The sequence below is a fragment of the Coloeus monedula genome (genome assembly GCF_965178545.1).
Source record: "Coloeus monedula genome assembly, chromosome: 12".
In the NCBI taxonomy this organism is placed as follows: domain Eukaryota; kingdom Metazoa; phylum Chordata; class Aves; order Passeriformes; family Corvidae; genus Coloeus; species Coloeus monedula.
The window spans coordinates 3,805,774-3,876,529 of NC_138792.1; the positions used below are offsets into that span (position 1 = coordinate 3,805,774).

At 50.8% G+C, this 70,756-nt stretch overlaps 1 protein-coding gene across 1 annotated transcript; it reads left to right on the forward strand.

Annotated features, from left to right (window-relative positions):
- Nucleotides 1-17,335: 17,335 nt before the first annotated feature.
- LOC309577346 (gamma-aminobutyric acid receptor subunit gamma-4) lies at nucleotides 17,336-49,274 on the forward strand (the record flags this gene model as incomplete). The annotated part of the gene is made up of 9 exons (XM_082289299.1): nucleotides 17,336-17,391; nucleotides 22,696-22,844; nucleotides 23,047-23,114; nucleotides 40,922-41,142; nucleotides 41,542-41,624; nucleotides 43,190-43,327; nucleotides 44,799-44,951; nucleotides 47,659-47,861; nucleotides 48,981-49,274. 9 exons carry the CDS (start codon nucleotides 17,336-17,338, stop codon nucleotides 49,272-49,274), a joined length of 1,365 nt encoding a protein of 454 aa, XP_082145425.1.
- Nucleotides 49,275-70,756: the final 21,482 nt, after the last annotated feature.

Below are 70,756 nucleotides of genomic sequence, written 5' to 3' on the forward strand. Positions count from 1 at the left end.
TCTGATTATAATAACTCTTGATGGGTTGTTCTATGATTTGGCTCCGCTGCTCCTTGAGCCCATATCTGTGATCACAGAAAGGAGTGTCTTGTTTTAATTGTGATATAAAACCCCTACTTTATTTAGGTTTGGGGGCTCTGGTTTTCCCTTCCTTTTGATGTCTCCTTGCATGTTTACATTAGAAGAGAAGTTAAACCCTTGCTGTCTGTCCATCCCGTGCCTGCCTCACACAATTACACGCTTGAATTTTATGCACTATTTTATAGAATCACAGCATGGTTTGGGTTGGAAGGGACCTGAAAGATCATCTAATTTCAACCCCCGTGGGCAGGGACACCTTCCACTAGACCAGGTGGTATCCCAACATAAATATCTCAGTCGTGGGAGCTGGGGGAGCCAAGGGCTCCGCACAGTGGTGTCCCAGCCAAAATTCCCATAGCAGGAGCTGAGTGTAGCCCCAGCTCTGGGGAGAGCTCACCTCTCCCCTGGGTCTGACAGGCTGCAGAGTCACAACCTGTCACACCCGAGGGCTTGCTGGCCTCGTGGAAAGAGCTACAGGAGGTCAGAGGCGGGTTTGGGAAGCTCTGTGTTTTGTAGGAGCCTGCTGAAAGGGAAGCGGCGCACGATAGAATGAGGTTTTTGTAACTGGGGGACACATGAGAGCTCTGTGGGGGTGGTGGCAGTGCCTGGAGGTGCTGTCCCTCTGCTCTGACCCAGCTCCCCTGCTCTGCTGGGGCTGCTGCTGATGCTGGCATGGTTCTGATGAGACTCTTCCCCCCTCTCTTTGCCCTTGCTCTGCTCAGCCAGGGCGCTCCAAGCTCACGCTGAAGGACTTCCATTGTCCTGCTCCTGACTGCTGCCTGCCAGTCATGCCCAGCTCCCATGCAGGGGGGTCTAAAGATGTAGATAAATATTTCTTGAGAGCAGAGGTCACTTTATTAGTGATCAGCACAGCTTTTCAGGGACAAAACACGGATTTAGAGCTTAATCCCTGGTTCCTGCTGTGCTGCAAGCTCTGTCTAAAACCTTTGTGAGCACCAAGGCCAGTTTGGAGTTTCAAAGTTAAACAATCCCTCTCTCCCCTGCAAGTGAGCACCGGGAGGATTAGAGACTCAAAGCCTCAGTCGTGAACATATTCTGGTTCTCAGGTGTCTCCCTGCCTCAAACCTGCTTGTGTGGCACGACTCCAAATCTTCCCAGCTTATTTCCTGTGCTCAAGGCTAGAGCTGGCCAGGGAAAATCAAAACAATCACAACCCTCCTGATGCATGAATATGTTGTAAACAAAGGGGACAGTGGATTTTAGCATAAATAAATATTAATTTGGGGTGGTTTTTTTGGAAGCTTTTCATTTTTTTGCCATCTGCGATTCTTCTGATTAAAAAATCATCCCATCATCTGATCCAAGACAGCAAAGGTCTGGCTGGGGCTTGACTGGCTCACTCTGTGGCACAGAGATCACTTTGGAGGCAGATGAACCCCATGGTTAATTTGTGCCCGACAGGCTGAAAATGGCTCATCAAAAGTGTCAAGCAAAGAACTAAAAATTCAACAGGGAGAATTCAACAAACACAGTCAGACCCCAGAGCAGGGTTCATGTCCCCTTTAGAAGTGGGGAATCAGATCAGCAAAGCCCTTGCTTGGAACTGCACTTTCCTGGCCTTGCCTGAAGTTCTGGAAATCTCCTCCAAACACAATAATTTGATGGTGGGGAGAGAGAGAGAGGGGAAAACACAAAAGGTAACCAGCAAAGCAAATGTGCAAGGAAGAAAAAATCAGTGGACAAAAGGCTTTGCTCTGCCAGCAGCCAAACCATTCAGGCAGCCACAATAGCTGCTCCCTGCTCACCCTGGGCACCCCAGCCTTGGGCATTTGTGGTGATTATCTCTCCTGGAGCAGGTTGGTGTTGACAAACAAAAAGCCATGTAGCTGTGCTTTTCCGTGTGTGCACGGGCAAAGGGGAGCTGTCACCTGCTCCTCGGTGCCTGCTTCTCTCACTGTCCTTGCTCCGCTTTATTCCCGTGGAACAAAGGCCTGAGTGGTGGCAGGAGGTAAATTAAGTGTTTGGAAAACTCTTAGGACAATTAGGCACTGAGTGCAGGGGGGGAGCTGAGGGGGTCACTCCTTCGAGGGCTGGAGGGCTCTGGGTTTTGGGGAGGTTTGGCTGGCAATGCAGCAGGTCCTCAGGAGGGGAAGGAGAGAAATGCAGAAAGCCAGGAGTGGTGGTGGCTGCTGCCATCAGCTGTCCTGTGGCTGGCTGCCCCGATAAGGGAACCTGACAGCAAAGGCTTTTTTGGCTCCACTTCTCCATCCTGAGCTGCCGTGGGAAGCAAATCCCAGCCCTGCCAAGGGAGAGGGGGGAGTGAGAGCCTGGGAAGCAAAGAGGCAAGAGGACAAGGGTAACTCATGAGAGATGGCTGGCTGAAACCTGGAGGGTTCTGGAACGGAGGGAGCTGTCCGTGGACCTGCCCCTTTCCTCAGCATCTCCTCTGGGAAGGGGGGAAAAGAGGCACAGCAAGAACCCGACTCTACCTACTGCGGCCTCTCCTAAAATGTGCTGTTACTGTGCAGATCTCCTGCCTTACGTACTCGGGAAGGAAATTCCTGAGGAGGACAATGGCTGATGAGAGCAGAGTTCCTTGGTGCTTAGGGCACACGCTGGAGATAAGGATTATTCCTTCCATTACACGGCTGGGGAGCTGAGCGCTGCGAAATCCCCCGCAGGCTCCAATCAAGACAGTTCAGAGCTGCAAACAGCCCCGGACCACGATATTTCCCGATGGAAAATGCTGCTTCTCATGATGGGATGAGAGGCTGAAAATCTCTAGGGCACCTGGATGCCAAGAAATAGCAGCGTGGAGGGGGGCAGCAGAAAAACTCACAGAGTCAAGTCACTGTCATTAATTTAATGTTTGTTAGGTGTGCTGGGAGGCTGTGCTAGGTTTCCCTTCTGTGCTACTGTTCCCAGAGCACTCTGTTTATTCTTTAGGCCAGGTTTGGAGAAAAGCTTTTACTTCCCCAAAATCAGCCTTGGTGTCAATGTAAAATGAGATCATTACTTTCTTGCTGGCAGAGCGGTGCGAAACAATGGTGACACAAAAAATAGTAATCTCTACAAAACCAAGGCCTGCTCTCGCTTGGCAGGTGTTATTTATTTTTTCCTAGCAGAGGGAACAAGAAACTGTGGCTGGAATCTCCAGTTGGCTTCTCAAGATACCGCTGTGACATTTTAATGATCTAATTCCCCTCAAAGGTGGCATTTTCACTTGTTCCCCTGACCTATCACTGTACATTCGCTGTGAGACAAACTATCTGCTATCAGCCCTGACATCTCAGGCTCAGAGGGAAAAAAAAAATAACCATCTGTGAGACCAGTGCAGTGAATGGACTCTTCCCCCTGTAAATCCTTGTGAGGCCACGGGCTCTTTGGGACCACGTCAGTGCCATTCACCTTGGCAGAGGCTGTGGCTTGGGGTGCACCTGGGGGATGTTCCTGGCCCATTAGAACTCTGCTCCTGTGTGGCTAAAGTTGTTCATGCTGTAAGACCCTTTTTTTCCTTTGTCTGACTTGTTTGGAATGTTGTTTGAAATGCTCTCTGTGATGGGCATGGCTTGGATGAGGTGACCTGCAGAGGATTTGGCTTCCAGGGTGCCCTGCCCCACAGCCAGGCTCTCCTTTCCGCTCTCTGGAGAAAAACTGGTTCATGCTGGTGTAAAATGCGTGCAATGAATAACACAACTACAGCAAAATAGTTTATGTAAAGCACTGATGTGGGAGAAGTTTCATAAGAGGTTTCATACCTCAAAAAGGCCTTTTGTCAAAAATAGAAGCATTTTCTGTAAAGGGGAAAAAAAAAAAATCAAGTTTCTTGCACAGTCTTCCTGTCGTGCTAGCGCTGTTCCTAGCTGCCATGGAGACCTCCTTTTCTCCCAGAGTGCAAGATGCTGCTCTAGGCCTTTTGTGAGCAGGACAGAGGACTCTCCTGTGGGGACCAACTGGGCTGGGGACACCAGCTGCCAGCCACTGGGGCAACTGGCCCCGTGGCACAGCCCACTGGGGGCTGAGCTGTTGGCCTGGGTTGTTCCAAGGGGGCATGAGCAGGGGCTGCTGAGTCCTGTCTGGTGGGAAGCAGCCCAGGAATGGCTGAGCTGCCAATGTCACCTGAGAGGGAGCAGAGAGGGCAAAACTGGCTGGAAAACTGTGCGGGGAGACATCCACCTCTGCCAGGAGACTGGGACAAACTGATGCCTTTTCCTGGTCTTCAAATCACGAATCAAACACGGTTAGAAGGGAAAAAGGGATTTTACCTCTGTATTTATTTTAAAGATCTTTAGGTGCACCACTTCCAGGTGGAGTGCACCTCAATGCACCCCGCAGTGCACACACACAATAGATTGAGTTTAACATTATAGGTCTCACTAATTAGCTGATCTATCAAAGATTGATCTGCTAATTAAGAAAGATCGAGTGAGCCCCCCCCTCCGCAAGGAACCTTCCCCTGGATGGTTCTATCTCAGTTTACAAAATGTGTTCTGGAGAGGACCTTGGGGTCTGGGGTTTCTAAGATGTTGAATCTCTTAGCTTGACAAACAAACCCAAGAATGTAGGCTACAAACCACTAAGAATACAAAAAGCTGTAAAAAGGTATTTAAAAGGGGTATAAAAGAAAAGGCAAAAAATCATCATGGCATCAAAACCACAGCCCTCAGTGCAGGTGCTGCTCAACCTGCACCACCCGCTGGTTTCCTTCCTCTGGCCGGGAAACAGGGGTGCAGCAAAACCCCAAAGAGGAGAGAAACCGGCGCTCCTGCTTCAGAGGGGCAGAGCAGCTACAGGGACAGGAATCCAGGCAGGGAAACCAGGCCATGGAAGTCAATGCAAATGACTTTGATCACAGAGTTTCAAGCCCATTTGCTCTGTAGGAAGCACGGCTGTCAGCAGGGATAGGCAGTGAGAGGGGTGGGATCTCACAGCTTGCGAGATGAAATGAAGAATGTGGCAGATGCTTTTTTTTTTTTCCCTCCCCTAGCTTCAGAGGGCCCTTAGCATCACTTTAGAGACCTAAAGGGGGCTGATTTCAAGCTCCAGCTCCATGCACTTGCTTCTCTGTGGAGTTAAGTGGCGGCACTCCGGGCAGCGTTGGTGTTGCTTCTGCAGGGCGATGGGGCCAGGGAGGGATGGACTCCAGATGGGACTGGGCACGGAGCAGCTGGTTTTGGGTAGGCTTGGAGCACAGGAAACCCCAAGAATGCCCTCAGAGGTGTCTGGTGGAGCAGCAGAGCCCCTCCACGAGCCACAGGCAGCAGCATGGGAAGGGAGAGTGGTACCTGCACAGGGCTCTGCGCCCGCCCTGGGGAGCGCTCCGATGAGGAAAAGCTCCAGTTATGTCACTCATCATTTCTAGGCATTTTTAAAAAGAAATCCCTCTGGGGCAGAGGCTCTGTTTTCATTCAGAGCTGCACACGATGGGATGTGTGCCTTTGCTCTAGTTTCTGAGTGCCACTGTTGTTGTAGGTTAATTATCATTAGTAATTAATCATCACCACTCACAGAAAGGCTTTTCCCTGCTGGTCAGGAGTCACACAGAGCATTAACAGCTTTTTTTCCCCCTCCTGCAAACACAGCTCCAGTTTGATTCAGGGACTTTTCTGTCCTTGGCAGCTGCCTTGGAGCTTCACAGCCCCTTGGAAGGTGGTTGTGGGGAGCCTAGGCTGCTGTCCTGCCTGGTAACTTTTTCTTTTTTAATGTCATTTAAATATGGGTAGCTAAAATCTCTCCATGAGAAGTGTTGCACAGACTCTCCTAAACTAAGTCTCGTTGATTTTCTTCCTTCTTTTAATAAGTTTCTGATGCAGTGAAACAGCTGAAAAAAAAAAAAAAACCTGATGATGCATCCAGTGGCAACACATCAGTTTTCAAAGACGTAGCTGAAAAAAAACCAAGTAACTGTAGCTATTGCTTTTGCCAGAATCGAAAAATAAACCCAAGATAAAGCCAAGAGAAGGAAGGTGGCATCAGGATGTTTCTGTGAGGGATGGAGGGACCCCAGGAGACCCAGGGCCCTCATTGTCACACAGCCACGAGCTGTCTCCCCTGGCAGAGGGATGCCAGGAGTGCTGCCGCTTCCAGCATTGTCCTCTCCACAGCGCTCTGGGGTTGGTTTATTTTCTCCCTCACAGATCCAGCCGCCAAGATCCTAAAACGGGTCAGGCATATGGGATCATGGCATGAGCAAATTCGGCTGGCTCGAGCTCAAATTTATAAGGAACTCAGTTGCCTTTTCATCTTTTTTTGTTGTTGTTGTTGTTGTTTTTTACACCCCCCCCCCCTCCCAACTCCAACCAAATCCCAAACATAAATTATGGCAACCAGGCGCTTCCTGGTGCCTGCAGCTGCTCAGCAAAATTGACTTTTCCGTCAGCGCTGCCGCTCGGAGCACAAACCTGGCAGCTGAGCACCGGACCCAGTTGGAGCCCTGCTTTTCCCATTCAACAAAAGTTCAGCCAACTCGGAGCATTTCAGACTCAGCGAATTATTTTCTGACAAAACCGTGGGTTTATTGGGAAATTTCCGGCTGGCTCTAATTGGGACAGCTGTTAAGGCGGCAGTTTTCACAAGAACTAAGAGTCGCTTTCAGATGAGCACAGCTCTTAAAACGGCTGCTGCTTTGATAGCTGCTCGTTGCCTTTCTTGTCTGATTATTGGGCTTAGTATCTCCCTGCAAGCTTTAAAAAAAAAAAAATCCACTTTGCCTGTCTCATCTTTCTCTTCTCTTCACCCAATATTATCTCCTGCCTCTCCTCCTACTTCAAGGAGGCTCTGTCGGTTTGAATTTGACCCTAAATCTGAGCTTTGCAAAAATTAATGTGTAGAGCATTTCAGACTAAGAGAATTTCTCTCTCTCCTTAATTTTTAGCCCGCCCAGGGTCCGCAAACACTGTTGAGAAGTCAAAGTAAACATTTGCCTTGTTGCTTTAAAATGGGAGATCCTGCCAAGAAAATTAACGGGGCCTATCTCCACAACGGGAGAAAACTCATCTCCTTCTGATGAGGATCCTGAGAGACTCGCTGGCGTTCTGTAATGACTTTGGTTTTCATTTAATTGTTTTTCTTTCCTAATCCCATATACATTTTTACCATTTAGCAAGGAAGTTGAACAAAGCATATGAAGGTTCCTAAACAGCTAATTCAGTCCCAGAGTCTATGAGCTGGAAATTTTCTGTCCTTAGGGAGCTGTAAGGGCTTGAAGGAAGCCCTTGATAAAACAAGATTGAATCTTGCTCTGATCTGCTGGGAATTCCCACCAAACCCACCTTGCTCCCCATGTGGCAATGGGAAGACCTGGAAGACCCAGGTATATCCTGCAATACACACTGCAGCTAGGAAAATTGCTTTGGAGCAAAGTGAGGAATGGATTAAATTTGGTTCATATTGAATAATTTTTATTTTTTTTTAATATGGTTTTCCAGTAGAAGAGGAAAAATGAAAAAAATTCATCTTGTCAATTCAGTATGTTGTTCAAACCAAAACAGTGGTTCTTTTTCTCCTCTTTTATCTAAAGAAAGGCAGGTTTTAAATGAACAATGGTGTGCTGAAGTGGAAGAGCTTGAAATATTTAATTTAGAACACGGATCGATGAAACATTTTGGCATCCTTAAGCAAAACATTTTATTTCAAAGCAGGTTGAAATAAAGTGCTTTGATTGCAGCTGTTTCTTCTTGGACTGTGGTTTTGTTTGTTTTTCTTCTCATTTAAACTAATTGCCAAATTCTGCCTATATTTGCCAGTTAATTTCCTGCCTCAGGACTCTGTTGTGCACCAGAATTGCGGTTCGTTTGAAACGAAAAATCTTTGCTCGCAAATCACGTGTGTCCAAGGAGCTAATGAAGGTCCCCTGACTTCTGGGTCCTGATGTGTAGGTTTTTTTTTTTTTGCTTGTGCCTCCTGCCATTCCCCACGGGCAGTTCTGCTGCCGTTCGTAACCAGGCTGCTGGAAAAACACGCGATGCCAGTGCCAACGCAACGCCATCCCTCTGGGCTCTGTGCTGGTGCCTCACGGCCCCTTCTCACCAGGAAAGGTGCCCAGACCCTTCTGCAGGCCCTGTGGAACTCAGGCCGTGCCTCCAGCTGCCAACCACAGCCCCACCCCTGGGTGGCAGAGGGAAGGAATTCAAATCGAGAGGAGCCAAGTTTATATTTAGAGCTGGAGGTTGCTCCTTCATCAGATTACGCCAGTTTTAAGTAGGTCAGGCGGGAGACCCGAGATATCCGAGTCCCCTTCAAAGGCATCCGTCCGTCACTTATTATTCCAGGCATTTCCCTTTCACTCTGCCTTCCCTTCACAGCCCCTTTGTCGCTGCTGCTGGGCTCTGCTGGCTCTCGCTGTCCTTCCCAACACTTGCTCCTTTCATTGCCTTTCCCACTCCTCCTCCCTCCTGGCTCGGGTACAGCCCTGGGGACAGTGGTGGCCTCAGCTGTGTCACCAAGCCAAGGGGTGCTCAAGGCCACTGCTTTGGGGTGCAGCCAAGCAGCTGGAGGCCAGAGGGGAGGCTGCTGGTGTGGGGTGCTTCTCACAGCACCATGTCCTTCCACAGCTGGGTTTTTAACCTGAACACACATAGGGTTAGGGAAAAGCCAGCAATGATAGCGATAAAAACACCCAAAGTGCAAAAGAATTCCTCAAACCTCCCTGTTTAACCCTATTCTAGGAAAATAATTTCCTGCCCTGATCAGCCTGAGAGCATCTGCCTGCTCTCCCCAGCAGCCCTGGCACCCAGGCACCCGTTCCAGCCAGTTTTGCCTGTAATCAATCCTAATAATAAAGGTTCTGGGCACATCCAGGGCTCTTCCCGCACGTTCCTGGGCTGCCACACAAACAAATGCACATGAGGAGAATGGCTCATGGGGTGCTGTCACAGGGCTCTGGGATGCAGCAGCCTGTCACCTTCATTACCCACCAAGGCTGAAATCCCCCTCCTTCAGCCCGGGCAGGTCCGACAGGGGCGAGGGGATCGCGCTGGAGCAGCCCCTGCGGCTGCTCCTCCAGCAAACACTTCACAACGCATTAAGTTGTGGTTTCCCAGCTGAATGGGGTCATTTGAGTGCTCATAATTACAGATTTTGCGGGGTGGTGGCAGGGACCTGGCACCTGGGAGAAGAAAGGCTTGGCTGATGATGGGCAGGTCAGCAGTGCCCCCTGGGTCACCCAGCCCAGCCTCCCAGTGGGTCCAGTACAGGCTGTACTGGGGCTAGAGATTGTCCAGACCTTCCTGTTGGTCACCCTAACATATTCACCAGCCAAAATCACCATCAAGTCATCCCCATTTGGGGTTTTTGGAGCCATATCCTTTGCTCAGTCCCAGTCTATTACGTTTTTTGAGTCTCAGTGGAAATTTTTTTTTTTTTTTTAACGCAAGGCCTCCTTCAAGCTGATCACAAGGGAATGCTGAGTGCTTGTTTTTTAATATTCTGACAGGTGCTATTTTGCTATTTGCTTGTGATGATTCAGGACATTTGCATGTCTTTGTCCTTAATTAAAAAGCACTTCACCCTTGCTGCAGGGGTATGGAAGATTTCTCTTGATCTATTCATTTTGGGGGACTTTTAATCAACCTATCCACTCTGTAGATACAGGTGCCTTTCTGAGAGGGGGGTGAAGCAGTGTGAAAAGCTGCATGGGTGTAATTAAGGCTTACCCTTTATTTTTTTTTTTATTTTTGGTGGGGGGGAGAGAGGAGGGTGAATTTTACTGCAGTTGAAAGGCATTTTCTAACAGCCTCCTAGAAGACAGGAGTCCCCTGTCCACCAAGCACATGGGCAATGACAAAGGCAAAATTTGCTGCAAAGGCTGGAGCTGGCAGAGCTGCCTGGGGAGTCAGCGCTCTGCCTCCCTGACACAGGCTCTGGCCAAGAGCCTGCAGACAGACTGTCCCCCAGCCTGCAGGACCTTCTCTACACCCCACCCTGCTTGCACAGACAGGATCTGGCTCAGTTCACCTCCATCTCTGCAGTGCAAACCCCTCCTGCAAACCCCCAGGGCTGGGCACGTCCCTCTGCAGTGTGTGGGACAGAGGGGTGTGTGCCCCGTTTTCTGCACTGGGGTGCATTTGGAGCATGCCATGAACGATCCTTGGTCTCCTCCAAACCCCAGCATTTTTTGCAAGGTGAAAAGGCAGCACCTTTCGCAGCAGGGCCTTTCTAAATGGCAGCACGTGTTGCCTGGGCAGTCAGGGAGGCTAAAAGTGAGTTTGGAGGAAGGGATTCAGCAGCAGCAGCTCGGCCAGCAGTGACAAGTGCAGAGCCTGAAAGCAGCTTCCACTGTAGGAACCTCCCAGGCCTTAGGGGAGGACATGAGGAGAGGGGAGACCCCACCATGGATATCCCTTGTTTGGGGATGGGAGGGTGCTGGCACGGGACTTCAGGGATGCTGCGAGGCGAGGGGATGCAGAGGGGTGAGGCAGCCCCAGGCAGGGTGGCAGGAGCAAGGTGCTGTTCTGCCCTGGCTCCTTGCCCTGATGATGGGACCTAGGTAGAGGCCATTAGCCCAAGGAAACTCCTTCCATCTCCCTAGTACAGGTTATTTCTTTGCAGGTGTTCCCACCTGGCTGGATCTCCCTCGTGGGTGGGGCAGTGGGAAGGGTCTGCGGATGCACCTGGAGGGTGTCACCCAGGAAAAAGCACCCAGCCCCTCCTGTGCTGCTGCTCTCTCTGGCCCTCACCCCCATGGGGAAATGGGAACCAGGCTCTGCCTGGGGGACCTGAGCCTGCCAAGCAGCAGAGAGCTCAGGGGTGGGGCCCAAGGGAAGGTGGTCAAGCCCTGTGTGCTGAGATCCCAAAACTGCTCTCTGATACTCCAGCCTTAACACTTCTGTCTCCTCCTAGAAAATACCAGACTGAAAAACAACTCCAGCAAGGCTCAGTGTTTATCTGTTCTGCTTTTCCAGGCTGGGGAGCACAGGCTCGTGGGAACCTTTGAAGATTATTTCTCTTCAGTTTTCTGAAGAGACTTCAGCCTCCTCTTGAATCTCTTTATTTTGCCTCCTTTCAACGCATCGGCCCGATTTCTCTGAGACTTAACAGCAATGAACAAGATTAAGATTGGAGCTTAGAGAGTATTAGGAGACGATCTCTCCTTCCCTGACGTGCTGGCAATTGCCAGATCCTAGTGGCAGCATCCCTCTCTTGGAGAGGCGCTCCGTGTGCAGGCATTTCTGCTCCGATGGCTCTGGGAGTGCAGGAGCTGCAGGGCAGCTCGCAGTGTCTGCTCCTCTGCACTTCAGCTGCCACTGATTGCTTTCGGCAGAGGGGCTGGGATGGAGCAGGGAAAACCAGAGGGGACAGGGAAGGTGGGTGCTGGACACAGCAGCACTGACTGCTGGCGGATGGGGTCTGGACTTCCACACGAGGAGGTGTGAAAGCAAAATCCCGGAGCAGGGGTACCTGGGTGAGGCTCGCTGTGCCCAGCAGCCACAGCAGCAGAGCCCTGTGCAGCAGAGGGTTGATCTAGGTCAGTGTTTCACGGGGGATCCTAGAGCTGAGGAACAGAGCAGTGCTGGCATTTCTCCATGAACTCCTGTGAGCATGGGCTGAGGAGCACCACGGACGTGCTGTGGGGGGAAAGGGTGCAAGCGGCAGTGCCAGCAGTGGAGAGCAGCTGGATGGGGTCTGGGCTGGGGAGCAGCTCTGCTCTGCCACGGACTCAGGGTGGGAGTGGGACAACACCCTGATGGCAGGAGCATGGGGGGCTCTCAGGGCTGCTGTGGGGTTCAGCTGTGCTGCTGTGTCCCTCCTGGGCCGAGAGGGCGTGGAAGGTAAGGCAGTGCCATTGATTCCCCCATCTGGGAGTGGATAACAGCGGCACAGCACGTGCTCCCTTCCCCCTGCATGAACGATGCTTTGGGGCAGGGGTGCAAGAGGATCTGCCAAGATGCTCCAGGGAAAGAGCAGGCACTGCCCCTGCCCTGAGCTGGGTGTGCTGGGGGGCCCACACAATTTGGGATGGGCAAAGTGCCTCTCGGGGTCTGCCAAGCCTGTTCTCAGCTGGCCGCCTCCCTGCTGAGCTCTTGTGGCACCCAGGTCCACAGTGACACAGTCCCAAGCATTGCCTCCCTAAAAATTCAGCCCCTCCACAATGTGTCCCTCGAGTTCAGGCACTTGAAGGAGAAGGGCATCTCCCTCTTCGGCACAGGAGCTTCATGAGGAGGAAATTAAAGAGGCCTTGAAAATGTCTAACAGCTCCCAGGAATGAAAGAGGCGTGAAAAACTGGTCTTGCTGCAGGCATCTGTCACAGAGCTTCAGAGTCAGTCCCACCACAGACAGCACAAAACAGCTCCTGGGACCCCAGATCAGGCAGCACCTGCAACAGGAGGGACTGTGCTCTGCCTCAGCTCGCCGAGAAAAGCTCCTTTCCCTGTTTTCTCCGCTTGTCAACAGTCCTGCATTATCCTCGGGCTGACGAAATGTCAAACTGCCAGGCAGACCGCAGAGCCGGGGCAGGGGAGGGCGGAGTGCAGGGCTCGGATCAGTGGCGGGAGAGGGCTGTAATTGAACATCCACACTCGGACACAGACGAGCGGTTCCCATTATTTACTGGTGTATATACATTCCCGAGGCAGGGTAGAGAGGAGGCGTTGAAATCCCCTCGCCCCTGGGCAGAAATGCCTACGGGTATCAACAATAAAAGGCAAGTGCGCCTCCCTCTCTCCTTTTCTTAAATCCCGCGGGGTCAGCAGGTGCTGATGTGGCCTCAGCTGGGCCCTCAGGGCTGCAGCAGGGGAAGGGCCAGGCAGGGTCACTGCTGGCCACGGGGTTTGGATGGTCAGCACCACCTTCCACGTGTTGGCCCTGCTCTGAATCCCAGCCTGTCCTCTGGAGAGCCCCAAGTTCCTCCCAGCTGTTGAACAACCCTGTACCAAACACAGTTTGCATCCCAACGACATTTCTCATTGGATCCATGACCTTCCTGGCTCCTTTTCCCCTTCCCTGACCCATTGTGGCATGGGGTGACAAGGAGTCGTGTACTTCCATCCAGAAGCAGCCAGATTTCTACAGTGAAGAGAAGCAGCTGTTCCTGCTCCTGCAGCTGCACGTCCCCAAAGTTTGTGTCAGCAGTGGCACAGTATTTAAAATAAGGATGGGAGTTATTCTGGGGTCTGAATTACCAGCTCATGGTCCTGTGCTGGATGCAGGACATCGGATGTACAGATGGCATAGCTTCAAATTCCACTTGAAAAAAGTACTGAAACACCTGGTGCTCAATTTGCTGAGATTTTTCCCCTTTTCTGTCAAATGCCGCCTATTCTCTTCCACTTCCCAACCTTTCCCATGTATATTTTCCCTTTTTAACATGTCAGTCCCTAGGAGAAATGTAACATGTTCAGCCCTGGGCTGGGGAAGGTTTCAGAAAAACAGAGCCATAAAAGCACGGGAAATGGCACCTTTCCCATGCCCAGGGTGACAGCAAGAACTCTTCTGACACACGGGATCAGATCACCTAGCATTTGGTGATCTCTTTCCACTAAGAAACTAATTCTGAAGAGGGGCTGCCTGCAATGGAAGGAAAGTAGAGACTCCTTCAGGCCTGACGCAGCAGCAGAGGATGAAGGTAAAGTTCTCGCTCCCGTCAACGCTCTCGTCACCCCCGGGACAGCTTGCACCAGCTCCTGCTACGGCCTGGGCTGTCCTCCCACACCCTTCACTCTCCTTGGAAAATATTCACGTCACATTTGTTCAGGCTCCAAACACATTTTTTTAATCTGTCAGCACTGCAAGTTCACTCCAGCACCTAAAAACCAAACTGTGCCCTGTCTGCTTCATCTATCATTGCTGTCCGTAAAGGTGGGAAGGCAGAGCCCAGCTGAAGCTGTTATTGATGTCATGTGAGCCCAGATACAGCATCTGCTGCTGTGCCTGGTGAGCCTGAAAGAGACAAAACCTGGGTTATGTTGAACAAATGCCCTGGTAGAGTAAACAAATGTTTCTACCGTGCAGGACATGCCCCAAGTCAGAGAAAAGGGTCAAGCCTTACAGAGGGTTTTTCATCCCCCAAGTTTTGCAAAGGGACCCTGTAGGCAGCTTCTCCTCAGCTGTCCTTCCCCACTCTCATCCAGGTGTGTCAGTGCTCATCCTCATGGATGCTGCTGCAGGAGAGTGACCAGCCCCTGCCTTCTGCCTGGACACACGGCCCTGGCCATGGGGAGAGGGCTTGGCCTGACCCTGTGCTGCTCCCAGGGGATGCTCTGGCTCGGTGACAGCTCGAGGACCAGTTCATTACCAGGAGGACAGAGAGCATCAAGGACAGCGGCTCTAACTGTGCTCTGTCCTCAGCCTTATGACGTGGAGAGTGAGGGAGGAGGGGAAGGCAGGTTCACCTCCATGCAGCCCTTCAGAGCAGTCTGCTGCATGGCCCTGGCACTGCTGCCTGCAAATGCCCTGGCAGCTCCTTGTCCTGGAGTGCCCAGCTCTGCCAGCAGTGCTCTCAAACCTGACCTGCTCCTGCAGAGTCCCAGTGGGATCTGCCTCTGCCTGGGCTCCTCTGGTCCTGCTGCAGGAGCTCCTCCACCCTTGAGAGAGACATATCTGTCTGAGGGAGATTGTGCAAATGCCAAGAGCATGAGCTTTCTCAGGAATGAGCTCCTGAACACCTTAGGATAATAATTTTCTCCACTTGTTCAGTTTTCCCTCTGATGCAGCCTGGAAGAAGAGCAGTCTCCTTGGAGAGAGACACCCCTTGAATTTGGCATTGCCTGAGGCAAGGAGTGCCCAGCCCTTTGCACGGGTAAGAGGCAGAAGAGCTTTGCCTCCTGCCTTCCCCCCTGCTCCAGCCTGAGCCACAAACACACTCCCAGTGCAGGAGCAGGCAGCACACACCCCGAGAAGGGGCTCTGAGAGAGCACAGAGGGGTTTGGAAAGGGCTGCAGATGTGCCCAGGCTCATCCTTCCGAGAGCACTGCCATCCTTGCAAGGCTTGGGATCCTTGGTCCAGGGCTGGAATTGTCTCCTTTTCTCCCAGACCTAAATCATGCAGTGAGGACTGCACAACCAAACCCTCATTTGCTGTGGCAGCTTGGCCCCCCAGGCTCTGGGCTCATGAGGACTCTGTAAATAATAGGTTTTATTAGTTTGCTGGTTAAACTGAAATACCAGAAGGGATAAAAAACATCTTGAATAAAACATTGCCTCTCCTGTTTAAGTTTTGAATCCCATGACAGTAGACCTCAAAACAAATGTCTCTTCAAAGTGGAAAATAGGGCCTGCTTCCTGCCAAAACACAAGTGCAGGACATTTTGTCCATCTTAGCATTGGGACTGAGGGTGGTTTTCCTGGTCAGAACCATTCACCGTGAATTTGAAATGAGTTTCTCCCCAGCTAAGCCTGTGCTGCTGGTAAATAAGGTGTTTGCTTGAAAAGCAGTGCCCTGGCTCTCCAACTCCATCAACAGGCTTCATTCTTATCCTTGGCTGAAGGGAAAGACTCAGCACCAGTCACAAAATGAAACCCCTGCAAATGAAGAAGACCAGAGAGGAGAGCTGCTTGGAAGCTCCTGGTGCATGAAACTGCCTGCAGGGTGTCCCCAGAACAGCATCATGAGGGGATGCTGTGATTCCCTAACATTTCCCAGTCCACCTCCACCGCTCCAAGCACAGCCCTCGCCAGTTCTCTCAGTTCTCAGGCAGCAGAATGGGGTGGTCAAAATAAATGAGTCCTGTGAATTTCCCCACATACCACTTCACATCCTGCGTCTTGAGGGGGAGCTGAGAGCACGTGCATGAACCCCTGGATTTTCTGTGGTCTGCTCATGACCAGAATCCTTGACAGCTACATCTTCCCTGCAGCTATTCTTGCACCTTTCCCAACTTCAGCTTCATCTGATCCCTGAAGAACTTCTGGAACAATCCAGTGGCTTGCTTTGAAGCTTAAAGAGCTCTTTCCACCTTCACTGCTGCTTTGATATTCATTATTTACTCTCTTGACATGTGCTTCCTGTAAACTCTGCCATCCAGAGCTGGCTTCTTTGCATGAAGTAAAGGCGACATAATCTGCAGCTGCTTCATTCCAGGGAAATGCCATCTCGGAGCCCTGATGCCTGGCTCTTGTGGCTTTGAGGCTGCTCAGATCTCACGCTCAAGGGCTTGAGGTGATCATTGCAGCAATCAGCAAGGGAGAGAGCCTTGACAAACCACCCAGGTGTGCTGCTGTTACCACCTGCTTGTGCTCCTGTGGCATCCCCACCACCACCAAGACTGCTCCTGGCTGTGGGGGTGTGCCTGGGGAACGGGAATCTCCCTGCCCTGAACAGATGAGGCAGCAGCACCAGCACCCTGCAGATGGAGAGCAGAGCTGTGACAGGCCCAGGAGTGAGAGAGTCAACTCTCAGCACCAGGGATGGTCCCACTCTGGTCCAGAGGAGCTGGATTTGCCATCAGTATTACCAGACCTCCAGGAGATGCAGGACCAGGCCTCTCTGGGGATCATCTCCCACACCTCAGCCTGTAACTACATCGGCACCTCGTGTAGGTCTAACAAAGTTTGTTCTGAGCAGCTCTCACCCAAAGCTCACCAAGAAGGAATCTGTTACTCCTGTTTGCCAGTCGGATGGCAGCAGAGTAAAGAAATGCCCGAGTGCAGCTTGGCAAACCGTGAAGGCAGAGAGCGACAGGCTGGGAGCCCACAGCCCACCCGCGACCCCCAGCTGTCCCACAGCTCCTCCCAAAGCACCCTCCTGGCTCTTTTTGCGAGACAGCAGCCCCAACAGGTGGGAAAGGACCCTCTCCCGGCTGCATCTCGCTGGCAGCTCAGCCCAGCGAGGCCTGACGCCTTGCGTAATTTAGCAATAATTACCCACTCTTTCTTTTTTTAGACAAACACCCCAACTGTCGTGCATGGGAAGAGGGAAAGAAGAAAAAAAAAAAAAAAAGGCGAGTATTAAGAGAAATCAAACGCCTTATTACGCAGAGGGGGAGCGAGAGCTGCTCGCACCAGCTGACGATGCTCGCTCCCCGGCAGCGCGGCTCCGGCAGATGCGCGGGTGCCTCTCGGCGCGCCCCCCCGCCGGCGCTCAGCCCCGGGGGTGCGGGGGAGGCCGGCCCCTGCGCGGGGAGGTAGGAGCCGCTGCCAGCCCCTCCCCGCCGCGGACCGGAGAAGAGATGCCCAACTTTGCGGTCCGTGGCCGGCGGCGCGGAGCGCGGGGCCGCGCGGGCGGCGGCGGGGCCGGAGCGCGGCGCAGCGGGCAGCGGGGGGGCCCCGTCGCCGCCCCCGGCCCGGCCCCGCGCTGAGCCCCGCCGGGAGGGCGCACGGCCGCCGCCGCCCCCCGGGGCCGCCGCTCGCCTCGCAGAGATGCCCGGGACGGTGCTGCTGCTCTGCCTGGCCCTCGGGCCGGTCCTGCGAGCCAGGTGAGAGCCCCCTCCCCACCTCCCACCCCCCCCCTCCCCCCCGACCACCGGGACGACCCTCCCCGCCTCAGTTTACCCGTCGGGGCAATAGGAGGGGAGGGGGTTGGAGTCGCAGCGCCTCTCCCCACGCTCGCCGCCCCGGCTCCAGCGGGGTTTTGGCAGCTCCGTGCCCCCAGCTGTTCGTTCCAGCGGGTCCCGTCGCGGCAGCACCGAGTGCCTGCATGTCCTCTGCACCCCGGGCTCCCCCTTCGCATGCCGGAATCGAAAGGACATCCCGTTTTCCACCCTGCCATCACCTCGCGGGCTAATCCTGCCGGGGGCCGAGCCCCTTCCGGGGGTGCCCGGAGCAGGACCAGAGGGAGCTCGGCACCTCCGGGCAGCTCCAACCATCACCGGGGCATTTCCACGTGGAGTCGGGCTGGGTGGGAAGGAGCTTGCGTCCCTTTCCCTGCACTCCATCCCCTGGCCCCCCGAAGCCCCCGCAGGGCGTGCAGCCGGGCAGGGGGGAGGGCAACGGGGGCTCCTGCCCTGCTCTACAGGTTGGCCCCAGGTCGCGGCTCTGGGTGCCGGCGGGGAGCCCGGTGCCAGCCCGGTGCCCCCAGCGCGCTGGGCGAGGAGGCGAGCGGAGGCAGGGGCGGCAGGTGACAGCTCTTTCCCAGGGCCAGCCGTTCGTAGCGCTTCTCTGTAAACAGCGATGAAAGGGCCCACGCACAAGGGGGTTTCAAGTTTCTTTTTTTTATTTTTTTTTTTTTTCTACAATTCCTAGCCCTGCTGATGAGTTTAATGGCTAGATGGGGGAAGAACATGTTGTCAGCAGATTGTTACCCCCAGGGCTTGGGGGAACAGGGATTTTACTGGCTGAAGCTAATTGGCAGAATAAGCCGCCTTAAAGCCCATCAAATCCCATTACAGATGCAGTTAGGGACAGGGAGCATGAATCCTGCTACTAATGGTCTGCCCTGCCAGTGCTTCCCGACCCCGGGGGTGGGCACAGAGTCCATCCCTGCCATGGTCCTCCGTGCCTTGGCCTTCCCAGGGTCGAGGAGCAAGAGCTGCCCCACGACTCGTGCCCTGACACTCAGCCTCTTCTGCGCCCTGACACAAAACCTCCCGGCAGGAGATCCATGCAGGGGCCAGGGGGCATTGGAGGGCTGAGAGGGGGATGGATCCCTGGTAGTCCTGGTTCCTGTGCCCAGGCATCCCTGCGGCACATTGCCACAAGCCCTGCATTTTGAGAGGGTGAGTTGTAAGCTGCAAGATCACACAGAGAAGCAATTAAATCATGTATTCACATACCCTTGAGCAGGAATGTTCACCCCATAGCTAGCTCGGCCTCTCTTCTGCCCAGTCCCTCAAATCTGCCTCTACCCTGAGCCCTGCTTTGCCAGCAGTGGTGGCTGTGGACATTGCAGGGTGGGCATGATGGAGTGGGAGAGGAATCCTGTGAGAGGAGAAAAAGAGCAAGTTATAGCAGGGTCTTGCTCTGCATCCACTGCATTTCTCCTGGATGCAGCTGTGGAGGGTGAATCTCCTGTTCCCTGCTCCTCGTGGTAGGTGCTGGGGTGAGGAGCTCTGTTCAGGTGCTGTGTGTGCGAGCTCTTCTCCTGGTACAAGCAGCAAGACCCCTCCCCTGGTGCTTTGTGCCAGGTGATTCAGCACGCCCCAGACAGTCCCCCCAGCACAGAGCCTCATTCATCAGCATTTCCCAGGGCACTGCCTCGCCTGGAACCAAGGCACCCAACTTTGAGCCCTGAAGGCAGGATCGCTGCACAGCATCACACCAGATGCTGGGCTTGGCAGGTGCTTGAAACTGTGAAGACTTGACCACTGGGGCTCCGTGGAGTGTGTTGTCAGAGGTAGGAACACGTGTGAAATGGGTAGGGGGCAGTTAGAGCTCCCTGTCCTTCAATCCTCTGTCTGCTTCTAATTTAGAGTCATCTGCCTGAACGTCCCTGTGACTACAACCCTAAGAGGCATCGGGATGGGTGACTAGAAGGACACATTAGCATGTGGAAATTGGAATTGACCACAGTGCTTTTCAACCAGGGGAAATGTTGTTCTTGCATTTTGCTGCTCTCTTTTCCTTGGGAGCAGGGAAGGCTTTCAGCTGTGTTTGCAGCAGGGCTGGATACAGCCCCGGGATCTGCATCTGCACTGGGAGGTTCCTGCCTCAGGGCCACCACCAGCTTGTGAATAATAGTGGGTGTGCATCCCAGTCAGGCACCACCAGCTGCCCCACCAGGCAAGGAGCAGGAGTGTCTTCAACAGCTCGTGGCACATGTTGCTCTTCCCCTCCTCCTGCCAAGGGAAAACCTTGTCAGACAGCTTGGGCACTGGGGGAGGGAGCCAGCCAGCAGCTCTTCAGGTGACTTTCCCCAACCACAGGCTGTGTTTGGAAGCCTCAGCCAAACAGGTGTCTGCTTGAGTGAAAGGGAATTAGGGAGCGGAGGCACGGCACCGTCCTGCTGTAATGCCACGGGTTGCCCAGGGAGGATTGTCCAACCTCATCCATATTTGTGAGCACATCCGAAAGGACACCTCCCTGCCGTGCCAGCCTCCTGCTCTGGGCACCAGCAGGAGCTGCCATGCCCCCAACTCATCTGTCAAGACCAGGGATTTCCTTGCAACGCCCCCAGTTCTGCCCTGCTGACACCCCCCTGCCCACCTCCTGCCCACGCTGTGGCTGTGTCCCGGCCCCACAGCCCTGCCCTGAGGAGGGTGTTCTGACGTCTCAACAAGCAGAGGTGAGGAAACGTGGCTCTGCCTTTCCCCCTGGCTGCACAGAGGCGTATGAGAACTGGCTGTCCCCTGTCACCAAGCCACTCGCTGTGTGCCTGGAGATGGAGCCGCCAGGCCAGCGAGTGTTCACAGCGCGTTGGGGATCTCTGCAGGTCTGCAGTGTGACATTTCCATTAGCAGCTGGAGGGGGGATGCACATGTCACCTTAATACCTCTCCTCTGCAATAGATCTTGGGCTCTTCCCTTCTCAATTTAAAGTGGGGCCACCGAGAAGAGAGACTGGGGAGGAGGCAGGGGCTTGCATAGGGCGGCATGAGAGTCACATTCTTCACCAGCAAAGGCTGGTGTGTGTCTGTGTGTGCATATACACTTGGAAAAAGCACATTTTCTCCAGCAAAAGCTGGCTTGCTTATGCTAAGATGGCTTAGTATGGTTTAGTCGGCTGGGATTAGCTGCATTAGCAAAAAGCATATTTTTGGTAGTGTCCTTGCATCTGTAATAGGGATGTGACTCCCTGGAAATGCTACCCCAAGCCTTGGGGTGTTAACCAGTGACACTAAATGGGGGGAAACCAGAAGACTGAGAGCAGAGGAAGCAGCCAGGGCTTGTTCAGCCCCCAAAGGGATGTTTCAGACTCTAAGTGCAGCCTTACATCCTGGAGGAACGGGATTTTTGGCAGGGCAGGGGGGTGTGCAGAGTTCAGTGCCGGCAGGGCAGGTGACTTCAAGTAAGGTCAGGGGAACACGGAGAAAAGGTTTCGGTGTTGCTGTTCCCACTTTCCAGAGGCAGCCTCCGTCCCCCAAAGCACCGGCAGCGAGGGACAGCAGTTAGTTAGGATTGCTTTCCCTTGCCCTGAGCTGCGCTGCCGGCACACGTCCCTCCTTGCTTCTCGCAGGAGCGGGGCCAGCCCCCGATTTCAGCCCCGTGCAGCTCTGGGATGGGATCTCGGTGGTCCCCTGTGCCTCCCGCAGCTGCTGGGTGATGCAGAGCTCCCTGCTCGGCTGCGCTTGGGAGGCAACGCCACAGCGAGAGCCCGGCGGGAGCGCTGGCTGGCGCTGCTCGGATGGGGAAGCGCATCCTGACAGCGTTGCTTAACACTCCTTAAGCATGGTTAGAAAGTGCAGCGCAATCAGACAGGAAACAATGAGCTGATGTACCAACACCTAATGTGCGGCGGCAGGCAGCCAGCTGCGCGCAGCCCAGCCCTTGGCGGGGGACACGTCCCGGCGCCTGAGAGCCGAGAAGATGCAAAGAGTTTTAAAGCGATTGCGAAAGCGAGTTTTGTCTGGGGTTTTGAAAGAGGACCGTCTGATAAATCGGCCGCAACGTGTCGATTTAATGCTTTTTCGCCCTCTCCAAGCGGCTCGGCCAGGCTGTGCCTCCCCGGGCGCTGGAGGGAGATGCGCATCCGTGGTGCCTGACTGCACCTCGGAGCTGCGAGGCTCCAGCTGGGAAGTGTCAACACGGTGGCAGCTCCCGCTGCGAGACCCTTGCTGTCGCTGGAGCAGGTGACACGCTGCCACGGCAGACGAGAGGGGTGTGCCGGCGGTGGGAGTGCTCGGCATCCTCTCCCACATATGGCTGTGTCATTCCGGGGACAGCCGTGTGAATGAGTTGCCCAGAGCAGCGGCAGGTGGTTAGAATTTCCCGGGTGGCCGCGTGGACCTAATCTAATTAGACGGCTTAGGAAAACTCCTTTAGGAAAAGGGAGGAGTACCAAAGGTTTAGAGAGGGCAAATATGAAAGGCAGTGAGAGAAGCTGTTGCTAAGTGGATCATGTCCAAAGGAGGACGGATACGAGCTTTCCTTGCCTGCCTTGGAACTGGGAGATTGGGAAGATGGGACATCTTTAAATGGGAGCTCACGCCACAGGCTGGGGAGGAAGGGTTGGTGAGTGCAGGGAATGGGTTGTGGCAGGTCTTGGCCGGGAGACAGAGGAGTTTGCATAAGGCTTTTATTTCCAAGGATCTGTGCAGGGCAGATGGCTGGGCTCCTGGCACACCAGACGTGCAGGATGCCTGTAAGGTTGTGTTAGGACCTCTTTTCTCTGAAATGCATTTACTGCAAATGCCTTGCTCCCCAAAAACACTGTTTCGTCACTGTCTCCTTCCTCAGAGGAAGCCTGCTTCAGGTGTCAGCAGCAGGCAGAGTAGTGGAAGTATTTGGGGTTAACAGGCAGCTCTGGGGGCAGGAGCTGCTGGCAGAGGGAGTGGGATGAGCAGGAAGGCAGGGAAAGCAGGGACTGGCTCCCACACCTCGGGGATGAGCAGTGTGTCTCCAAAGGAAGCTAAGGAGGAGGTGGAACACCCCATGGCTGCTGGTCTTTCCCACTGGTGGCAAAGCCCCTGCATGCCTGGTGACCCTGAAGTGAGCAAAGGTGCCAGGTGAGTTGTGGCTTCTTAGCAGTGTGGCTGCAAGGAGATCCCCGAGCTCCTTGTGCTCTGCCTTTTATCCGAGCTGCATCCTCCTCCTTTGGTATCTCTGAAACACAGCTGTGCCCCTGCTCCCAGGCAGTGCCAGAGAGCTGCCACAGCCATGTCTCTGCCCTTTGTCTCTCCTCTCCAGGTGTGAGAGCACAGAGGAATACGATTACGATTACCTCAGCATCAACAAAACCTGGGTCCTCACCCCCAAGGCACAGGAGACTGATGCCACGCAGATCCTCAACTCGCTGCTCAAGAACTATGACAACAAGCTGAGGCCTGACATTGGCAGTAAGTGTCCCCTGAAGCTCCCTGTGGCCACGGGTGGGGACCTGGCCTGGCTGTATTTGTGTTTTCCGTGCTTTGGTGGCTGCTGTAGTTGGGAGTTTTGTTGCAATAGAGCCGTGCTCATCCCAGATGTTCCCCTTGTCTTCATCCCTCCACAAATGCTCCTGGCCCCAGCTTATTGGTCCCTGTTTCCTTGTCTTTGCAGTCAAGCCCACGTTCATTGATGTGGATATCTACGTGAACAGCATCGGGCCGGTGTCTGTCATCCAGATGGTGAGTGCTCGCGTGGCTGCAGGGTGTCCCCTCCCCGTGGCAGGGGCTGGCCCAGCGCTGTTGGCAGGTTGTCATGCTGGCTAGATGTGGTGTGAAGGTGGTGTTGGCATGGCAGGAGGTCTCCTTTCCCTTGACAAGAGGTGCTCTGACCTGCTGGGAGCTGGAAAGGCTTGACCACCATCCCTGGTTAGGAGCAAGGTGTTCAAGTGCCCTCGGTGAGTTCAGCAACCCTTCCATGCTCGAGGGCTCAGGAGTGGGGTGATGGTGCTCTTTGGTCTCTACTGACAGTGGGTGGGCAGACACTTCTGCCTGGTGGCTTTGCCCTCTCCTCCCTGGGAAGTCTGTGGGCACCAGGATACTTGGGGCAGGGTTGAACCAGGGCAACGAGTCCCAGGAGGACTGAGAGAGGTACCTGGAGATGGTTTCCATGGCAGTGTGCTACTTGGGCGCCCAGGCCTGGCCTGTGGTGGTGCTGAGCAAGGGGAAAGCAGGGGGGCCTCAGGTCCAATGTTTCTTCTTCATAATGTAGCACCTTAGAGAGATGCCACCAGCACTTGACAATTTCTCCTCAGCACCCAGCAGTACCCAGATGTACCACGAGCTGTAAAAACACTTAACAGAGACACTCTTTGATCTGGAGAGCAACTGTTGACTACTTATTTTTCACAGGAAACTTCCATTAGTTTGTTTTTTTTTTTTCTCTGAAAGGTCATCTTTTTTCTCTTTTCTAGCAAGGAACAAACCTGACTGCTGTCAGGTTTTGAAAGACTTCTCCAGTCCACTGGGCAGTGGGGTGGAGAGGACAAAGGCGAGGTACAGCTAGGATTATTTGGCTTTTCTTGTTTCTGTCAACGCGAAACAGAGCAGGAACAACACCAGCGCCCTTAAACTGAAAAAAAACAAGTTCCCAGGATGGGCACGTTATTTTTAGTTTCCAAAGTACAAAATTTCCAAGGGACAAACCCCTCTGGGGATGGAGGGATGGTACAGTAGCTGTAGTACCAGTTCCACTCCAAGGAGCATTTTGAAGCAGCCCTTCTGGCCGGCCACCACCGAGGATGTGCCCCCAAGCAGCTCCTGCTCACGAGCCACCAGATGGGCACCAGACCGGGCACTCGCTCGCACGATGAGGGCACCATCAGGAGGATCAGCAGGGACGGCCTCGAGGCTCAAAATTTCCTTGCATTGTTCCAGCGTGCCGGTCTCGAGGAGAAGAACCCCAGCCCGAGCCATGTGGATGGCACCCCTGGCTGCCAGCACGTGCCACAAGCCCCTCCAGCCCATGGGGATGTGCGGCCGTGAAGCCAAAGTGACACAAGAGCAGCAGTGCAGGGGCTGGGTGTGCTGTGCCTGCAGGTAGAGCACAAGGGTCATGTTATAGCTGGTTGTTCTACCCGCTTTGCACTGCCCAAGGACGTGCCAAGAAACCCACACAAAACCCAGAGCACATCCTCGCTCCTTCTCTTTCCCTCTCATCCGTTTCCTTCACGCCTTTCCAGCCCTGCTGGAAGCTCTGCTCCCCTCGCTGTCGTGGGAGCACTGCAGAACCGTGCAGGTGGTAGCAGCAGAGAGTGGTTTCTAAAATCCAGTCTGCATCCAGAGTTCATCTTTACTCCTAAGCAGGGATGCTGCTGCTAGGCTGGTTTCCTAAGAAACACAGCTTATGCCATGGTGATGGGGATGTGAGAACGTCCATCCCAGTCTTTCAGGATTTCGGATCTACTGGGCTGACACTGGCCATAAATGGCTGCAGGTACAGGAGCTTCGGGCATGTTCAGCATCTTCAGTATTTTTGGGAAAAAGATGCCAGGCAGTGACAACAGCCACCCCCACCGAGGGGAAAAGCTGTTGTGTGAACTCAGCCCTTACTAGAGACCAGGGAATCACATGGGAGAGCTCAACCCGTGTGTTCAGCTCTTTCTAAGAGTCAGCAGAAGCTTTTTCTCCTCATGAAATGGGGCTCCACCAGTGCACTGGACCCCCAGGGGTCCCAGCACACAGGGCTGTGAAGGCAGCTGGCACTTGGAATTGCCAACACCTGCAGGGCTGTGCTGGGGAAGCTGCTGCCATGGGGCTGATCCACCCATCTGCAGCCTTCCCACCTGAGGAAGGGATTGTTGTTTGTGGGAATGGCATGGCCAGGAGCTGCTTGGGCAGGGAGGAAACTGCTCCGTGTGGACAATTTTGTGGGGTTTTGTTGCATCAGTCACAACTGGCTGTCCCTCTGAAGTGCCTTGGTGCTGCCAGTCCAGGGGTCCCTGCAGGGTCCCAACAGTCACCTGTGATCTGGAGACACCTCCATATGACACCCCAAGTAGACTCTCTAGGGATATCTCTCCTTCCTTTTTCCCCTTAGGTAACTTCTTAAGCTTGAATCTGTGATGCCCTTGAACTTTAAAACCTTTTCCTATGAGATTCTGAGGTGATATTAAAGGTACTGAGGGCAGCTAGACCCAGGTCTCAAAGCCTCAGATTTCTGCTGTCTGTACCCTGAATACTTCCCCCTGCTCATGGGAGAGGCTGCATCCTGCTATGTTGTCTCCTGAAGCAAGAGGAAAGGGCAGTGACAAAGCTGCCACAGTGTCACCTCTAGACTTGGCTGCTTCCCCCAGTTGTTTCGTGTTCGTTTGCTTTTCCATGCTGATGCAGTGAATTAAGTTATTCTGTGGGTCGTGCCAGCCCCTGGCAGGCTGGCATCAAACCTGTGATAGATGGTCTTTGCTGGGGGCATGTTATTCCCACTCTGTCCCTGTCAATACAGCTTCTCCCAACCTGAGAACCTCTGCCCTCTCCCACCTGCCAGGCCCATCCCTCAGGCCACATCTTGCCTTTTTTCCCCACACACAACCTGAGGAAATGCACATTTCTGAAGGAGGGGAACTCAAATTTGTCTCAGAGCCAGATCTCTCTTGAGCCCATGGTGACATTTCGCTCTGCCACAGACAGAGAAGCTTGTATAGGCTGGAAGGTCCACTGGAGGGGAAATGTCCCATTGATCTCTTTTAGGTGCATTGCCATGACAGCGTCTTACACAAATATTTCTCTCACATAGGCTGTGCAGAAGACAAAAAACCAAGTTCTGCTTTTAGGAGCTACAGCAGCATTACTGTGGCTGTTAGCTTGGACCACTGTGGCCCATAAATCTGCAGCTGAACACTGACATGCTGCTGGAGTAGAAGTCTCCAACTTCAGCAATCTGGCTTAAGTGCTGGTCTCCTGTGATCTTCTGCTCACCCTCAAAGGGTTAATGACTCACTGCTGTCTTCATCCTGCTGGTGCTCTGTCAGGGATTGGAAGCTGGCCCTGCGTAGCCACTGCTCAGCCTCCAAATGATAAATCATGTCAGCATACAAAACCGATTCCGGTCCTTAAAAATGAATAGGTGATTCAAAAATGCCCTGTGCTGGGTGTGAATTCTGCGTCTCCCTCATCAATCACTTGTCATAAGTAACATTAACATTCAGCAGTCAGCAGAAGGTGGGCAGGTTTGGAGCGGGAAGAAATGTAAAGTGATTTCCCGATATCTTTTGTACACCAGAATGGCAGTCTTGTTTCCCGTTTAGGTGGCTGAGCAGGTTTTTCATCCTCTCCTCCCTGGGGAAAGGACCCTCTGTGCTCTCCAAGCCAAAGTTCTGGCAGTGACCAGAAACAGAGCTAGAAGATGGTTCAGTGATGAGAAGTGGGACAGGGCTTGGCTGAGAGGGAAAAGTGGGACCATCAGGTCCCACAGTCGTTTACTCCAGTCACTGCACGGACTGGGATTTCCTCCCCAACCCCATGAATCTTTGGGTGGGACTGGGGCACTTGGCGCTCCTCAGGGTGGTGGGAAGCTGTGTTTACACCATCAGGGGAAGGATGCACTGGGCCACGAGCCCCTCCAGAGCTCTGGCTGCCGCTGAGTGCCGGCCAGCAGTCCCTGGAGCCAAATGAGTTACCACCCATAGTGCTGCAGCTTTCCAAGCTGTCTCGTGGAGCTGGGTGCCCAGTTAGATTCCCATTAACACAGTGTTGAGGTGTCCTTGGCTTATCAGAAGCTCAGCCTGGTGCAAAGACCCACCTTGGTTCTCCAGGCATGTTTGTGGGAAGAGGTGCCAGGGAGGGCTGCAGCAGCGTGGAGCAAGGGAGGAGGCTTTGGGTTCAAATTTTTCGCTGACTGGTTGTTTGCTGGAGGGATTTGCTCCTGGTTTTGTTTTGTAATGGCTTTATTGCTATAGATTACAGCTTTAACTGGTGTCAAGGGCACCTAGAGCTCTGGATCACCTTCCTTTAGGGATGCTTAACTCTCAGGAAATGATGCTGTAGAAGTAAAGCAGGTGCCAGCTATTGGGGCTGAGTGTCTTTCAGTCCTGAGGATGTCCCTGAAGTGTCCATGAGGGACAGCATGGCTGAGAGGGGGAAAAGTGCTTCTGTTCTGAGCTTGGGGATGGAGCAAATCTTGCCCAGAGCTTCTCAGATTCCTCCCAGAGGACAGAGCTGAATGTCCTTTTCTTCCTTTCTTACACAAAACCAAGTGTGAGGCTTGAGGAGCCAAAGACTGAGAGCATGGTCCAGACACTGCGGTAGCCTCCTGGCAAAGGTGAATGGAGATGTTTCAGTCATCCAGGGACCTGCCTTGGTTACCTGCTTCAGGTGTCTGGGATCAGAGGCACTGCAGTAAGGGCTGGTTTAGATGCTGAAGACTCCTGCATTTGCTCTGTGTGAGATGATGCCCTTGTGTGCCAAATTTTGTAGCAAAACAGGATGACAGCTCTTCTGCTGGAGCTGTACACCACCTCAATCTCATTACTTAATGATAATAAAGATGGAAAGAGCAAAATTGGCCTCCATCATTCACCAGGGGCCAGATTCTGCTGTCTCGGAACTGCCTGTGATTTCCAGCAGGATTTCTAAGCTCTTATATCAGTTGTTACAGCAAATTGTTTTCTTATCTCTGCCTGTGAGTGGGGGGGCTGGAACCTGAAGAGGGTGATATGTCCAAATACAAGTGTTGACTACTCATCCCCCCCCTTCCCTCTCTAGGAAGGAGATGTTGCACACTATTAAATTCATAATGCTCTGCTTGGCTACATTAGTTACCATGCAACACACTCGCGAAATTGAGGGTGAAGAACGTATTTTCCCACATCTGGAGTACTGCAGAAAACGCTTAATAGATTTGCATGTATGGTGCATTTGTGAAAACACCGGGAAAAAAAAAAAAAAAAACGGGGAGGGAGGGAAGAGGGAAATGTTTATTCGTTATCAGCTGATGAATAATTAATTTACAAACATTGTCTTGTTAAATATAAATTAAATCCTCATTTGACACACTTTATAATTTAGAAGTATAAGCCCAGCATGAATGAAGAGAACTCCCCACTGACTTCTTTCATGTTAATCCCGAGGAGGCAAGCAGGGAGGCTTGGCTTTCAAAGTTAAAGCCGACAAGGGGTGATGGTTAGGAACGGGGCTGATGTGCCACAGAGAGCTTGGGCACCTCGAGCACTTCATCTGTGCTCGCGGGGAGATGGCAAAGCGGGGCAGGGAGGCAGTGGGTGTCTTGCAGAGCCCTCTGAAAAGGATCGCTCGGAGCTGCGGGTGGCTGAGCTGCAGGATGGGTGGCACTTGGGAGTGAAACCCCCGCCGGTGCCGCCTTATCAGAGAGCGCAGCGAGGCAGCAGCTGCTTGCGAGCGGCTGAGCCACCCCAGCAGCAGGGGCAGAGACCCCCGAGAGGGGAGCAGGGCTCTGCGGGAGCCATCCAAGGGTGGCTCTGCTCAGCCACCCTTGCGGAGAGCCCCGAGGCGGCTGAGGCTGGGGAAGCGGAGCCGCATCCCGGGCGGTGGCGGCTGCGCTGCGCTGGGAGCAGCTCGTGTGGCAGCCCTGGGTTACAGCCCCGCTGTCCCGCTGCAAGGCTTGGGTTAATTCCTTCGTTCCCTCCTGATAGACGGGGAAACCAAGACCGGGAATAATTGTCTGGCTCTGAGGAACACTTAAGTCTTGATTATACTTAGCTTTGGCTGCTTTGGAATAAGTAGGAAGGAAATGAATTGAAAATGGCACGCTGTTTAAAATGCTTGACTATGTTCCTCTGGAGCACAAGATAAGCCTATAGGTAAAGGAAATTTGCTACCTCCCCCTTCCTTTCCTGATAATAATAGACGCCAGCGGTTGCACAGCACTTCTCAACTGAAAGAACTTAAAAATCCTTCACAAATCATCTGTCTGGGAGGCAATAGCCCAGATGCACCCACTTTAGGGTGGATTGCAATGCCTAAAGCACACTGCAGTGCTCTGCCAAGGATTCGACACTCTCCTTGGCCTGCCTGGTGTGCAGCGAGAGTTGGTCATCAGCATAAATTCAGCGAGGTTCTGCAGGACACGCTCATGTAATGGGCTAGGTTGGGTTTTGGTCCACGAGAACGATGTATATCACAGAAATTTAGAGTGTTGGGAAATGGGTATTGCTCACTAACGGCCCCAGTGCTTTTTCTGGCTGTTATTTTCCGTGCCTGAGTGATGGCTCGGTGCTGCCGGAGCGGGTGCCACATTCATCACATCTTCACAAATACTCATGTGCTTGGAGAGTGCTCGCATCTCCTGATTCCGTGATGTTCAGGAGCGGTCACTGCCCCTCACGCTGGTGTTCACACAGCAGTGAGGTCAGGTACAGGAAGGGCAGCAGCTCTCCTTACAGAAAGTTTGTCCTTCCTTATGAAAACCACCCCCTCGAGGCCACTGAGGAATGACACCAATCACGTGGGACTTGTGGGACAAACCATGGGCTGCAGCAAAAGGTCTAATGAAATAAATAATTTGCTCCCATCCTAAACATATCCCAAGAGCTTCCAGAAGTGTCAAAGTTTGCTTCCAAAACGGAAAAGAGCTGATATACTCACTATGAATAATTCAGCCAGCTCCTTTTATTATCCAGAACATACACTAATCCCCTCCAGATATTTTCTGTGTGACATCCATGTTGGTATTTTATTTACAGGCTGTGCAGAAAACTCAAGGAGTCTGTTATCAGGGAAGACGAGTGAAAAGCTGCAGGTTTGCATCTGAAATTTGGAGCTAAATAAAATATGAAAATCTGGACAGTGGCCTCCTGGGGGCAGGGAAAGTGCTTTTCCTCAGAGACATTTCTGGAGAGCAAAGCCCTAAAGTTAATTAACATCTGCGCTCGCAGCCTGGTGCTAAATGGGGAATGTGGCTGTACTTAAAGATTTCCTAAACTGCAGCATCAGTCCTGGCACACAGGTGCCTCCCGCAGCCCACAGCTCGGGCAGCCTCTGGCCCTCGGGCAACACGGGATAAATCAACATCCATAATGAAGTCAGCGGCTCTTGTAAATTCTTTCACGGATCCCATTTCCGCCCTTCTGCTGGCAGGAATGACTCAATCTCTCATTCATTTTGTGCCAGCCTTTGGAGAAAACTCGGATTTCTTCAGCTGGGCTGAATGCAGACGGGATTTGTTCGCCCTGAACCTTTGCAGGCAGCCTGGGAAGGATGCTTCCAGTAGGTGCTTCCCTAGGAGCTGCTGTGCTCGCTGTACCTGACCCGAGAGCATTAATTCCTCACCCTTACCCACAGAAAACCTTTCCTACAGTCTGGGGTCACAGCAGCTGCACCTGGTCCCCCTTTCCAGAGCCAGCAACAGGGCTTCCTGCTTGTTGAAGGGCCACAGTGACACTTTTCCAGTGACCAGGGGAGCCTCCTTACTGAGGTCTGGCCCAGGCTGGAGGGATGTCTCTGCCCTGGCCACCCTGGCTGCTGGCTCTCAGTTTGGCAGGGCATTAAAAGAAGCTTTGCTGTGATCCAGAGGCTGCATTGCTGGGTGGTGGAGATGCAAAGCACGGCTGGTTCCACCACAATCACCTAAAGGAGCTGCCCTGAAGAGCCCCAGCGTGTGCTCATGGACAGGGCAGGAGGCCTGTGTGTGATCCAGGTACTGCTCTGTGCTCTGACCCTCATTAAATCGATTCCTCCAAGTCAAAGGGAGAGCACTGCTGCGTCAAATTTGAAAGATATAGAGACTCTGAGCTGTTCCAATAGTTGTCACTCGGTGGGCTGAATTATTTTTAAGGCAGAGTTGATTTATCTGGACTGAAGGCTTTAGATGTCACTGCAGGAGAGGATGGGAAATTTCAGGTTTCTGACAACCAAGTCAAAGAGCTGGTCAGAGGCCAGGGTTTGAGGCCAAGGTTTCTGGTGTAGAGCAAACAGCAGCATCACAGGGGAGGTAGGCTCATTCTCCCCTCCCACTTGGGACAAATAGCCAGAATTCTTCAGCATTTCCGAGGAGAAATGGGTTCAGGGACAATCAAAACATTTACATTTAGTTTCATCAGATTGTTTTGATTTGCTCTTCATATGGTGATAAATTCTGTCCTGTGTAAGTAAAGCAAGAAAATGAGTATTTGAAAATAAACGTCAAAATGAAGTGCATCAACAAGATAAGGGTAAAACGAAATATTTTGTTAGCTTACTGAAGAAAAAGAAGTTTTTGAATGAAATTATAAGGTTGAAGTAATTCATTTTAGGGTTTGACAATTTTAATTTATTTTGAGCAAAACTTCACTTTTTTTCCCCGGTAGAAATCAGTTCTATTTATTTCCTGCATTCCCAGATGAAGCCATCCTACCATTTCCCTTAAAAGGCTGTTGTGAAATCTGCCTGCTATAAATGTGCTACAAAATGGAGACCATTTCTCAGAATTCAGTGGTTGTGGGTGACCACAATCGATATGCTTCAAGGGCCTCTTCATGCCTCGGTGCTAAAGGCAGAATATTCAGATTACTGCATCCCATCTCCATGCACAGGAAGGATTTAATTGCCCATGGTACAAATTGGATGAGAGCAGCCAGCATGAGCCCTCCTGTGGCTTTTGCTTCTCCTCACATCTCCTCCAAGCCTCCACACACTGCCTTGGTGCCTCTGTGGCTCCAGCTTGGTGTCCTTTGTAGGAGATACGGTCTTATGGTCAGTGAGTGGGCAGGCGGACACTGCAGCCATTTCACACCAGCGCTGCTGACCATGCCACCAACTCCCAGTTCCCAGTTCCCAGTTCCCAGCTTTTCAAAGCCCCAGAGGCATCATGCTGGCTGCTTGGGGCACTGTGGGTGGGGGAAGAAGGGGGCATGATAGCTGGGCACCCTGGCATAAGCTTTGTGTGTCCATCTCCATGTCCGGAGCACTTGGTGGTGAGGATTTGTGTGCTTGTTCCCTGCCCTGCAGCTGGCCAGGAATGGCTCCAACCATCTGATCAGCCTTCCTCCACAGGGGAATTGCAGGTGGTGGCAGTGGCTCCCCCCAGGCAGATGCACGTGGGAGGTGTGAACCAAAACACTCGGGAGCGTGGGCGGGGGAACACCTTGTCTCCATGTGGCTGGGGAACAGGGGAGGTCAGAGCAGGGATCCTCCAAATGTTGGGAGCTTTGTTTCTGACAGTTCCCCTCAATCAGCTTCTCTCTCCCTCCAGCTTTGCCACCTGTGATGCCTCCCACACCAGACTGTGGCCCTTAGTCTGTCATTCTCCTCCACAGACACCCAAAGCCACCTTAGTAGTGTAATGAAGACAAGGAGAGGAAGCAGAGCAGCAGGGTAGAAGAGTGGGAAAAACTTGAGGGGGTTAGGTTGGTTGTTCCTACAGCCACAAGGGTGAAGTTAAGGTGATAACTGGCAGATCTTCTCTTCATTAACACTTGAAAAGAAAAGCTGAAGGCAGAGACACCTGTAACATTCAAGACAAACCATTTCCTTCCATGATCTGGCGTGTCCAGGGCTTGCAGCCTTAGTTTGTCATATGAAACTGCACCTTGTGAGAAGGCACAGTGGACCCTGGTTCCTCTCTCTGGATCAGCAACAGGAGGGATGAAAATACCTCGGCACTGTTGCTCTCTCAAAAACCCAAAGCCAAGTCCAAGTGCTGGAATTTGGTAAGGAGCAGTTAAAGATGTGCTGTCCAGCTCCCGGGAACTTTGGACTAAGCTGAAGAGCCAAAATTGTTTGGTTTCTGTCAGTGTATGATTCTGGGATCTACAAGCTCTGCTAGTGTATTTCTTACCCCACTGTGTAGAAAACAGAGCCTGTATCTTCTTCACCACTTCCCAAAGGTGTTCTAAAGTCATCGAGGGGAGCTGGGGAAGGTTGAGGCCTCTTCAGTAGGCAGAGACTGTACAAAACAGTCGGGAGCTGGAAAAAAAAGACTGGGAATATTGATCCCTTGCTTTGAGGAGAGTCCTTTGCACCCACCAGGTGCCATGGGAAGTGAGCAGCCCACAGGAGCAGAGGTCAGCAGGTCCTGCTTGCCCTGGGGCTGGTGACCTGCCTGCCAAATGACCTCCACGCTTGGCCTGAAGTGTGGATGTCTGCCTGGAGAGGAGAATCACCCAGCCTGGTAACCCTTCTGCAGCTGCACTCCAGCTGCTTTGCCCTCCCAGTACCCAACAGGGGAGGCAGAGAGCAATTGTTCTTTTTCTGTAACCTGATTAGCTTCTCCCAGCTGCTTTCCACAGCCTGGTGCTCCCTTGAAATATCTTTAGGGCTGGGCTGTGATTGTGGGGTGGCTTGAAAAGAGGAACCGTGAAAGGAAAAACAAAATGAGGCAGGGAGAAGGAATATCAAGGAACTGGCAGGGCAGGAAGAGAGAGGTGGTAAGCACAGCAAGGGGGCATGAGAGACAGCATGAAACAGATTTCCTTGAAAGAGTTGGTGAAGCAGACTGTTCCTATCTCCTTCTTCATCCGGGGCCAGGAGAGAACAGGGTCAGGAGTGAGGATCTCTGCAGAGGGCACAAACTGCTCCCCTTTTGTGAAACCAGAAGTTTCTCAGATTATTTGAATGTCCTTTTTTTGAGAATTAGAAAGGGATTTTTATACAGATGGTTTTTCTCCTGGCCAGTGCAGGCATTTCCAATGGGTGGCATCCCAGGGACTTCAGTGCTTCCTCAGACCCACTTCTGGGCTCTGCTGGCTCCTCCACCCTCTCAACGTGCTGCCAACAAAGGTGGATTGACAGAGCTCAGTGCTTGTTGGTAGTGAGTGGTTCTCACGGAGCAGGGCTGCAGCAGCTGCTTCCCCAGGCCTGGGCAGTACTGGACTGCCCATCCCAGTGTTTCATTTTAGTCACACTGGGTGGCACGGGAATGGGAAATGCAATTAAAGAGATTTCAGCTTCTCATCTGAATCTTGTCCAGCTGTTCTGGAGGAGCGATCCCAGGGAGTTAATCGTATGCAGTGAGAAGGCCTGTCTTCCAGCCCTTCCAAAGGAAATTTCCTTTTGTCTCCTCAAACACCCCATGAGCCAGAAGGACAAACGAACAAGAGCACCTGCCTGAAGTGTTAAATCTTCTCCTCCAGTTATCCTGTATGCTTCTGTCCTCACCTCTTCTCCTTCCCCACCTTTCTTCTTCCTGCACAAAGTTCCTTCAATCCCAAACATTGTAGGGAGCAGTTAAGCATTTAGCAGCGAGGTGTGACATGAAACCAAGGCTTTGGACAAACGTGGCTTTGCTCTGCCCAGGTATTTTCCAGAGATTGTGGTAACTGGGCTGCACCTTTGCATCAGAAGGTGCTTCCATTACTTTACATCCAGAGCATGTCCTGTCCTGAGAGTGGAGGAAAAAAAATCAAGCTAAAAGGATGCAGCTCCTTCCCTGAGGTACTTTGCATAATGCTTCAGTGAAGTGTTCAGTACCTTTCTCTTTAATCAGCTCTGCCCCACCTGCATAGAGCATCCCGTGTCCACAGCTCTGCCTTTCAGTAACAGCCTCGTCAGGGACAGCGCAGACAGACTTGTGCTCCCGCAAAGCAGAGTCTGGCTGATGTCATGTCTCGCCTCAAGGACTTTTGCTGGTCCTCTGGGTAATGGTTGTTAACAGCTGCTAAAATACACACGTGTAGGCCCTGTGCCCCTCGGGCTCGCAGGGAGAGGCTCCCTGTGCCAGACCGTGCTGCTATAGAAAGAGGAACGGGTACCCTGGGGCTGCATGGGAGGAGATAACATCACTGCAGGGCAGGGAGTGATGGTACAAGGGAACACCTCGGAAGAAAGGGTTTGGGGAGAAAGAAACAGTCTGGGGTGGTTGGCTGTCAGGAGTGTAAAAGCTGCCTTTTAGGTGTCCCTCACTTGCACATCCATGGCAGCAGGAACGAGCAGAGGTGTGGAGGAACAGCCAGGTAGGGATCTCAGAAGCCAGCAGCGTTTTGAAAGTTCTGTCCAGCTCCTATCTGCCGGCTCCAGGGGTGAGCAAGCCGTGGCTGGGGGAGTTTGCAATCAACAGAGCAGCATTTATAGCATGACTTGTTTGACAGCTCCTGGCACGAGCACAGGACATGGAGATGGTTTTTAATAGCATGTTTGTATTATAAAAAGAACGGTTTCAGCTGAGATTCCCTGGACAGAGGCGAAAGGCATTCAGACAAGGACAGCGCTGCCGGTGCTGCTGCAGAAGTGAAACAGATGGGAAGTTCAGTGTGTCACCTTGAAAACACAGATCAACACAGCTCTGACCCTGCTGTCCTTGAGAGCTCCCCTAGTCACTCCAGCTTCATGTCCAGAAATCTCTCTAGGGTCTGATTTGGAGGGAGGAGGACCTTGGAAACGGAATTAAACTTATATTCGCGTTCTTTTGGTCTTTGTGTTGGAGAGACAGAACTCACCCAGAGTAGGGACATGGAGGTGGCTACAAATGAGGTGTCCCACACCACTAATGGGAGAACTGGGAGAAGCCTGACACTGCCCCGGCAGCCCCTGAAGTGGTCAGTGCCAGACACAGCCCGTGTGTGTTGTTGGTACCTGTCCCCTCTGCTGGCTGCCTTCGGAGAGAGATGGCACATGTCATGCTTAGAAGCACATTCCTGCCCCCCAGCTGTGGGGACAAGGAGCTGTGCATTCAAATGTCAAGATTAGTCTAAAACACAGTTATTTTATTGAGGTTTATTCAGTCTTGAAGGTATCTCCAGGCTTTTCACTATTGCTGTGTTCCTTGGGACGTGGGGACAGATGAGGGGTGCAACGCAGGATCTGTCTGAGAGGTTTGCAGGCTGGGAGGGTGAGTGGGGTGTCATGGAGAGGAAAATGCTCACCTGGGCAGGGCTGTGGGAGTGTGGACATGCTGAGCACAGCTGTGTCTGAAGGGAGGACCCTGTTTTGCCAAAGAGGGAGACTGAAGGAGAGGCTTCCTGCCTTGCCTTGACCTACACAGAGTGTCCCACCAGCCCTTGAAAGAAAAACACCTCATTCCTGGGTCTCTTTCAAGAAAGAACTTCTGAGAATTTCCTGAATTGCAGCATCCCTAAGAGTTTGCCTGTGATGTTTGCTTTGCTTGGCTGCGGGATTGACAGCATGGACACATCATATTCACGTCAGACCACCTGAAATGCTGTCCCTGCTTGCCAGGAAAGCAGCCTGCTTTATTGGACTGCAGTGAGGGATTTGCTCGGAGGTGAAGAAGCTCTATGAGTAAAAACAAATATCAGAACAATAAAAGCTAGAAAGTGACTGTCTAGGATATTAATCTCTCAGCCACACTGTTATTTAGGATTTTTCACAGCGTATTCTGAGCTGGAAGAGACTAAACTATCTCTCCAGCAGAGGAAAATTGAGGAAAGTGTTTCCAGGTCTCCGAGCCCTCTGTTCAGAGGTTTTCTTGTTGCTGTTGAATACAAGTGGTTGCAAAACCCACATTTAAATCTTTCATTTTATCCTAATTTAGAACATCTAAGACATGTTCCTCTCATGGCTCTGCTCCTCTCTTTGGCATTTGGCAGAAAGTTGAGCTCTTAACTCAGAGAAAGAAGCTCGTAGATGGAACAGAGGAACCATGGGGTCCCAGCCTCTCTGGATCCCACTAATTGCACCCTTGAGAGGGGTCAGCTGGACTGAACACACAAACTTGATTAGAACCATTTGAAAAGGCTGTTTTGGCAAGGCCCAGCTGTGTTTATTTGGTGTCTAAGGTAACCTGAAAACACGCACTGTTCATTTCAAGTCATGTCATGAAAAACCTGTGAGTTTAGTCTGAAACCCAGTAGCCCTAACTCACATCTGCTCAGAAGCCAGGGTGGAACTTGGTCCAGAGCAGAGTTCCTAGAGCCAGATCTGACTGGAAATATGGACTGATTCCCCATCTGTGAGGGCAGAGCAGCAGAGATAACCCAAGGAGCAGGCCTCAGGGTAGCACACAAGGCCAGCTCCCAGCTCTCCTGTGCTGGGGACAGGCTGATTTCTGAACAAGTCTCTTTTCTTTCGGATTGAAAACGTTTGGGGTTTTCTCAGAAATTACTTTTCACGCAGCAAACTCGTAGCTTTTGAAAAATGAAAGAGTTTGAGAGTGCAGTAAAATCTTCTTGTTATTTTTTTCTTCCTATGTGAAATACCCCTGCCAGCCCCCCATCCTTTTATTTCTCACAAATGCTCTTTTACTGAGCACCACTCTTTCCACTAAATGCTTTCAGGTTACGCCGTTCTGTGTTTCCACCAGCATCTGTGCTGCCCACATGAGGAAAACCAGGGCTGATCAGGGATGTGCTGCAGTGCCTGGTGATGACAGTGACCCAGGGCCAGGAGGGACAGGCTGAAAGGCTGGGTTGGACATGAGCACGCTCAGCCAGCAGAGGCAACGCTGCAGGGCATCCCTCAGCATGGGATAAACTCACGTGACAGTGTTTCGGGTAGGCAGCCCTCAGGGTTTGCCTCATGGGGAGTTTGATTTATCATTTTGTGACTGAAATTCGATGTCATATTGCATGCATGCCAACATGTGTGTGCTACCCCACGTGTGATCCAAATGGTGTGGCCAAACTGTTAAAGTAATTCCTCCTTACTGCGTTAGCTCCTTCTGTTAAAAACACTAAAAATGCCTGTGCTTTCACAGAGAAGTTAACAACCTCCATGTGCTGCACAGCAGATGGTACAGTAATGGTGGAGGCGTATTTTACAATAACCCTTTTCCACATGGGGAAATCGAGGCACTGAGAAGTCTCTTTCTGACGGCTGAGAACGAGTCAGGGACAGAGAAAAACTACAGGGGTGCAGGAGATCAAGAAACAGTGCCCTGAGTTTTAGGGGCTGAGCTCATCCTGCCAAACTTCAGCTACTCAGTTTTGATCAGGGGACTCTTCCAAGGTCAGGAAGAGCAAGAGGTATTTCCAGAAGACAACCTGGACTGCTTCATATTGAGATCTCCCTCCAGAAGTCCCTACCCTTTCTAAGGGCTGTAGGAAACCCATGGTCAATCACCTCCTGGTTTAATCACCTTGGCATATGCCCCCAGCTAAGTGGGATCTGAATAATGCCCAGGGAGGGTCTGAGCTCTGTCCCAGTGCAGAACCCCAGCCATGCAAGGTTCCTCAGCATCAGAGTGGGGATTCTTGATGGGAGTAGGAGCTGAAGTCTTCAGGAGCTGTTGTGGTTTAGCCCCACTCAGCAGCTCAGCCAGGCACAGCTGCTCGCTCACTCAGCAGGGTGGGGGAGGAAATTGGAAGGGTAAAAGTCCTCCCAAAGGCCAGAGCACTTTTGTATAAATCTTGCCTCAGGTAATTCTGAAAGAAAATACATTTGTAAATGCCAAAATTTCCCAACAGGCTCCCTATGGAGCGGCAAGGGAGCCAGCTCAGCTACTAAGGTCTGCCTCGTGAATAGTTGTGCTAATAATAGCCACTGAAATTAGATCAAACCACGGGACAGTGACAATAACAGCTCGGATTTTTTCTGAAGAGCTGAATGACTCGTGCACCACACCTTTTGCACAGGCTGGCTATGAATGGCACAAGAGGAGCTCTTTAAAGCTGATCTCTCCTGAAAATCTGGGCTTGACAACAAATGCTAAGCCCATGGGACAGCTGACCCTCCACTCTTCCAAAGCATTAGCATTGATTATCCCAGACTTGAGTGTTGAACTTTACAGCAGGACATAACTGAGCAGCCAGCCCAGAAGTGAGATGTCACCAGTGACTCCAGTTGGGAGTTAAACACTCATATTGGCATCTAACGTGAATTTATCACTGCGGTTTTGGTTGCTTTCTCCTACAGCAGAGATATTGCTTAGGAGGAGCTATGTAAACTCACATGAACTCAAACGGGGTGTGCAGTGATGGGGGAGAATATGTCAAATATTGTGCTATTTTGGCCCCAACACTGTGCCAATGCTGCTTTTATTTCACAGTTTCACAGCCTGATCCATGTCTCCATCACCACATACTCTATATCCAAGCAGTACCCAGTGAGATCCAGAACATTCAGGTGCTGGGATGGGCCAGCCCAACCCCCTGGGTTTGGGCAGTGGCCATGCCTGTGCACTTGGCTGTGAGGGCTGCTGCTGTCCCAGCTCCATTAGGACCCTGTCCCTGTCACCTTTGCTGATTCCCGTGTCTGACCAGGGTGAAGCATCAGCCCGGAGAGTGACTCGGCCGCCTGATGCCAAAAGCTCTTCCCTCATGATCTCATTCCTATGCAAGGGGCGTGTTGGGGACCCATCACTCCTCACCGTGGGCTGCCAGGGGAGCAAGGGCGAGGAAGATGGAGTGGGCCCTGTGCTCTGCCCTGCTCTGCCCGCCCCCAGCAGGACACGCTGTCCGAGGGAGGGCACCGGGAGCTGCAGCTATTTTAGCAGCACGGCTGGAGGAGCCGGCTCTGAACCAGCAGCGAGGGCAGCGTGGGGAGGATGTGCTGCAGTCATAAAAATTCCACCGAGATAAATCGATAGAGGGAGGAGGAGAATGGGAGGGAGGGATGGCAAAGTCAGACTTTCTTCATCTCTGCACACAAAAGAGAGGGGGACAATGGGGGTCGTGCTGGTTCAACAGGAGTGAAAGGGACCAAAGGCCACATCAGGAGCTATCGGGAGCAGGGGACTGAGTGTAGTATGGACTGGTGGAACTGGATTTGGGGTCTGGTTCAGACAGCTGCTGAGTGCCAGACTTGTTCCTGCATGGCATTAATTAGCATCTTCTCAGGGAGGCTGAAAAAGAGTTTAAGGAGCAAATTGACTTGCAGCAGCGAGCAGCAGAGTGGTGGGCTAATGGCGTGGGCTACTGCCAGTCCAATCCAGGCAGGAGCTGCCTCCCAGAACTGCCAGTTATCTGTGAGCTAGGACACACTCTCTCACCAAAACTGAAGGTCCTTATTATGGGTGAAAATCTCATTTCTGCTGGCAAAAGACTCAGGATTTCTAACTGGTTGCACCCAGAGCTGGAACCATGCAGCCCCAGCTTTCTTTTCTAATCTCCAGCAAGAGATATCTGCCCAAGGACCCAGAGTGCTCTTGGTTTTCATATGAACCATTTGCAGTGTAAGTGCTGTAGCAGGGGGTGGATTCTCACTAGATTTATGCACAGCACTATTATTGCTCTATGTACAAATTAGGTGTGTGGAACAGGGCTGGGCTGTATCCAAATAAAAACCAGAAAGAGCTGTCTGCCTGCCTTCTCTGCTAAGCTGGTGAGCAGCTTTCCCTGCCTGTGACTGAAAGGTACAGCTGAACTCAGGGCTGGATTCAGCCAGCATCCACCCTGCCCCTTCATGCCTGTGCTTAAAAGAGTATTGAGTTGTCTACCAAGAGGAAGGCCAAGGTCTTGTTTGTATGGTCCTGGTTTTCCAGGCTCAGCCCACCAGTGAACACAGAGTCTTTGGCTCCTTCTGAGTGTGCCATGGATGTCCTGGCCACGAGCTAAAAGTGAGCCTGGAAAGGCATCACTGGCCACCAACACCTGCTCCCAGGCTGAGAAAATAAACGTTCTGGCTGTGACTGCCTGCAGACCAGAGGAGCAGGCTCTGCTTGGCCTGAATCCTTCTCAGAACATCCCATTCTTCCTTGTCTTTCCCAGGAATACACCATTGACATCTTCTTTGCTCAGACGTGGTACGACCGGCGCCTGCGGTTCAACAGCACCTTGAAGGCGCTCACGCTGAACACCAACATGGTGAGCCGCATCTGGATCCCTGACACCTTCTTTAGGAACTCCAAACGGGCTGACTCCCACTGGATAACCACTCCCAATCAGCTCCTCCGCATCTGGAATGACGGAAAGGTGCTCTACACTCTCAGGTACATCCAGCAGGATCTTAGCTCTGCTGAGGGGAGGGAACAAGGAGACGGACAAGTGGTTTCCTAAACTAAAATCCTTTAGAATGTTCTCTTGCTCAGCCCAGCTTTTTTATTCTGTCAATAAACATTTGGCTTTTTGTTCCCATAACTTGTCACTTCCATAAACGAATCCGAAAATTTGACTAAACAGAAGGGCTTTTTGAAGGTGAAACTTAGATGTTTTTTCCTCACCTTGAAAAATATCCAAATATATATTTTTGGTTTGGAATGTTCCTGCAAACAGACTGATCTTCAGCAAATTAGTTCTCAAGGAAGTGAGAATGCCTCTGTCACATTTAGGTGTTGGAATCAAACCATCTTCACCAGCTCAAAATCTCTTACTCTCTCTTCCTGTCTCAGGCTGACAATCGAGGCTGAATGTCTGCTCCAGCTGCAGAATTTCCCAATGGACACTCACTCCTGCCCTTTGGTTTTTTCCAGTTGTGAGTATACATATTTTTATGATAGCTTTAGAAGGCAAGCAGAGAAACCTCAGTGGAGCAATACTTTTCTGGGGAAACTATGCTCCCTTTTAGGTACATTTTTTCACCTGATTTCTATGGCACCCTTCCTGAGCCATTGCCCTTCATGGCCTGAAGCATTCTCCCACTCCTGGGCTAGCAGAGGTCATCAGGGACAGATTCACAGCATCTCTGAGTTTCCCCTTAATTTGGATGGATGGTTGGAGGAGATTGTTTCACTGACCTTCTGGTCACTCCAGACAGAACATGGATATATTCTGGTGGACAAATAGCACCTGTCCTGCCTTGAATCTTCCCCCTTCTCCCACTCTCTGAGTGAGGTCTAGAAACTTTCTGCTCCAAAGAAGGGTTACTCAGACCTCCCCTCTCAGACTCTTCAGTAGAGAGGGCTGCTGATGTTATCACATGTCCTCTGGTAATTTTGCAGGGAGCCTGTCTGCACCAAGAGATCCCTGTCCTTGTGCGTGGGTGGGAAATCTGATTTAATCATCTGAGCTCGGGTTCTCCTGCTTCCCCTGCCACTGAAGAGCTGCAGCTCAGAGCTCTGAGGTGCTTCAGAGGGAGGCAGCATGCTGAGGAGATCTCATCCCTTCATCTCCCACCACCCCTCACTTTTTGCTAATTAACGGTGCATGCCATACACGCTTGATAATTAGAAACACACTGTTAGTTTGCTGCCAAGCTCTTACTCCATCCTCCTCTGAGAGACTTTCTCCTAGGTCCCTGCTTCACAGTGGGCTTGTTTCTTTGTCAAGAAAGCCAGAGGCAGGAGAAGCCGTGCTGCAGCCTGCAGGGCCAGATTTTCTTCTCCATGGAGAGTGCACCCCTTCTTTTCCGTAGATCAGCTGCCAGGACAAGAGGTACAGGGAGCACACAGAGCAGCCAGAACCGCGCTGGCAGCTTTGTATTCCCGGTGTACTCATGCCTGGCATGGCACTCATGGGGTGCCAGCTGCCCCAGGGAGATAAAACCCTTAAAGATTTCAGGCTGGTGGACTCACAATGACAGAACAGTCTGGGTTGGAAGGGGCCTTTGGACAGGCCCGCTGACAAAGCAGGATCACCTACAGCAGGTTACACAGGAATGCAGCCAGGTGGGGTTTGGAATCCACAGTTTTGAATCCAGCATTGTGGAAGGGAGACTCCGCAACCTCCCTGGGCAGACTGTTCCGTTGCTCTGCCACCCTCAAAGAAGTTCTTCCTCAAAGCAGCAGAGTCCTCTAGGACCAAGCCACGTCTCGTTGGCAGCAGTGCAGTCCTTAGAAAGGCTCTGTTTCTGGCAGTGCTTTGTTTCTGGCAGTGCTTTCCCCATCCCCAGAATCTGAAACAGCCCACAAAGGGGGATGCAGTCCCTACTCCCATTCCATGTGGGAATGCTTCAGGGAACCTAAACAAAAGGCACCTGCCTGAAGGGCTCCTGTTTGCAGAACAGCTCTGGTGAGACGACAGTGCTTTTGCAGTCAGGCTGGTTGCCAAGAAGGGGGTACATGGCACACTCTTCCACTGATGTCCGTGCCCCTTTCCCAGATGGATACCCTCGGGAGGAGATCGTCTATCGCTGGAGACGCTACTCCATCGAGGTCTCTGACCAGCGCACCTGGAGGCTCTACCAGTTTGACTTCACGGGGCTGAGGAACACCTCGGAAGTGCTCAGGACTGGGGCAGGTGAGGCAAAGGAAGGCAGCCCACAGGAGCAGCACTGTGCTGGAGGCCTGGGGGGAGACAAAGGAGTCATCAGACTGCTCCACAGGGGTGGGGAAGGAAGATCACAACAGCACAGTCAGAGAAAGAAGCTAAAAATGAAAGGATGGACCTTGGCTAGAGGGAGCAGAAGTGATGGAGATGAGTGGTGAGGAGAAGACAAAGCAGGGAGAGGCCAGAACCACTGACATCTGTGAACTGTGGGGTGACAATGCTGATGTGAATGAAGCTATCCCTAATTGGAGGGTCAGGAGGGAGAGGAGAGGGAGCTTAAATCCCCTCTTGTGTGCACTCTGTGTGATCTCTGGGTGATGCTTATGATTGGGACAGGGGTGGAGAAATCAGAACTTGCATGTCTTGATCTGTCCTTCTGTAAACTCATGCCAGGCTGATGAACCCCTGAACTGTGCTGTAAGAGACAGGGACAAGGCTGCCTGTGTGAAGAAACTAAGTAATGGAAGCTCCTCAGCTCCTCCTCCTCCTCCTCATAATAGCTCACATCCCCTTTCCTTCCCACAGACAACTGAGGAAAGCCTCTGGTTTCCTGAAGGTGGGGTGAGCTCATACTTCTAAGCCCCCTGAAACAGCAAGGAGCAGTGCTTCTCACACTCTGCAGGAAGCTGCTGCTCTCAACAGTGGCAGCCAGGGTAGAAAGGCAGCACAAACTGGGACAAGAAGTGAAAGTGTCTTGAATGCACCAGTGCCCCTCTGATGTTTGTAATTCTCTTTTTTTTGTAATTGCTTGCAAGCTCCATCTTAACCCCAGAGCTGTCAGGTTCTTCCAATACTCACTGTGAGCCTGTGAAAAGAAAGAAAGAACCTCCACCGTAAGTTGCCAAATGAGCAATTAGGATGTGCAGCACCACATGCCTTTTCCAGAGGCAGAACCGACTCTCAGTGGAAGTGATTGAAGGACACCTCCCTTGTCCCAGCTCAGGTGGTTCGTTAGCAAGCCAGGCCATGCAGCCTGTTACAGCCAAAGAGCTTCTATAGAAAAGCAACCCCTGCAGCAATCAGCTGAAGATAAATGCTCTCTGCAGTTTCTTCCCTGAAACTTTTCCAAACCGTGTGCTTTTCAGTGTCTTTAGCCAGGCCAGTACAAACACAGCCTGGTGGCCGTATGGACAGCCAGGCAAGCAGCCAGTTGGGCAACCACAAAGTCAGCTCTTCAATTAGTCACAAAGACATCCAGCAGGACAGCGGCAGAGCCAGCCAGGTAGGCACAGAGTCCATTAGCCACAAACCCAGCGAGTCTCCAAACCTACTCAGCCAGCCACGTGAAGTTAACAATCTGGGCAGCGACAACAGCAGATGGACAGGCACTTAAAACAACAAGAGAATCTCATCAGAAACTCTGAATTCTGAACCTTTGCTGATTTTTCTGCTTTAAGAAGCCCCATGTTATGATTCCAATGTCTCTGTTGCTCTTTCCTAGGGGAGTACATGGTGATGACAGTTTCTTTTGACCTAAGTAGACGTATGGGTTACTTTGCCATTCAGACCTACATTCCCTGCATCCTGACTGTTGTTCTTTCCTGGGTTTCCTTCTGGATCAAGAGAGACTCTACGCCAGCCAGGACATCTCTGGGTAAGAGACAGGATGATGCATGTCTGATGCTTGTCAAACTCTGCCAGGTAAGCAGACTGGCAGTGTTGGAGTACAAAATCTCCTGAAGCACTTTGCCATTTTCTGGCATTTTTGAGCTTACCAGAGAATATTCTCCTCCTTCAGCTTCCTGTGTGTAACACTCCACAGCTCAACCAAATCTCCAGCTGCGCTGGCTTGGGCCGCTGGATTATCTCAGGAGAATATCTCACTCTCCTGTCTTGATCTGAAACCCAAGCACAGCCTTTTCCAAGCTGAGTGGGGTATTCTCATGCACCAAAAGGGAGAGGGAGGGGCTGAGCTGTGGCATTGCAGTGCTGCCCAAAGGCCTCCTGTCACATCCATGTTTTCTACGTTTCCTCACGACTTTTCAAGGCCTCTGTGTAGGGCTGGTGACAGGAAGGTTGTAGGGTTAATGGGCAGAGTTGCTTGGCTGCATCCACAGAGCCCCAGGCTCTGGCAGGAGCTGGAAGCCCTGTGGGTACAACCTTTTTCTGTTGGTCACCCCATAGGATCCAGAGAGTGACAAGAGCTCTGCCTATTGTTTAGATTTTCTCAGCAGACTGCAGTGGCTCCTTGAGGCAGGAGAAAAGCTTCTGTTGATTGAATGCTGCTCTGATAGGTGCTGGGGAGATCTTTGTGAGTCTTTAATACGCTTTGGCTGTATCTACATTTTGCAGCAAGCTGTGATTCCCAGCTCTGTCCTTCCTATCAGCCCCGCCGACTTTGCCTTTAATTGGAGGTAGCATTCGCAGCCCTGCCTGCAGGTCTCTGTGGGGATGGGGAGGAGAGGAGGGCCCATCAGCTATTCAGAACCCATCCATGATGGCCATGTCTCCCCACCTCCCTCTCAAAATTAATTTGTCTGGTGCCTGTGGAGAGAGGAGGAGGAGGAGGGTGTCATTTGCAATGAAGGTGAGGGTGTGCCGTAGTCTGTGGCTGGTAAGGGAATGAACAGCAAGAGGAAAATGTGCACAGCTCTAGTGACTGTCTCAAGAAACAAAGGCAAGTTCCCCCAGGAGAGGGGCCCCTCTCTATGGAAAGGGACCTCAGCACGTGAAGAATAATGTATTCTCTGCACAGCCCCTGTTGTACTTAATACAAATGATCCCCAGCACATTTTGAGCCTGCCAACCTACATTAGGGGCATTTAAACCGGACCAGTTCCACCAGCACTTCAGAAATATGGGAAGTCACATCACATCTGCTAATGCAAGTACAGCAGCAAAACATGAAAATCTTCTGCCATGCTCACCCCCAGAGCTGCTGGGGTGACCCCAGGAGAGGGTGGCAGGTGGATTTAGATGGATTCTAGAGAAGGAGAAACAAGTGGACTTGCTGCTTCTTCCCCACATCCTCAAAACCAGTGGATGAGATCACAATACCAGCTCCTGCAGCTGATCCTTTGTTGACTCCTGACACTTCATCTCTGGAAGCAGAAACGTGGGCATTGCTGCTCCTGCAAAAACAACTCCAAGCCCCACTCAAGTCAAAAGAAATTCCTTATCACCTCCCACGCGCTTGCCCTCTGCATCAAGGAATGGATACGTTGTGAAGAGCTGTCTCCAAAGAACAGCCATGAGCAGACTGAAAATTTATGGGTAGGAACCGGACCAAGGAAATAAAGGAAACCTTGAGATTGGTGTCTACAACAGAGAAACCCCTTGACCAGGGAGCAAAAGAGCACTGGCAGATCTTTCAGGACATTTTGCAAAGAGCACAAGGGCTCTCAACGCCCAGGTGTAAGAAATCAGGAAAGCAAGGCAAGAGACCAGCATGGACGAGTCAAGAGCTCCTGGTCAGACTAAAGGGAAAGAAGGAAATGCACAGGCAGTGGAAGCAGCGGCAGGTATCCTGGGAGGAGCATAGGGACACTGCCCAGTTATGTAGGGAAGGGGTTAGGGATGCATAGGATACTAACAGGGGCTTCCCCAGGTTTGTCAGCCAGAAAGAGAAGGTCAAAGGAAGTTGAATACAACTGGCAAATGGGGAAAAATGGATGAGAAGGAGGCTGAGGTAATTTTTTGGCTCAGTCCTCACTGGCAGCCTCTCTCCCCACATTCCACAGTGGATGGACTGCAAGACGGACTGGGGCAGTGAAGTCCCTCTCACTGCAAGAGAAGATCAGATTTGAGACCACCTGAAGAACCTGAACATCCATAAGTCTGTGGGAGCTGACAAGATGCACCCCAGAGCATGGCTGATGTGGTTTCCAAGCCACTCTCCACGATACTTGAACAGTCTCATGGAAATATTGCACCCATTTTTTCAAAGGGTAGAAAGGAGGACCCCAGGGACTAGAGACCTGTCAGCCTCCCCTCTCTGCCTGGGAGGATCATGGAACAGATTCTTCTAGAAGCTGTGCTGAGGCACATGGAGGACAGGAGGTACCAACACAGCCAGCACGTCTGCACCAAGGGCAAGCCCTGCCTGACCAACTCAGCCTCACACAGAGTCTGAGCTTCCTGCTCCTTTACCAGTCCACATTGTGCAATACCCGAGTTTTGAACACCTCTCTTTCTCATAGAGAATTGTTAGAGGGTTCCTCAAGACCAGAGTCTGGCTGAGCAGAGCAAAAATGGAACCAGACAACCAGAGTGGAAGGAAAATGGGTGTTTTGAGGGCTGGATGTGTGCAGAAGACAGAAATGCTCCCTGTCAGTACTTAAGCCAGCTCTTTTCTCTCTTAGGTATCACGACTGTGCTCACCATGACCACCCTGAGCACCATCTCCCGCAAGCACCTCCCCCGTGTTTCCTACATCACAGCCATGGACCTCTTTGTCTCTGTGTGCTTCATCTTCGTCTTTGCCGCTCTCATGGAGTACGCCACGCTCAACTACCTGGTGGGAAACAAGAAACCACTGGAGCACAGCCACAGGAAAGCGAGGCTGGTAGGTCAGAGGGGCCAGCAGAGGTGGATGCTGTTACAGCCCCAAGTTATTTAAAAATATCCTTCCTGAGCTGCACTGGAAACTGCTGGTGTGGTTTAGAGCCTGACCCGTACTGTGTTCATCCAGTCCTCAGACCACTCTGTGTGCTGGGTCTGAGAGGTGAGACACAACCAGAAAAAGCAGCTGAGGCTGCCTTAAAACAAGGAAGCCCCTGTCAGAGCCAGGCACCCTGTGCTCTCCTCAGAACCCCTGGAGAGCTCATCAGAACAGTTTAGAATGACTCACATGACTGAACGTGAATGCCACTTTAAGACACCTGTATCGGTTTGATCTCTGGATTACAGAGATATCTTGGTTCACAGACATGCAGAAACCTGCTTTCTTTTGTGGTCTTCCATCAGAAGACCTCCTGAGTGTGAGGATAGTGAACCCAGGGTGATTGTCGTTGTCTTCATCCTCATCCTCTATCATGAGATCTGCCCAAGCTCATGGCAGGTACTTCTGTCACATGAGCTGAAAGAGGCCTCTGAACTGGGACAGAACTGAAACAGAAAAAGATGAAGCTCATCTGCACCAGGCTCATTTCCCAGCACATCCCCCATATCCCTCATATTCCCCTGCCCTCCTATCCCAGGGTGGACAGAGCTCTTCCATGAGGCTTGCGATGGGCCAAGAGGAGCCACACGCAGCCTTTCCCCAGCTTCTCTCCAGTAACCTGCAGCAACCAGCAGACACATCTGGGCTGTGTGCTGTGTCTTCAGAGACAGCTGAGCTCAGGGGAATGAGGGAAGAGGCTAGAACAGCTCGAACAGGCCGTGTTTCTGCACTATTACTGGCACAGATGGGGAATCAGAGCAATCAGACCTTTGCTGAGTAGGGCTGTGCCCTGGGGTGCCAGGAAGGACGCTCACAGCCATGCAGGAGCTGCCAGTTCCCCCAGTATGCAAACGTGGTGATTCACAACCAGGTGCAGAGAGACTGGGGATGATCAGTCACCCCTCTCCATCAAAGTGCACCCATGATGATCTGATCTGTTGCCAGCTGGGTGGGGGTTGGTGTCTAGAACAGGTTTGGTTGCTTTTTCCTCCCCTTTAACCTGCCCACCTCTCCCCCTTCCAGCCACCTGCCGGTGCACAGGTGATGCCAACCTTCACCACCATCAACATCAACCACATCATGCACTGGCCCCCAGAGATCGAGGAGGATGAGGATGACGACCCCGGCTCCCCGTGCCTGGAGGGAAAGGAATGCGAGAGGTTCTTTTGCTGCATCGAGGACTGTCAGACGGGAATGTGGCGGGAGGGGAGGGTCCGCATCCACATATCCCGCCTGGACTCCTACTCCCGCGTCTTCTTCCCCACTGCCTTCCTGCTCTTCAACATCGTCTACTGGATTGCCTATCTCTATCTCTAGCCCTTCTTTGTCCTCAGCTGGAACGGACTGGACACCAGCCAGAGGGGCTTCTCAAGGAGCATAGAGAACAGCGTCTCTTCTGTTGTAGTCAGCTGTCAGTCTGAACAACCCAACCTGGTGATTCCCTCCTCCTGCTCTCTCATCTCTTCTGAGAAGAACCAAACAGCTTTTTTTTAGCCTTCTAACATATCTTTTTAGAGAATCTACCCTTCCCCAGACAACCCTCTCTCCAACACCACCAGCACTGTACTCCTTGTAAGATTACCCAAAAACATCCTATTGCCATCTCAAGCATTAGGGATTTTGTCAAAAACAAAAACCTTAACGCATTTCATTTTTCCATCTAATCCTACTCCAAAATTTCAAGGAAGTGATGGCAAGTGGAGTTTTCTGCACAGTTATTAAGACTGCAAAGGAAATAAAATTCATCTTATGACTTCTGCACCACTTCCACCAGAACAGACTTTGTGGGGTGCTAGAAGCTCGAAAAGGTCAGAAGGAAATAGCGTGGAAAAGGACAGCAGTGCAGCTTTCCCACAGTAGCTGGGCTTGGCTAAAATGTTTTGGGCCTGCCCAGACATCTGATGGCGGCACTGATGAGGATGGAGTTGCTGCAAGCCTCCCCCAGCTCCCCGCAGAGTCTCTGTGAAGCATTCCTCACGGATCACTCCAGGACACCCACCCACTGAGGCGCTGCTGATTCCCATCAGACAGTGGTGAAAAGCACTTCACAAGTTGGAAGGGCCCACCTGCCTTACTGAAGCAGACTCTTCAGGGCCCACGGTGACATTTCTGCTGTGTGACCAGGACTCGGAGCAGGCTCTGCAGTTGGGCATAGCCAAAAAAGGGAGGAAGTCCTTGTGAGAAAGGCCAGAAGGAGCCTCCTGAGCCTGTTGTGAGGTAGTTTTCCTTGGCCTGTCTCACGTGGGGCAGTGCTGTCCCACACAGTGACACTCGTTGATGCCATCAGATCTGTGCTGGGTAGTAGGTGCCAACCCGAGGAAGGGGCACAGGAAAGGGAAAACAGCTACCAGTGCACTCCCACAGCTCAGATGTGTTCCCCTTCTTTATTTCTTTCATAATTGCATAAAACAAGAGTTTTCCCTCAAACTGGATGACCCCTCCCCGTTGCCATCAGTACTTGGCCTGTTTCCTCACAAAATTGGGAAATGGAGTGAGTTGTCCTTGATGGGTTTCAAGGAGGACAAACGTAGTGAGATGGTTCCGTCCTAAAGGGATGGAGAAATGCAAAACACAGCTTCAGCTGGGGAGAAACTGCATAAGATAGAGGAGGAAACTCAGGCCCAAGGTCCATAATGTGTCAACTGGCTGCCTCCCCATCTACACCAACCACTGATGTGGCCCACAGCATGATTCTGAAAAGCAGTGGGCTGTTAATAGTTACTCACTGTGTAAATTAGAAACAAAAAAGATCTTTTTTTAAAAACAGCATGTTTTAGAAAAAAAATTAGAACTTAAAAGGCTTGTCAGGAGAAGAAAGCCGGCATGGCTGCAGAGGGAAAGTTAGGAAAGGTTGGCTCACAGGACAGCTAACGGGGGCAGGAGGTTTTACATATTCTTGGAGAGCAATTTGATCTGGTTTAAAGACGGATTTTGACACTGTTAAATCTGATCTGAATAATGAAGTGTCATGTTCAATTCATTCACAAATACAGCCTTACCTGGGTTCCAGATGAACAGCTAGAGCATCTTATTAAGTATACAATAGTACAACACTCAACTAAGTATAACCTAATGGGGTCAGACCAGCAGAGCTCTGAAAGGGGAAATTGCGCCTGTCTAACCTGTTACAGTTCTTTTAAAATACCAAGTAAAAGATAAAGGTTACTCAGAAGCATAATTTTCTTAGCTACTCCGACAGCTTTTGAAAGGGTGGAAAGAAATTGTGGCGGGCGGTTCTAACTGAGGAAATTGATTTAGCAAAAGAATTATTAAGGAGGTTCTAATTAGAGGAAATTAACTGAGGGGGGGGGGGGAAAGAATTGTTAAGGAGGCTCTAATTAGAGGAAATTAATGTTTTAGAGAGAAAGACACAGAGAGGGAGAAGTCTAAGAAAAGAATCAAAACAACTTGCAGACAAGGGAAGCTGCTGGGTGACAGTGCTGACTCCCAGCCAAGCTGGTTGATGTTCTGCTCCCAGTAGCAAAGCGTTATTAGATGTAGCAACAGAAAAACCTCCTATGACTCAGCCCTTCACCGACAGGGAGCTGGATTAAACAGGGTCCTGTGATCTCTGTGGGGAGCCAAAAGGAAAGAGCATCCTAGATTAAATCTGGCTCACACGACAGACTCTGAGTGAAGCACGTCCTCACATTTGGGAAGGCAGCTGTCGGGGGGTGTGTGGGAGGGGACGCCCCGGTGGCAAACCAGGGTCTGTGCCAAATATCTCCTCAACAGGATGGTGGCTTGAAAGGTGTGCAGGCAGTGGAGGCTGCATTGAACACAGGGAGCAAAATGTGGAAGGGGAGCAGCTGAGAAAGGGAGGGTGGAAGGGAAAATTGAACAGCCCTGTGCAAAGGAGCCCAAACAGCTGCAATTTGCTGGAGCTTCGAAGCTCTTGGTGAACACATATGATTATCATGGGCCCTGGAGAACAGACTTCAGCCCTGAAAGCAGCAACTTGTTGAAATTGTACTTTTTACAAAATCAGCCAGGAGAGAAAGAGGGTGCACAAAAACCTAAGAGGACAACAGGGACTCGGACAAATTAGACTCGAAAGATTATAAGGTTTCACCAAAAAAAGATAAAGCCAACACACACCCAGGTAATTTAACCAATGATGGAGGATTTGACAGAGGAAAATAGTCTAGCGTGGGCTGGAGCCCAAGGAAGCTGATTACTAAGGCTGGGGAAGGAGGAGGGAGGGGGCTTTTTGGCTTAGGGAAATCTGTGCCCATCATCCATAGCACAATAAATAAAGGCATGCACAAATTCAATCATGCTTTTAAGTTCCTGTAGTATCTCAAAAAAAGAAAAAGAAAAAAAAAAAAAAGAAAAAAAAAAAAAAACAGAAAGCTAAGAAAAGCCAAAAAGAAAAATCTGCCATTCTTTTGGAATTACTTTGCAAGGCTCCAGTTTCCTTATAAAAAGGTTTTCAAGCTATCAGGAGGGAACCCAGGGCTCAGAGCCATCCAGCAGCTGTGAGTTGCCCTGCTCAGCATGGCCCTGGGAGTCAAGCCCCTCCGTGCCCTCCTAGGCTGGCATTAGACACAGCCCAAAACCATGGGGCTGAGCTGTGCTGCTCTGGGCAGGGAGGACAGAGGCACCAGAGCTGCTGCAAGGCACTTGGGTTACTTCAAACACCTGTGCTGCCTCCTCCTCTCATGGAGGTTTCAACGTTCTCCCCCTCCCAGGAATTTGGTGGAGGAGCTTCAACCTGCCAGCCTCAGCAGCCAAGTGGGCACTGGGCTTCCCTCACCTCCTGCCTCCCCTTCCCAGGGACCAGCAAGTCACATTCCCACCCCTGCACATCCCCCTGCCATGGTGAAGATGAATGCAGCCAAGGCCAGCAGGACCAGGGCAGTGACCTGTCCATCTGTGCTGGGCGCTGGTGAGGCCACACCGCAACTCCTGGGGTCAGGTCGGGAACAGAGCTGGGGAAGGGTCTGAGCACAAGCCTGATGAGGGGAAGCTGAGGGAGCTGGGGGGACTCAGCCTGGAGAAAAGGAGGCTCAGGGGAGACCTTATCACTCTCTACAACTCCCTGACAGGAGGGTGTGGTGAGGGGTGGGTTGGTCTCTTCTCCCAGATAACAAGGAACAGAGAAAACACGTTCAAGATGTGCCAGGGCAGGTTTAGGTTGGATATTGGGGGAAATTTCCTCACTGGAAGGGTGGTCAGGCTGTGGAACAGGCTGCTCAGGGAATGGTGGAGTCACCATCCCTGGAGGTGTTTAAAAGACGTGGAGATGTGGCACTTGGGAACATGGTTTAGTGGAGTGCTTGGCAGTGTTGGATTTACATTTGGACTCAATGATCAGAAAAGGTCTTTTCCAACCTAAATGATTCCATGATTCTATCACTCTACTATCCTAGTACCTAATGATGGGGACTGGAAATTATGATCTCAGCATTTATGTCTTATGGCCTTTGTTTGGAATATAAAAGGAAATCAGGGAAAAGGTTGATTTTTCATCTCTCTGTCTCCAATTCCTATTCTTCCCCTCCAAATTATGCCGCATAAGGAACCATTTTTAGCCTGTGTGCTCTTCAGGGCAGGGACTCTCTTACTGTGTGTTTGTACAGGGACTGGCACTCTGGGGCTTGGTCCTTAACTGAGATTTCTGGATGCTACTTATTATACATAATAAACAACATTATTCACTGCCCATCCTTGCCACTGTCTGTCTACACCTTGTAAGAAGGGTAAAAATTGCCCCCTGTCCCCCTCCTGATGGGGGTTACTGGAGCTGGTAAATTTATTTATTTCCCCAGGGAAAAACTATCTTGTTGGAAAGTAGGGGAAAATGTCACTCTGATATTTTTAATGGGTGGTGGGTATTTTTCGGTTTGTTGTTTTCCTTTAAGAAAGGCAGAAGTTGTTTTCCTTAAGAAAGGCTCCAAATCAGCACTGCTCAGAAGCAGTCTCAGCCATTTAAAGTCATTATTTGTAATGCAAGAGAAGCCCTTTCTTGTTCCCCTCAGCCCGTTGCCATTGTAAATAAAATAACTGATGTTTCCCCCAGTGTTTTGGGGTGGAGGGGGTTTGGCAGTAATATTTGGTGGACTTTATTTCAGCCTTTCTGTTCCCTTTCTGTACCCCTACTCATGCTGCTGACTTTTGGAGTGATCATAACCCAAAGGACAAGCCCAGCTCTGGAGAAGACACCTCCACCTCTCCCTGGCACACTGTGTATCCCTCCAGGATTTAGCACTTCCCAAAATGTTAAAAATATGAGGTCATGAAGAGGAAGGGAGGGGAGAGAAGAGAAAGTTATATTAAGTCGTTACTTTTTATATTCCAAATATACATCCATTACAATTTGTCTTCCTCTTAATGCCTCAGATTTGCAGGCTCTGGGAAGATTGAATTGAAGGAGAACGAGAGTGGCCAAAAATGCTTCGAGCTGTGTGCCCCAGGGCAAGGGGGGAGACCCAAACTCTCCTGCCTGCATGGGATGGGAGCTGCCTCCCCTCGTGGGGAAATGGCTCCATCACCCAACAGCTCCACACAACCTCTGGCAGCTCATGAGGGGCAGGAGGCACCTGCTGTGAAGGGCTGGGGTAGAAAAGGGCTTGGCTCCCAGTGTTCCTATCAGACAGGGTGAGGAAACCCAGAAACCCAGAGGAAATGCCCTATTGCCTGCAGACCTTCAATTTTAAAAAAAAAAAAAAAAAAAACAGGGGAAAAAATTTATATCTTTTATTTTTTTTAAAGGATTGCGCATGAGAAAATTGACTCAATTTTCTGTTGGGAGGACTCTCAGGTCTTTCAGGTTGTTTTTTGTTGCTGTTGATGCTTTACATGATTTTAACCCTCTCTACTTGTTTTCTCCCCTTCTCCCCACACCTTCCAAATAAAGTAAATAATAGAGTCTGGGCCCTATCTGTCCCAGCCACCCTTCTGGCACCGTCTGAGCCTCTGCGACAGAAAGAACAATGCAGGATGGAGGGGAGCTGGGAAGCCTCAGTGGCTGCTCTGAGCAGGTCGGCATAGCAACATCTCCAGGGAGAGCGCTCCATGGGGTAATTTCCATTCACTTTAAAGCCCACTTGGGCTGCTGGAGTGGTATAAAAGGGACTCAGAAAGCCTGTTAATTAGGATTAGCATAGCAGCTTCAGGAACATCAAGGCACAGTGCTCTGAGCTGAGCCATTTACCTTGAGAGAACTCAGGGCTCTTGACCACCTCCTGAAGAGGCACAGACAAATCTGAAATCAGATGGCAGAGCCATCCATGAGGGAAGGGTCCTACCCTGGCTGCTCAGTGGCACTGCAGCCCCTCTCCTGGGCTCACACCACCCTTTGCTGGGCTCAGGAGGCACAGACCCATCTTAGCAACACAAGCTGCATGGTGTGAGACCCACAGGGCATGTGCTGGGTGCCCCTAGGTGAGGTTTTGGGATGATGCCCATGCCATTGATGCCTTGATGGAGCTGCCTAAAAACAGAGGCTAGATAAAATGAGGAGAATAAAAGTATGTTTATTGAAGGGCCTTCAAGTACTCTTTGGATAGCCAAAACCCCAGGGGCTACACCCAAAATGGACACCTGGGTCAGGGGTTTTCATACTTTTATAAATTTGGTCCATTTGCATATCAGGGTTAATTTTCCAATTTACAGCTGCAGGTAATGAAGTCATTACCCCAAATTTGCTCCCCCTGAACTCACTATTGTTTACATTTCTCAGGGCCTGAGACAGGAAGGTATCCTTGAGTTTCAGGCCTAGAGAGGAATTGTTTTGTCTGACCGAAATGGGAGAACAGCAGCTGACAGGCTATATGGAGCTTAGAGTTATACACTATAGAATTACAGGATATGAAAAATAGAAAAGCTCAAATCCTAAGGCATCACCATGAATGTCTGAAAAGCCCCAAGAGAAAGCAGCCACTGTGAACAGGAGGTGGCAGCCATGGGTGTCACCATGCTTTCTCAAGGCCAGGCATGGGCTCCCTGGAAAAATGAGGCAGGGACATTTTCTCAGCTGCTGGGATATGACTTTTATTCCTCTGCCATAAGGTTCCTGCCTTTCACCAGCCTGCTGTACGAAAGGCCCGAGGAAGGTGATAAGTCTGTAAAAATGAAACCCATCCTTGCAGCAGCTTTATCACACACATGGGCAAAACCAGGCTGCAGGGAAAGGTTGAGTCATTGCCAGGCTGCCATTGGGCTGATTTGCATCTCTCGAGTGTTGCTGACCCTGACAAACCTCCTCAGGAACCTTTGCTGACACCTCCCCTTGCCAAATGTGTGGTGAAACACAGATGTCTCCCTCACATTATTCTGCTTCTCCGGGTGTTTTCGCCTCCTCAGGGTAAAACACTACCTGAATCAGAGATGAGCTGAAGGCAAAGCTTCCCATCTGGGACTGGAGTACCAGTTTCCTGGTATACTTCACTCTTCCTGGAGAAATAACATTAGGTCTGATCAAAAAATACCTGTGGCAGCAATTCAGTCCTTCACACTGCAGTCTGTTTTCCAAGATCATGCAGTCCAGGGCTGCTGGCAGCCATGCTCTCAGCTGTGCCCATCACAAAGGAAAAAGGCCTTTGCCATATTGGCACCTGGACCAGGTTCAGGCAGCTCTGAAATACATTTTAAGGCAGAGAGGGCCCTGTGCTCTCCTCCCATTTTAGCCACAGAAACTCAAACAAAATACATATAGCAGTAGAAACTCACCAGGCCGGAAAAAACAAGAATCCCTGCCCACATGTTTATAGTCAGCATCTTCAAAATGCCCAGTACCTGCTGTGGTCCTTGCCATGAGGGCATTCCATGAGGAAAATCCTTCACCAACCAACCCTTCTGTCACAGCCAGGCCCCCCCCAGCATCCAACAGAGATCAGGAGCTCAGGGGAGGAAGTCAAGACAATGTATGAGAAGGAAAAGCTGTAGTAAGGATTTTTAGTCAGCCGGGACTGCGACACCTCAAAATAACAGGTACAATAACAATTCCAGGTGACTGAATTTCGGAGTAAGACCACACATTGGCCAAGCAGGCAGAATCATAGAATTGAAGAATAGTTTGGGCTAGGAGGAATCTTTAAATTCCATCTAGTCCAGCCCCCCTGCAATGAGATCAGGTTGCTCAGAGCCTCAGAACCTGACCTTGGATGTTTTCAGGAATGGGGCTTCTACCAGAGCAACCTGTGCCAGGTTTTCACCACTCTCATTATAAAATAAAATTGTCCTTTTATCTAGTCTGAATTTACCATCTTTATGTTTAAAATCATTATCCCTTGTCCCATTTTGGCACTGAACCAGAGAGCAAAAGGAACGGCACAGCCCCTGTACCCTCCCTCTGCTCAGCACCACTGGGATATTAAAGCCTAAGAGCCGAGTGGAGGAACATGCTGAGCTCATTCAGGCATTTCTCATTAGTTTCTCATGATTTCTCAATATCCTGCTACTCAACATATTCATCTGGCAGCAAATTAGAGATGAGGGAAAAGCGTCTCTCCCTAAATCATCCAGAGAACACAAAGCGACGAAGCAAAATCGTAACAGACAGGGAAACTTCTTGTGAGTCATCATCTTCCCTCCTTCCCTCGTCCCTTTGCAGCATTGCTGATAGCCCCAGGATTGTTCCATGAAGCCTGGAACCAAAAGGTACCAATTCCTGCCTTTTTTTTTTTGCTTTCATTTCACATAAGTAAAGGAAGAAATCAGCAATTACATCTTTGTGTCTCTCTACTTCAGGCACCTTGTACCTCTTCAGGCACCTCTATCTCAGGCACCTCTGCTGAGATTGATGGCCCAGTTATGCCAAATCCATGACATAAATAACCCATCCCTTTCCCACCATGCCCAATAAAATCCAACGTACCCACCACCCCCAAAAAAGAAACACCAAACAAACAACAAAAAAAAAAAAAGCCCGACAAAATATACCAAACAAGTGGATTCATCAAAGAGAACACCAGAGCAGTTGTGATCAGTGCAAAACAATCCAGGGGTGCTACATATATGAGGAAGGGAAATGGTCTCATGTCTGTAGAACAAAGAAAATGTTTTTGTCAAATCTTCAGATCCGTGTGTTCAAACTGCAAGGCAATTTCACTGGCACTGGTTTTGCTGAATCCTACCACATATTTCAAATTGTGGCTTGATCATCAACTTTCGCTGCTCAAAAAGGAAGATAAAAACTTGCTCTAGGCTGCTGTATTTTTAAAGAACCATTTCTGATTTCTTTGGCCAAATTTTCAGAACAAATGCATTTGTCCTTGAGATACATTTTATTTGATCTGCATTGATATTCACAAAGTAACCCACTTCTCCCTGGCTGAAGGGACTGAAATGTTTGCTTCAGAGACTTCAGATAAGCCATTAATAAATGTTGCTGGGTTTAGGGGTTATAGGGTCATCATTCCATGTGGACCTATAGGTAGCCAACATTCCTACAGTGTTTAGAACCTGAATTCAAATTCAGGACCAGTATATACGTGTATATATTAGGGAAAAACTTGGCAGGTTGAAACCATCCTCATCTTTCATCAGCTAAAGCAACAGAAATATCTAGTTTGGAACTCTTGGGATCCAAAAGTGCAGAAAACTGAGTCCGCATCCACCATCCCACTTGTGAAAGGAGGGATGAAAAGCAGGGAGGTCTTGGCATGGCACTCTAGAAAGGGAACGCTGTGAACTCAGCTCATCCCTGGTGTCTGCCACCTCCTTTCTGCTCTGTGACTCCTTACACTGAGGCTACTGCCCTTGCAAACTGGAAAATCTATATTAAGTGATGTGCAAAAACCATCCAAAGACACAGGAGGTTGCTCACCCTGTTTGTTCCCTCACACACAGAAACAGTTTTTGACACCAAGTACCTCTTGCAGTGACAGCTTCCACCTGCTGATTGTCCCAGCTCCTCTCCAGGGAAGAGTTTGTCTCAGTGACTCTTGAAAATACCAAGTCAGGAGGCGATACCTGGAGTGCTGGAGCTCTGGAGTGTTTGGACCATGCTGCCTTTACCAATGATTTTACCATCTTGGGCCAGCCAGAGGTCCAGGCTCTCCAGGAGCAGGGTCCCAAGGGAGCAGAAATTCATCTGGCTGATACCTGCACTTACAGAAAGAAGGAAGAAAAGCAGGATGTGACTTTAGAAGAGGTTTTACTCCAAAAGGCGGCTGATGAATGCAGGTAAGTCAACTGCCCTCACATGGAGTTCAGGACTTTGGATGGAACAAGTACAGAAGGGAAAATTTAAAAAAATGAAAAAAAAAATCCAAAAATAATATAGATTTTTGGCCACCTAAAAATGTATCGGAACAGAAACAACTTCTCACTGTGATCAGATTCTAGAGCAAAGCCAGAGCTCTCCTCAGAAGAGCAGATTCTTTGTTGGTGGCCTGAAACAGCCTCTGTGAGGATAAAGCACAGGGACCTCACTTTCAAGCAATTAAAAAGCCTCCTGACCCCAAGCCACCCATAGCAGCTTGCTGTAACATTTCCCAGACCCAGGCCTGGCCCTACATGGCCCCACTGCATGCAGAGAGTTGCAAATTGCTCCAGAAACCTCCAGTACCTGGGAGCAGGTCTCCTTCCCCAGCAATCCTACTGTTCTCCCTCCCTGGGCCCCAGGAAATGACATTGTACCTATGTTCACTCAGATATCCTGCTACAGATGACCCTAAAGGGTCTCAAGTGAAGAGGGAATAAATAGACTGAGGCACTGAGACCCTGCATTAGAACAGCACTCCCCTTTCCTCCATCCAATCCAGGGCAGCCAGGACACAGCCAAGCTTTTCCTGCATCCTGGAATGGGAGGGAGTCCCTAGCAGGATCTGCTCCCTGCCTCATCTCCTCATCTCAGGGAGTGCTCATTGCTCGGGCAGATTATTATACGGCAAATTTTATTTTAGCTATAACTCGAAAAAGTAATCAAAGCAAATGCAACAGCTCGGAAGGAATCAGAGTAGGATTAGACATTTATGTGAGTAAGAATAGCTTCTGCACTTTGACTTGCTGTGATAAAAATAATAAGAACCTCAGTTTTCACACTCCAGGGCAGAAAACTGATCTCTGAACAAGGTGTTAGAAATAGATTTCCTCTCACAACAGTAGTCCTCAACTGCCCAGGCCACAGCACAGGGTCTAGAGATGTCGAGTAGCCACTGCTAGAGACAAAGCTGCCTGGAAACCTGTGGGCTTGTTCAGGAGCTGCCACAGCCAGGAGAGCATGAGATGGGTTGCAGTGTATCAGACCTAAATGAAACGAGCCCGTCACTCCCTTTTCTCTTTGCATTTCCTTGCTAACTCCCTAGTCCACGCCAAATGAAGATCAGTGAGTTTGTGTACTGGATTCCAGGGATCTCCTCCTCGCTTTCCTCTGGCTTGTTTCTCTGCAGAGATGGATCACTGACACCCCTCGCCTCCTCTTCCCCCCCAAGATGAGCCTTTAAGTGGTAATGGCCTTAGGCCCAGCTGATTAATAAACTGGCTTGAGACTGCTGATCTCTTTGGACCATTAAACCCTTCCCCAGCGACTAGTCATTAATCCCTCCAAAAGCCCTCCTGGATGAGGTTGTTGTTAGCACCATCAATCCTTTTTAAGGCCTCAATTTGCAGTGGGAAGGAGCAGGGAAGTGCAGGAAAAGGTGCATTTGTCAGGTGGTGCCATCTGTTCCCTGGGTTACAGGCACCTGAGGCAGAGCTCAGTGCTTGCACCCAGGTGAGGGCTGTCCCTGTGCAGCACAGACCATCCACCACAGGGCAGGACAGCACTGCACCAGGCAGCTGGGGGATTAAGGAAGGCCAGGAGAAAAAGCTGACATTTTTTTCCTTAGTTGCAGCACCTTTGGCTGGGGCCAGAAGGCTCCAGCACGTGTGGTTACCGATGAATACCTGCTGGTATCTGCAGAGAAGTTTTCAAATAAACAGGTCTGGGACATGAACCACGCACAGCTTTGCTGCCTGTAGACCCCAGCAAGTCCCCTTGTCTTAGCTCCTCTTCCTAATTCAAATGTCTGCATTATTAAAACTGCCACATCTTCAGACAGAAGACTTGATTTGCCTTAATGTTGACTCTGGGAAGTGGAATTTCAGCCGCCCAGTCCGGTCATTTTCAGCCTCTTTCCCCACTCTCAGCACACTAGCCCTGATTATCTTTCCTTAGCTCTTCCAGGACTTTCTCACATCCTTAAATCTCATTACCTTGAGCCATGCTCAAGGGCTTGGAAGGAGGATGGTGGCAGCAGAGGTGCTGAACTGTACCCGCCACTGATGGTGGCAGCACAGAAATCACATCTGCAAAACCACAGTCCAATGTTTCTGCATTTTAACCTAAAACCTCACAGCTATTTTTTCCCTCCCCTGTGTCTGAAAAGTTGCAGCTTTTGAACTCTGGGTTTTACATCCATGTGAGGTTTTCAAATGAATGTTTAAGATCAGGTTTTATAGATATGAGGTCATATAGGCCTGTCAGCTGGAATCAAGCTACAATTGTGGCTGCACACAGAGCAAACTGTGCCCCAGTCTGGTCTGTGCTCCTGCATATTGCACTGCTGTTAAAGATCTACTGGAGTGGTCATAGAAGGGAAGGGAGTGAGGGATGATGCTGGTACACAGCTTAGGGACAGCAGTTTCCTTCTGCTGTCAGTTGTGTGATGGATGGCTGCCCAGTGTTCAGGCAACAGCAAAGAAAACAGCTTCAAAGTTTAAAGTTGGCAGCTTGACTTAACCATGATGTCATTGCTCCCAAAGCATGTCCAAGAGGGGCAATGAGAGGGAAAACCCCTGGCACTAGCACAGCTTGGAAAAGGATATCTGAATGCTTGGCCAAAGAGCAGATCAGTGCTATGCTCTTGATTAGACTTCCCATGTCGCTGTGATGCCTAGGTTTTAACTTTTATATTTTCCTGATTCTGTACTGCCTAGAGTGTAACTCTGAGGTTTTTTGTAGCTTGCTAATTTCTGCTCTCTCGTGCTAGGTAGATATAACAAAGCCTCTCTGGGCCTGCTCTCCAGGGTCACCCAGACTGTCCTAGGCCCAAAAGTATAATCCAAAGAGCTTCTAAGGGGGGCCAGCGGAGGGGAAATTACGTCATTGAACTGAAGCTTTAATTGGAGAATTAACCCTGATATGCAAATGAACCAAACCTACAGAGGTGTGAAGGACTCGTGACCTGTGGTCCATCTTGGGGTCCATTTTTGGCAATAGCCTGTGGCTCCCAGGGTGTACGTTTGAAGGCCTTTCATATAAATACCTATTTCTTTCTTTTACTCCTGTCCAGTCTCTGTGTCTAGATGGCCTCTTAAGGCATCAGCTGTGCTTCATTTGGCAGCTGTAATTTGGAAATGACGGTGTCAGTTCTGTCCTTTCAGACTGAGACTTCTTCTGCCATGGAACACGTCTCACCATCAACAAGCAAAACTTCTCCACATCCTCATCAGAGGTCCTGGTGTGTTTCTTCACTACCAGCACAGCCCAGGTCCTGCATGAAAGAATCACCAGATTAATGTGGACAGGAGTTTTCAGAAGTCACTGTGGCTTTGGCAATGGTTTGGTTGGTGCTGAGCACACCACATACAGGCAGCAACAGCTGGACTCCACAGGGAGACAGGGAAAAAGAAAACAACCACACACACATGCAAAAATCATCAGTCAGGCTCGTTCTAAATGATTAATGCAGTGCACAGAGAAAGGCTTTTCAGCTCTTAAATCTTCACACGATTATATAAACCTTAACTCATTGCAGCTACTGAGGACCTGTGCTTGTTTGTGGGCATTAACAGCTGCTGTGGTGTTATAATTAGAGCAGAGAGTGAGGAGTCCCATGGAGAGACAGAGGAAACCCCAAATTGCTCAAGTCATTTAAACATTCAGGGAGATAAAACACTGCAGAGAGGTTCTGGAGTGAGCAGTGCTCGAGGGATGGAGGGGTTACAGCCACCACAAAAGTTGTTTCTGCTCTCTTGGGTCCATACAATTAATTATGGTTATTAATTATTTAGGATGCTACAGTAATAATTAGTGCAATAATCACCTCAGCCACTGAAATCACAGAATCACAGAGTTATTGTGGGCAGGGACACCTTCCTGCTGTGGCAGGGACACCTTCCACTACCCCAGGTTGCTCCAAGCCCCATCCAACCTGGTCTTGGACACTGCAGGGCTGGGGCAGCCACAGCTTCTCTGGACAACCTGTGCCAGGGCCTCACCACCCTCACAGGGGAGAATTTCTTCCTAAAATCTAATCTAAACCTGCCCTCTGTCAGTTTAAAGCCATTACCTCTTGTCCCATCACTAAATATCCTTGTCCAAAGTCCCTCTCCAGCTCTCTTGGAGACTCTTTAGTCTCCCTTGAGCCTTCCCTTCTCCAGGCTGAACAGCGTGGTCCTACTGCCCCGTTCCCCAGCCCTCTCTCGGACATCTGCCCAGGAGGAACTTCCATGTGACCCCAAATTCATCCCTAGAGAACGGCTTTTCCCAAATCCATCGCCCCTTTCTGTGCTGGTGACTCGCATGGCCTGTCCCAAGAGTGCTCACATTTGCAGCACGATGCTGTGATTTCTGCCTCTGTTCTCCCTGTCCATGGATATCACAGCCCAAGAGACATCTGAGAGTGGAGGACAGTGCATGGATCTGAGAGGTTTTGCTTCATCTTAGGGCCTTGCAAACAATTACCTTCCTCAGTGAGGAGTGACCACAGAGAGGTCACTTCCCATCCCACAGCCTGCCAACTCCATCCACCCATCAGGTGACTCAGGAGGACAGGAATGCCCCAACTCCCCTCCAGCCCCTCTCCCATCCATCTCCTCAACTGCCACCTCATCCATGAGGATTCAACTCAACCAAAAATTAACACATTTTGCAATGCCCACACCCTGAAGAAACACCAGCTGACTCACAGCATCAAAGAAATAACACTGAAACCCAAGAGTCAGCTCTTCTTCTCCACATCCAGCCTCTCCTTCCCCCCACCAGGCAGATCCCAGCTGCTGCTCTCAACATCCAGGCCCTGGTGGTGTCCCAGCCAGGTGACATCGCCCAGCCTCCTGGGGACTTGCGTAATGGGGAAGTGTCAGAGATTAGAGACAGGAGAGCAGCGGCTGCAATATAAAAGCAAACTGAATAATTAAAGAGAGGAGCTGTTCCTTGCAGAGAACAAAATGAAAGAGTTGTGTGATTTGAGCAGAAGTGACCTTTACACTTCATTACAAGGAGGTGGCGTCCTTATAGGGTTATTAATATTTCCAGCTGAATTAGCCTGGGTTAAAAATGGCTCAAAGGAATGAAGAAGGAGAGAGAGAGTGAACAAAAATATATCATTCTGTCTTTTTTTCCTCCTCTCTGCTTTTTACCTTTTTTTTTTTTTTTTTTTGGTGATTTGTTGACTTGAAAGCAGAAGGGGCTGAGTGGCCATCAGGAATGAGGCTTCATTAGAAACAGGGAGAGCTGCAGGGTGACCTGGCTGAGGGATCTTCCCTCCACCCTGGCTGTGCTTCAGAAGAAGCCTGTGGTGCCTCTGTGGCTGTTTCCACGTTCTCATCCAGTGCATAGAGGGAGTTGTCACTCACCAAGCTGCAGAGACATCACGGGACTGACGTTCAGGTGGTTCTGAGCCAGTAGTGGAGCTCAGTGTTGCTGCTGCTGGGTCCACATGGAGTCAGTAGGATCTCCTAGGGCAGACATGCTCCTGTGGTTGCTGTTCACCACCCTGTGGGCCAACTGATTCCCCTTCCCACAAAACATCAGTGTGGAAATGGACAACCATGCTCAGCACGTTTTAACCCCCCCTGACACGAGGGACAGACAAACACCCTCCCTCCCAAACAGACACAAAGCCAAGGCCATCACTAAGGCTATTTTAGCAGAGGGCAGACCACAGAAACCCTACAGAAAATAGAGCTGCTCCAGTTCTGTAGTTTCATCCTGAAATTCATACACACACACAGGAAAGAACCTTCACCTCAGCACGTCCCAGCAGGTGCAGCCCCACACAGCTCCACAAAACCATGACTGCCAATAAAGTCCCAAAGCACCGGGTGAATTAAATGAGCAAAGTTGAGCTCAGCAACCTAAACCTAAATCCAAGCTGCAATTTTGCTGCTCAGAGCCTCGAGGTGAACACAGTTGTGCTTTTTGCTCTGATCACTCAGTCTCATACTAGTCCCATCTCTGACTCAGAGACACAGAAGCATTGCTACCTTGATAACACAGCCAGACACCTGCTTGCTTCCCCACAAGCCTGGCCTGAACAATTTCTTTTACTGCCTCTCTCTGCCCAGCAATAACAGGCATCAGAAAAACCCACCAGAGCAAATAGAAGAGGAGAGAAACATAAAAGCAGGTGCACATCAATAAGGAAGGAGGGTGCTGCGGTGGAGCCTGCAATCACTCCCAGGGGCTGCATTGTTACCACAGTGCTTCCTTCCACACTGTCCTTCCTACCCTCCCAGAGGCACAGCAGGTCGCCTTCCCCTGCTCCACTTGTGGAGGGGCCTCTTGCAAATTTAATGCTAAAACACAAATCAAATAAAGGCTCGAGGCTTTTGAAGTGATCATGAAATGGACACGGTGGCAGCTGCCTCTCCTCCAGTGGCTGCTGAATCACAGCCCCTCACTTATTTATAGGCCTCCCCAGGGTGCTTGCAGGCGAGTCGATGACAAATGCCAATGAACATCCACCCTCACCCCCACAAGGTGTTGTTACCCTGGCTGCAAAGGAGATGCAGAGCGAGGAAACTACACCCTGTCAGCTGTGCCAGACGGGTGAAGCGGAGGCAGGCAGAGCACCCAAGACACCTCACCCACCAGCCAGTGCCTCCAGCAGCATCACCTGAGTGCTGCTCCCAGCAGATGCTCTCGCCCTCCAAGATGTAGCTCATGTCCATTACTAATTCCCACAGTTTTTGATGCCATCTTCACTTTGACAAAGGGCAACGCTCTTGTGGCCACAATGAAGAGGACGCTGGTGTGCAGAGCAGGGTTCCGAACCGATTCCAGGGATGGAGGCCAAGACACTGATGCTCCAGAGGGAGAAGCAGAAGTAGATGCTAAGACCCAAAGTTTTCCCCTTATTGCTGGAGGCTATTGCACATGGGCCAGGCATTGAACAGCTCCAAGGGCAAGAGAGGGGAAAATTCAGACTTAATATGGCCTTGGTGCTGGGAGAAGGCATGAATGTGAAGGGAGAGGAAGGAAAAGGCTGAATCTTCCCCAGACTTGGTCAGGGAGGTAGGAACACCTCTCAGGGAAAGAAAAGGTGAAGAGTACCACCCTGTTCTGTCATGAGGAGCATCCCTCCCAGGTGATGTCCACTGGAGCTGTGCTCCAGAGGGAGGACATATCTCCCTTGCCATAGTGCCAGGGAGCTCTCTCTGGGTGCATCCACAAACTCTGGTGCTGTACACCTGACAAAAGTAGGAGTCAGGCAGCAGGATCTCCATTATCAGAGATGATTCACAGGCCAGAGAGATCACAGCTTGCCTCGTAGATGTCACTGGGACCTGGCAGTCCAGGAAAAGTATCCTATTTATAAACTGGGACAAATTACAACTGCTGAGGTATAGCCCACATGGGAGCTGCTGCCTGCTTTCTGGAATAGAGTGACTCTTTAAATGATACATGAGGCTGCAGGGCTCCTCCCCAGGGCTCTGTAACTGGGAAATGGCCACCTGGGCAGGTGTGTAGAGAGCCCGGTCACTCACAGCCCGACCAGGGCTTCCATAGGCTTCCTGGTGTTAGTGGCACTGGGCTGCTGTAGCTGGTCTTTAATTCAAGCCATCATTCATAGATTAAATCTGAAGTGGCTGTTTGAACTAGACTTGTTTTCTGTGGAAACTGTCACATGGGCTGAGAAAGCAATGGGATTTACAGGGAACACCCAGGGACTTGTTCTGGTGCAATTCCAGGTGGCCCCAGGAAAGGCAGCGAGCTGCTCTGCGAGGGAAGCTGGGATTGCTGTGGAGTTTTTAGGCTGAAAATCTCTTGAGGTTTGATTTAGGGCTGAGCTCACAGTGAGGCCAACAAGACCACTGATAAAGCCTCTCCCTCGACTCTTCAGTTTCATGACCACTGGTAAAGCCTCTCCCTCAACTCTTCAGTTTCACGATGTTTTTAAGTACACAGTTCCAGGTCTAGGTGGAGTTAGCTGATGGCATAAAACGTTATTGAAGCATGAGCTGGAGTCAGGGAGACATAAAGGTCATCTACGATTTGTTTTCTTTGTTTCAACTTCCTTTAGCCAAACCCATGACTGATCTGAAAGGAGTGGAGGCAGCAGCAGTCCCACACACCTGGCCAAGATCCGCTGGGAAACGCAACTGTGGAGCCATGGGGAGAAAAAGAGGGAAGAGTAAGGAAGAGGAGAGAAGAGGTGCGGAAGACTCCCTGCTAATCTCAACAAGCAAGTCCCACTTTAACTCCACTAACACAGAAAGCAGTAACAGCAGTAGCTCATCATCTGAAGACTGTGACATGAAATTTATCTTTTTTCATTGCTTTCACAGCAATTTTGCACTGTGTTTGATAGCTGATGTGCATATCCAAATTCATGCAGCCCTACCACCCCTCTCCCTCTGCCTACTCACACTCACCCACGCTCTTCTGCGTGTGACTCAGGATGAAAAGGGGTTTAGAAAGATGCAGGGAACGTTTACAAGCCACCCACCGTTTCACCCCCAGCCTGGATGGCCACGTTAGCACGTCCAGGTTGCATTCTGAGGCGAATCCCTGGGACAGGCTTTTTTTTTGTCCCCTGCCCAGCCCGGCACAGAGCAAAGCTGCACCAGCTCTGCTTCACTGTTTACTGCTGGCTGAGCATTGCAAGGCTGGGTTTGCTTTAATTTGGTGAATTTCCCAACTTCTTGCTCGATGCTTTGTCCACGTCTCAGTGCAAGAGTGGTCACTGCAGCAGACCCCAGAGACCTCCTGCATATGGCCTCACAATAAGGAGGTCACTCGGTCACACTGGGCAGTGTAGGAGGGTGGGAGACGTTTGCAAGACAGCCACAGCCTGTCCCATTCAGCAGCACCAGCAAAAACATGGTTGTGTGAAAGTCTGTGGCTTTTTCTGGGCTGGTTTGAGTTCGGTGTGGAGGCTTGAGCCTGTGAACTCTCCAGCAAAATCTTTGCAGCATGGGGGCACAAAACGAGCAGCACAAAAATCCCCCAGCAGCAGCTGCCAGGGACTGACAGGGGACAAACTAAGCAGGTTTGGGTGACAAACCAAAGCCAGTCTCCCCCCTTAACACGGCTGCTGAGAAGCCATTTAGGGGAGTGTGTCACCACTAACATCATCCTGTTTCCATGGAGACCAGATTAACAGAGCTGTCGAGAGGAGCTGCACTCCTAATCTCTCCTGGAGAAAAGAGCTTGCTGATACAAGAGACTTTTAAACATCTTTAATCCAAATTCAGGGTTTTCCTTTCCATGTTCTCTCTAATCCTTCTAGAGGTTACCAGCCCCTCTCAGGCCCGAGCCCAGCACAATAACATCAAACAGTGCAGTCACCCACAGCCTCTGCAGTCCCTCGCTAATATAAAATTTTCTATCTCTCTCTCTCTCTCCAAAAGTTTGGCTGTCTTAAAAATAACAATTTTCCCAGCCCATCATGTGCAAGGGTCCTGAAAAATGATGTCTTTATTGGTGCACTCAGCCTGTTTTCTGGAGAGGGAATTAGGCCCTGAGGACAGAGATGGAGGCACCTTCCTCCATCAACAAAAAGATGCAGGTCCTGCTTTCTGCATTGCAGAAGTCACTTTCCATTGGCTTTTTTCTCCTGAGCTTTTGCCTTTCCTGTGTTACATCCCAGATAAGAGCAGATCCCACAAGAACACTGGATAATTTGCCCAGTGGAATGGTGCACTGCAATTGCACAGCTTAACCTAAGGATTTATGGAATCACAAACTGGTTTGGCTTGGAAGGAACCTTAAAGACCATCTGGTCTACCCCACCTGCCATGGGCAGGGACACCTTCCACTACCCCAGGTTGCTCCAAGTCCTGTTCAGCCTGGCCTTGGACACTTCCAGGGATCCAGGGGCAGCCACAGTTTCTCTGGACAACCTGTGCCAGGCCCTCCCCACCCTCACAGGGAAGGATTTCTTCCCAATATCTGATCTAAATCTACCCTCCTTCAGTTTAATGTTATTCCTTGTCAAAAATCCCCCTCCAGCTCTCTTTCTCTCTCCCTCCAGACACCAGATTTACTTCTATTTTGGGAGGTAGGACCATAGTTACCCTGTTCTCTACTTCTACTAGCCCTGCAGATTTAAGTGCAGTAGAACGAGGTCGGCTTCCCCTCCAGATCTTTTGGGCTTGGTCTGTCCTTTTCCTGATGGGCAATTCATATCTCCAAATGCTCCAGGAGTTCCCATGCCCTCCCTGCCCATCCAAAGCAGGCATCCACATTTTCAATCCACCAGGCAGGGCCTTTGCCAAACAGCTTTTGTTGATTTTTTGTTTTTTCCAGTGGGATTCTCGCTGATTAAGCCTCATGTACCTCTCCAAGCCTCCAGGCAGGTGGGACACTGCACACAGCCCTTTGTGCTCTCCATTGAGGGCCACACTGAGCACTCCACACTGTGGCTCATAAAGCACTCCAGCTGTGCTGAGTCAGAGCCATTTGGAACATCTCTGCCTGCTAAGCTGAACAAGGCATCAAAGGCTCTGCCACCTTCCTGTTGCTTCCAGAAGTCAAAAGAAATTTCACTACTTGCTTTTCCTTGCCTTTGCTTTACCCCAAAAGCTTGTCAGGGGGATCGTGATAAGGTTTGACAGTGCCAGAATGATGGAGAAGGAGTCAGTGTGACTGGGAAAGTACAGCTCAGTCTCAATTTCGTTCCTGCTCCCCTTGCCAGAGGGGCCGGTGATGTTCTGCACATCTGGAGGCATAGCTGTGGCTTTGCACAGCCTTGCCCCAGAGGCCTGAGCTGGTAAATCAGCTCTACTACAACATCTCACCTCCATCAGCCCTCTGGCCCTTCCCTGGGATCCTGCATGTGCTGTTGCCTTGGCACACAACACACATGCAAGCCTGAAGCTTCCCAGAAGCTCTGAAAGAGGCACAACATGGATCTGGGAAAGGGCAGGCTGAGGCACATCTGTGTCCTACAGCTGTGGGCAATGAAGGGTTAGTTTCTCTCCAGGCTCTGAAGGCACATCTCTGAAGCATCAGGCTATTTCTGCTCAGCATGTCTGATTTCAGATGAGAGCTCTGCTGTGGGATAGAGCTGGCATGTGGGATAAGAGGGAATAAAATTATGCACAGGATATTTTGGTGCAGGGTTTCCTACACCTACTTCTATTGTCCTTCTCTGACTGAAGGCTCCATCTGGTACGTTCATGGCTGGGCACAGTGGCTGGAGGCCAGCAGAAGGCAGAGCAAGAGGTAAGTTAAAGCAGGGTGCTGCAAAGGCTCTGTTTATAATACCTGTTTATAATACAAGTGACTGACTGGGGGGGGTTATTATTATTTTTTTTTTTTTGGTTGGGTTTGGGATTTTTTGTTGGGGTTTTGGGAGATTTTTGGGGTTTTTTTGTTTGATTGGTTGGTTTGATTCTTTTTGGGGGGGTGCTTGGTTGGTTTTGTTTTGGGGTGGTTTTTTGGTTTGGCGGTTTGGGAGGTTTTTTTTGTTTGATTTTTGGGTTTTTTTGGTGGTGGTGGTGGTTTGGGGATTTTTTTGTTTATTTGTTTTGGGGGATTGTTGTTGTTGCTGTTGGTTGTCCAGATATCAGCCCCTGGGCTCTGCCTTGTACCCACAGCCACTCTGGGCCAGGACTTTCATCTCCTCCATCCTACCCCTTGGGCCAGTCCCTCTGAACACCTGATGCCCAAAACAGGCGACAAAACTGAGGAATGCTAT